The 72,089-nt window shown below is 43.0% G+C and overlaps 1 protein-coding gene and 1 long non-coding RNA gene across 2 annotated transcripts; both read right to left on the bottom strand.

Annotated features, from left to right (window-relative positions):
- Positions 1-25,085: 25,085 nt before the first annotated feature.
- LOC115340620 lies at positions 25,086-41,644 on the bottom strand. The gene is made up of 2 exons (XM_030012480.2): positions 41,482-41,644; positions 25,086-26,919 (listed from the first exon to the last, which is right to left on the bottom strand). The coding sequence occupies exons 1-2, from the start codon at positions 41,521-41,523 to the stop codon at positions 25,906-25,908; spliced, it is 1,056 nt and encodes a 351-aa protein (XP_029868340.1). The 5' UTR covers positions 41,524-41,644; the 3' UTR covers positions 25,086-25,905.
- Positions 32,419-40,496, bottom strand: LOC115340621. The gene is made up of 2 exons (XR_003923108.1): positions 34,551-40,496; positions 32,419-34,054 (listed from the first exon to the last, which is right to left on the bottom strand). It is a non-coding gene; the product is annotated as an uncharacterized LOC115340621 (long non-coding RNA).
- Positions 41,645-72,089: the final 30,445 nt, after the last annotated feature.

Raw genomic sequence — 72,089 nt, 5'->3', positions numbered from 1 at the left:
AACAAATAAAATTTCTATTAAACCTACAGTACTTTTTGGAAAAAAACCTTAAAGACTGAAGAGAAATGGCAACAAAAATAGAAAAAAAAACCCACCACCATCATGAGCAAAGACTTTCAACATTTGCTGCTTGGTCTTTAGAAAGATCATTCTTTAGTTGAGTACTTGAGCCATATATAATTAATTCCTGTATTGATAACTCCAGCTACATCTAAATCCTATTTAATCAAAAACAGTTGTAAGAACAATGATGATTCACACAAATAATTATTCTTGTTATATTCTAAGTATTTCTTATTTCCTGACTTACCTAAGGATAGACTCATACTGCTCCATCTCTCTAATGCATAGTCTTTATGTTTATCCATCCCCACAGTCACCAACTTCTGACTCTTTGTTCACAAATCACCTTTATAAAGATGTAACCTTTAATTTGGTGAGCTAGAAGATACCATACCTAAACCATATCACAAGTGCAATATTTAATAAGACCCCCTTTGTCTTCTCTGTGTAATTCAGCACAGAAAATCCTATGCTAGAGAAAAGGAGAAAACTTTCTTTATGATGGCCCAACCTTTTAAAACTCATTTTTGTAAAACATAACTGCTTTAAGCAGCTCATTGGGTTGACATATGAGCAGGATGCATAGTGGAACAAAGTTCTGTATATATAATAAATGTGATTAATCACATGGCTTCCGCCACAATAGTCTGCAAAAGCAATGCAAAAGCCAAACATGATTTAGTTCTAGTTAGTTATATACATATCAAAGAGGGCCAAGTATCATATCATTTACATACGTCTGATTTAATTATTGCAAATTAAGACTACTGGTAGATTTACTAGCTTCTGTAAATCAGATAGCTGATCATAGGTGACAGTACAGTTCTATAATTAAATGCCATTTCTTTTCTCCAGCTATAGGTGATAAACTTCTGTGGTGTTGAGTTTGGAGCAAGATAATAAATCACATCACACTTGAAATCAGCACACTTTTAACGATACTGATACAGTGGAAGGGATTCTTCTGAATATGTCTATGATTCAGTGGCTCAAGTAGTCAATGAATTGCAAAATGGAGCTTGCCTGATGGACTAGTATTGAACATTTTTCTTCCTCTTTATTGAACAACATTTCAAGGATTTGCCTGGAGTGCACTTCAACTTCACATTTCCTTGTAATATGGTAAATCAACATCAATGCCTCTTTACTGGCATTTCAGTGGAGCCAGGCAAAGTGGACACAGCTTTGGCTGCTGAAAATAAAACCTAGATGCAGTATCTCCATCTCTGTTAAGACAGTGAGACATCTCTCTTCCCCTCTTCCACTTACATCTCAGTATCCATACAATCAGGAAAGAATCTGGAATTCCCCAGTCCTAATTGATTTACAAACCCTGCTGCTCACTGAACTCAAAGGTTTCACATATGCCCAAAGAATAACTCTATGCTGAATATCACCACTACATTACTGTGTGTAGTTCACCTTTAAACATGACCAAAGGGAGGTTTTTTTCAGTCTCTTCTTGAGAATGTAATGCAGATTGAGTGAAAAGGTATGTGCTATACACCATCTTTCTAGGTAATCTTACTTTTGCATATATTCTCTATTTCTTTAAAACTAATATTGCATTGAAATCAGACTTTGAATAGAGATAAATATAACAGGAGCAGAAATTAAAGAATCATAGAATCGTTTAGGTTGGAAAAGACCTTTAAGACCAAGTCCAACCGTTACCCTAACACTGCCAAGTCCACTACTAAACCATGTCCCTAAGCACCATGTCTACACACCTTTTAAATACCTCCAGGGATGGTCACTCAACCACTTCCCTGGGAAGCCTGTTCCAATGCTTGACAACCCTTTCGGGGAAGAAATTTTTTCCAAATATCCAATCGAAACTTCCCCTGGTACAACTTGAGTCCGTTTCCTCTCACCCTATCACTTGTTACCTGGGAAAAGAGACCCATAAGAAGAAAACAAAAGATATGATTGTGATTCTAGAGTTAAGGGTACCAATGTAGATACAAAATATTACAATCCATATTTTGAATGAGACAATTAACCAGCTTCTTGCCCTTGTGGTCACTCATGACCTTGTAACAATGCCTACAGGAAAAGAAATTTTTCTGATATCATAGTCGGCACTATGACCCTTATTTGTGCTGAAATATCCTTTACAAGCGGTTGATCTGAAATGGTTTGTTCTCTAGCTTGTGCTGGTTGATATATCCTGCAAGAGCTCCACATCAGTAAAGCTTGTTCATGTCCTGAGCATCCTTGCTTAATTCTAGAACCACGCTGGAGAATTTACAACTGAACTTACCAGCAGTGTGAAAGCAGTAAATCAGATGTAAGAGATTGTGCATGTCATACACAAAGGAAATACGTGAGGGTGAGCGATACGGTGGGTGTAAAACCTTTCACAATGCACATTTGAGATGAGGCTATTGCTCATATACAAAGGAGCTGGGCATCCTAAGCAAGTGCTAATCATACATTTCCTTTGTGCACTATATTAGCCTGTCATCAGGTGTGTTAAATGGTTGGAGGCTGATGTTGTTAGTCCTATCAACCATAGATTTCCATGCTTACACCATCCAAGTGTCCTCCTCTGAAGCCATTTTAAAAGCCCAGAAATATTTCTATAACATTTTTCTCCATATATTTTCAATGCAAAGTAACATTCTCAATGCAGAAGTAACTTTCCAATGTGAATAATTTCATATCTTGGTACATTCTGGGTCTATAAGTCATATTTTGTATCCCATTGGGAGGCAAAAATCTCATTTTAACCAAAGATAAAGTCAAATTTCTTCTCCTATGACTTCCAGAAAACAAAGTTCTGTAAATTTTTATATACAGAAGACAAAAATAATGACACAGACTGAATATGGCTTATTTATGGCCTCAAGCCAAGACAAACATAGAAGGAAACTTTTAAGGTATAAGTTTGAGATGAAGATGATATTCTCATATAAGGTAACTTATTTTATATGGTAACTGCCTAATGTTTTTTCTAGGTTTGAAATATTACAAATAGTCTGGGAAGAAAGGTTAGAGGGTGTTGAGCTGGTGAAGTGGTCAAAGGGAATCATATATGAATTTATTACATGGATATCCATAACTCATGTATAGTATATTTACTAGACAGAACCTTTTTTTTCTTTCCATTAGACTTCAAAATACAGAGAAAAATCAGTGTCAGCAATGACAACAACAAATACACCCAGCTGGTGTATATTTACAGACTCAGCAAGGTGGTGAAAAAAAGACTATGAATATAAAATACATTTTTCTATTCAAGAGTTGATTGTATTTCTTTTTGGTCCTCTTAAAGAAATATTAACACACTAGCTGACATATCATTCGAGAAGAGGCATGAGGAAAAAAAAATAGGAGGCGTTCTGAGAGAGGAGAGGACTAAAGACACGGTTTGTCCTGTCAGACAGGTGGGATGAGTTGAGGTGAAAGTGGGGAGGAGAGTAACTTTGAAGATTATTCTGTGCTTATAATACAGCACACAGCTGCGTGATCCATACTGTATTGCTGGATGCAAGGGGCTGCAAGTTTGGTCTTCAGACATAATGTAAAATATGAGCAGATGGAACATTTGGGAGGAGAAAGAATTGTGAGATTTCTGAAGAAACACTAAAGAAGCTTGAATTTCATAGAGTGCACCATCAGGCAGATTAGGGCAGGATGATAGGGTGATTTAGTAGAGTGGCAAGGCAGAAGAATGATCTTGCTGGTTGTGTTTTGAAGACTGTGGAATAACGTATGTGTTTTAGAAATTACGAGAACATAAGAAGAGTTCTAATGAGTCAGACCAAAGTTGCACCTAGCCCCTAATCTTGACTCCACTAATAGCCAATGAGACATGCCTAGAAAAAAACAGGGCAAATCGACAGTGAAACTTTCCCAGAATAATCTTCCTTGTTCCAGTAATTTGTATTGTAGTTTCTTCCCAGATGACAGGGTGGTATCTAACAACTTTCAGTGGATTCTCCCTCATGAAATATACAACTGCTTTTTGAACCCATGCAAACTTATCCTGCACAAAGTTTCAACACTTTACCACATTGTGCAAACAACCAACTACTTCTATGTATTTGGCATCTACTCATTTTATTTGATGATCCTTAGTATTTTTATTGGACTAGAGTGCAATCATTCCTTGTTCAACATCTCCATATCATCCATGATTTAATAAGCCTCTATCATACTCCTCTTCAGTCTTCTTTTCTTGCAGGATGAAGAACTGTAGCTCATTTGCTTGATCTTCATATGAAAACCTCAAACATCTAACTATCCCTGCCAGTCTTCTCTGTACCCTTTCAAATTCCAGTTTATGCATATTAAGATGGGGAATTGTTTGGGAAGCAACAAGGGCCAGAGTCAGTAGTCATGATTTGCTCATACCAGGATTTACACGGTGACTTAATGCTTATTGCTTTGCTCTCTATTCTTTTCCTCATAACTGCAACCTGCTCTTTTCTTTGATGGCTATTGAGTGTTTCATAGGCCTACCTAATATAATCCCAAGACCTTGTTCTAACAATTGGGTCAAAACTTATCACTCTGTGTATACATTTGGGATTGGTTTCACATGTGCACCATTTTATATTTATCTATAAGGAAATTAATCGGATGTTTTACTTCCCAGTCCTTCAGGGTCATGAAGTCTTTCTGTCACTGTGTGCAGTTGGTTTCTCTCTCTTCTAACATTAATGATGCAATATTATTAGAGAGTTTTGTCTCTTTGTTATTCAGCTCTCTTTCTAGGACAAGATCTCACACCCACCCCCGTGAGACTCCACGGGTGACTTCTGACCACTGTGAAGCTGTGCATTGTGCTACACACTGTAGGAAGCTGTAAGTAAGGTAAAAGGCTGCCACTTGCAGTAGAGGGGGGGCCTGAAAGACTGGCAGCAGTTTCCAACTTTTACTGACCAAGTGTAGTTGCTTTCTGGGAGAGTGGCATATATTTAAAACAGAATCTGTTTGTCAAATTCCTGATGTCATTCACTGTTCAGGGAAAGCTTTGCATCTTCCCAAAATCACTAAGGATCTTCTCCCTGAAATACAGGCTGAAAAATCAGAAGTGCTGTTCAAAGTAAAATACCAGTTTAGCAAGTGAATTATGACTTGCTCCTTTGGCTGGTCTGATAAGCTGTACTACATGAACTTTTACTTCTCCCTCAGTAACAGGGAGGCATCATAGAATCATACAATCATTTAGATTGGAAAAGACCTTTAAGATTATTGAGTCCAACCATTAACCTAACACTGCCAAGTCCACCACTAAACCATGTCCCTAAGTGCCACATCTACACATCTTTTAAATACCTCCAGGGATGGTCACTCAACCACTTCCCTGGGCAGCCTGTTCCTGTGCTTGGTAACCCTTTCAGTAAAGAAATTTTTCCTAATATCCAATTGAAACTTGCCCTGGGGCAACTTGAGTCTGCTTCCTCTTGTCCTGCCAATTGCTACTTCAGAAAATAGACCAACTACAACCTCCTTTCAGGTAGTTGTAGAGAGTGATAAGGTCTCCCCTCAGCCTCCTTTTCTCCAGATGAAACAACCCCAGTTCCCTCAGCTGCTTCTCATAAGACTTGTGCTCTAGACCCTTCACCAACTTCGTTGCCCTTCTTTGGACAGGGTCTTCTTTGAAAGATCTCCATGTCTTTCTTGTAGTGAGGGGCCCAAAACTGAACACAGTATTCAAGGTGAGGCCTCACCAGTGCTGAGTACAGGGGTACAGTCACTTCCCTAGTTCTGCTGGCCACACTATTTCTGATACAGGCCAGGATGCCATTGGCCTTCTAGGGCACCTGGGCACACTGCTGGGTCATAGTCAGCTGGCTGTTGACCAACACCCCCAGGTCCTTTTTTTCCACCGGGCAGCTTTCCAGCCACTCTTCCCCAAGCCTGTAGCATTGCATGGGGTTGTTGTGACCCAAGTGCAGGACCCAACACTTAGCCCAGTTTGCCTCAGCCCATCGATCCAGCCTGTCCAGATCCCTCTGTAGAGCCTTCCTACCCTTGAGCAGATCAACCCTCCCGCCCAACTTGGTGTCAGCTGCAAACTTACTAAGTGTACACTTGATGCCCTCGTCCAGATCATTGATAAAGATATTAAACAGAACTGGCCCCAATACTGGGCCCTGGGGAACACCACTTGTGACCCGCTGCCAACTGGATTTAATTCCATGCACCACAACTCTGGGCCCAGCCATCCAGCCAGTATTTTACCCAGCAAAGAGTACGCCTGTCCAAGCTATGAGCAGCCAGTTTCTCCGGGAGAATGCTGTGGGAAACAGTGTCAAAAGTTTTACTAAAGTCCAGGTAAACAACATCCACAGCCTTTCCCTCACCCACTAAGCAGATCACCTTGTCATAGAAGGAGATCAGGTTAGTCAAGCAGGACCTGCCTTTCATAAACCCATGCTGACTGGGCCTGATCACCTGGTTGTCCTATACGTGCCATGTGATGGCACTCAAGATGATCTGCTCCATAGCCTTCCCCGGCACCAAGGTCAGACTGACAGGTCTATAGTTCCACGGATCCTCCTTCCAGCCCTTCTTGTAGCTGAGCATCCCATTTGCTAACTTCCAGTCACCTGGGACCTCCCTGGTTAGCCAGGACTGCTGATACATGATTGAACGTGGTTTGGTGAGCACTTCTGCCAGCTCCCTCAGTACCCTTGGGTGGATCCCATCCAGCCCCATAGACTTGTGTATGTCTAAGTGGAGTAGCAGGTCACTAACCATTTCCCCTTGGATTATGGGGGCTTCATTCTGCTCCCTGTCTCTGCCTTCCAGCTCAGGGGTCTGGGTACCCAGAGAACAACTGGTCTTACTATTAAAGACTGAAGTAAGGAAGGCATTAAGTACCTCAGCCTTTTCCTCATCCTTTGTCACTTTGTTTCCCCCCACATCCAATGAAGGATGGAGATTCTCCTTAGCCCTCCTTTTCTTGCTAATGTATTTATAGAAACAGTTTTTATTGTCTTTTACGGCAGTAGCCAGATTAAGTTCTAGTTGGGCTTTGGCCCTTCTAATTTTCTCCCTTCATAACCTCACAACATTCTTGTAGTCTTCCTGAGTTGCCTGCCCTTTCTTCCAGAGATCATAAATTCTCTTTTTTTCCTTTCCCTGAGTTCCAACCAAAGCTCTCTGTCCAGCCAGGCCAGTCTTCTTCCCCGCCAGCTCATCTTTCAGTACATGGGGACAGCCTGCTCCTGCACCTTTAAGATTGTCTTCTTGAAGAAAGTCCAGCCTTCCTGGACTCCTTTGCCCTTCAGGACTGCCTCCCAGGGGACTCTGTCTACCAGCCACCTAAAAAGGCCAAAGTTTGCCCTCTGGAAGTCCAAGGTAGCAGTTCTGCTAACCCCCCTCCTTACTTCTCTGAGAATCAAAAACTCTGTCATTTCATGATCACTGTGCCCAAGACAGCCTTCAACGATCACATCTCCTACAACTCCTCTGTTCACAAAAAAGAGGTCCAGTGGGCACCTTCCCTAGCTGGCTCACTCACCAGCTGTGTCAGGAAGCTATCTTCCACACACTCCAGGAACCTCCTAGGCTGTTTCCTCTCTGCTGTATTGTATTACCAGCAGACATCTGGCAAGTTGAAGTCCCCCATGAGAATAACGGCTAGTGATCATGAGACTTCTCCCAGCTGCTAACAGGATACTTCATCTGTCTCTTCATCCTGCTTGGGTGGTCTATAACAGACTCCCACCATGATATCTGCCTTGTTGGCCTTTCCCCTGATTCTTACCCATAAACACTCAACCCTTTCATCACCATCGTCAAGCTCTAGACAGTCAAAACACTCCCTAACACACAGGGCTACCCCACCGCCTCTCCTTCCTTGCCTATCCCTTCTGAAGTGTTTATAGCCATCCATTGCGGCACTCCACTTGTGAGAGACCATGTTTCTATGATGGCAACTATATCATAGTTTTCCAGCTGCACAACGGCTTCCATCTCCTCCTGCTTGTTGCCCATGCTGCATGCATTGGTGTAGATGCACTTTAGTGGGGCTATTGACCCTGCCACCTTTATTGGGGGAGAAGCCCTAATTCTAATGTGATTGTTCTCAGGCACTTCCATGGTTTCTAACACATCAAGAACCCTAGTGTCTTTGCTGCTGTGTAGATCTCCATCCCTTACCTCCACTGGCATGGTTAAGGTGCTGTGCACGTTAGTACAGGGACATTTCAAATGTGCTCCAGTGTATTCAGCACATCGTGGAGCAGACTGAAGGTCCTCACTAGCACACCATCCCTCAAACATTCACATGCCGCCCCCAGCCATATCTCCAGCAAGCCTGGGTTTATCCCTTTCCCCCTTTAGATCCAGTTTAAAGCTCTTTCAATGAGCCCTGCTAACTCCTGTGCAAAGGTCCTTTTCTGTCTTTGAGATAGGTGTACCCAATCTGTTTCTAGCAGGCCTGGTGTTGTGTAGACCGACCTGTGATCAGAAAAACCAAAATTCCGCTGGTGACACCAGTCATGGAGCCAGGTATTGATCTGCTGGGTCTTCCTGTTTCTTCCCTCATCTGGAAGGATAGAGGAGAACACTGCTTGTGCTCCTGGCCCCTTAACCAGTCATCCCAAGGCCCTGAAGATTCTCTTGATTGCCCTTGGACTTTTTATTGCAACTTCATCACTGCCTACATGAAAAAGCAATAATGGATAATAATCTGAGGGCTGTACCAGGGTAGGATGTTTTCTCATCACATCTTTAACCCAGGCCCCAGGGACGCAGCAGACTTCCGTAAGAAGTGGGTCCAGTCAGCATCTTGAGCCTTCTGTTCCCCACAGAAGAGAGTCTCATATGACAATGACCTGTCTTTTTTTCTTCATGGAAGTGGTTTTGACACAGGGCGTAGGCTGACTTAACCTTGGTTACACCTCCAACCTGGATGAACCATCGTCCTCATCATTGTTCGGTTCCACTTGCAGAGCCTTGTACCTATTGTGCAAGGGCATCTGGGAAGGTGGGGGAGTCATGGAGGAGATGTGCCTGCTGTGCCGGACAGGACCTTGTCGCCATTGCCCCCTATCCCTTCAGTCACCACCTTCTGCTGGGTGGGGAGAGGATATGGAATCCTCCACACCTTGTGTCCTGTCTGCCCGACAGGTCAGTCCCAGGGAAGGCAGGGTGCAGTTCCAGGAGTCTACGTCTCTCTCCGACTCCCTGACACCCCTCGCCCTCCTCGCCCCCTCCCCGAGCTCTGTCAGTAAGCGGAGGAGCTCCTCTCCCTGGGCACACCTCCCGCAGGTGTGCTCACTGCTGCCGTCCTGCGCTGGTGTAAGAGCAGGGCACGGCCTGCAGACGGACACTCGGACGGCAGCACGCTCCATCGGAGCTCTGCCTGGGAAGCTGCGCCAGTCGAGGCGGGTGCAGAGTTTAGAGAGGCCATGGCCTTCTGTTGGGTAGATACCATTGCTCCCCGGTCGCACTGGCAGAGTTACAGTGCCCTTGCTATGTGCCCTTTTGCGTGACCTAGAGCTGGTCACCTTGTTGACAGGTCTCCTCAGCTGCTGTGGCACGAGCTGCCAGTTCCTGGTGGGTCTTTCCACTCCCCTGATGTTTCCCTGGTTCAGGAAACCCCCCTGTGCACCGCACTAGAGCTGTCTGCTGCCAGCACCAGAGCTGCTCGCCTCAGCCTCCTTTAAAGCAGCTTTTGTACTCTGGAAGACTTCTCGGCAGCACAAGGTGCAGAATACTTGGAAGAGCACGCTTTTGCACATTGAGGTGTCTGTTCTTTCCTCACATTGCTAGCTTTAGTCCTCTTATAGTCTGCTTATAACTTGAAGCATATTGCCCAAATTGTTCCCAGGAAGACCCAGGCTCAAGTGGGCGAGGTGTTTCTTAGTCCTTTGCTATGGTGACTGTGAAGGCTCTCAAAGAATGATTGGTAGCTGTCCTGGGATGTTCACTGCAGAACTTGTCCCAGGCATCTTCAGATATATCTCAGCTCAATCGGTATTACATAGAGCAACTGAGGTTGTCCCTATGCTGAACAGCCTCAAGACACCAAGGTAAGCTCTGGGACTCAGGTTGAAGAATCCTCTTTCAAAGTGCAAATCATGGTAAACACTGTGAAAAGTAGGTGAGCTAGTCTGAGAGTAAACAGACCCATACTTAACTGACAGCAAAGATGTGTTTCTTCGTATATTATTTCCTGTTCATTTACACTGTCTCCCCTTGTCAATGTTTTCTAGAATGTAATGCCCAAAACAGCACCCAGTGCTCCAAATGAGGCCCTCAGCGCCTCTGAGTGCAATGGAATAATTGATCCTCCTGCCCACTAATACTTCCCAGAATAAGATTTTCCCTTTTCTGCAGTAGAATTCTGCTGCTTGTTGCAGGAAATTCATATTTGGGAGTTAACTGCGGTAAAACAGACATAACACATACTTTAGGAAGACCATGGAAAGGAAAGGCAGTTAATTGTGTTAGGGACATATACAGCCCTATTGAAAGTCACCAGGAAACAAAATGTACAGGGAGACAAGTCTAAGAAACTCTGAAGGGGGATAAATAGCCAGACTACAGGAAAAGAAGACAGCGATGGTGTTCTGGATTAGCCATCAGTATTTTGTCCCACAGATGGGTGTCTGAAGAGATTAATTCAATTGCCCTAAGAAACAAAGATGTAGAAATAATAAAACAAGGAAAGAAAAACTCAGCATCAACATAAGGTAAAAAAACTCACTAAAAATACTTCCTGTTGAAAATGACCTTTTTTCTTTCTAGAATTCCCAACATTTTTATTGTGAAAATTTTCATTTTCAGGATTTTTGCTAAAAGCTTATGTCGGGGCAAAACTTTGTGAAGCAATCTGATCTTTTTTTAGATTCCTCACAAAACACATTTCTGATCAAGTCCTCTTAACTACCTTACGCACAGAATAAATGTCTGACCTTCAGGCATGGGTTTCCCAGGATACTCAGTTATGACATGCATGAAGGAAGGCACTGTACTTGGGGTCTAGCTTGGGCAAGGCCGGACCCTCTTCTGGTAGCGACAAATGTGGATATCCATCAGACACAACAATCAGTCATGATCAGTAAGTGCAGCTAAGAAATGGGAAGGCAGATTTGACCTTTACCACCTCTTTGCCTTCCCAAATGCCAGAGCAGTTAAAGAATTGCTCTTGTTTCATCAGTTGGGACATCAATCTCTGTCTGGTCTTTTCCGCTTGTTATGTTCCTTTTACTGGGGTAACGGTTATGTGGGTCCTGGTGAAAAGCCCCATCACAACAGATTATTCATGGGCTTTTTATAGCTTTCTCACTAGTGATGAAAAGAAATATTACAATGGTGGCAAAAACTGGCTCACTAATTTTAGTGAATTGTTCAACACGGTTTCAAAAATGTCTTTCTGTAGGATCTAACTGATGGTCTCAAAGGGAGCCTGAGACCTTCCCCTGCTTCTGTCAATGCTGAGTGCTCCTCTCCTAAACTGAAAATCCAAGTGAGGTGTTATAGTTTGTGATGACTTTAGGATGTCTCACTCCCATCACAAACTAAGTGAAATATCAGCAGTGAGCACAGCAGCACAGTTATATTCTCTCCAAAACAGTCTTAGAAGGAGTCTGCAGTGTCATTTAAAAACTCAAAGGAGTGGTAATGCTACATGGTGTATCAGTGAGCTTCATTCCATGAGTGTCACCAGCAAGTGTGTAGAGAATTCACCTCACTGTACAAAAATGTGCATGTTGCCAGGACATTGAGACCAAAGAGTCTTAAAGGTTTTGAACCTTCCCTATGTTCACTGTCCATTTCCATGTATTTTATCAGCCACCATAAATTCCCCCACAGAAATGAATAACTAAAATACATGCCACTAAGGGAACAAAGCTTCTGCTCATCTCCACTAAAAGTTACAGTTTTATGTCACTGGTGAGATTACCTGTGATTTAATGTGACCATGGTTTGAGGCAAATAAACAGCTTCATAAGGTTCTTCCATTTAGCAGAAATTTGGGTGGTAGAGGTGGCACAGACTGACACCTGATGGCTTGTCCAAACAGTGAACCTGGCTTAACACAGATAAGGAAAAATATGAACATTTAGCTCTGCAAGTGATTTATTTCTGAATTAATTATTATATAGAATGTCACAGTTCTCTAGAATGATCTTTCTAATCAATCCCATATCTGTGTCTTCTGGCTTCAGCTGCCTTCACAGGTGACTCAAACGGTTTTGGAAGCTCCCTGATGAGACAGTATCACTGCAATGTGAGCAATACTCTCAGACAGCTATTCTGGTTCAAGAAATGGCTTTAACCTGCTCACATGGCATTTACTTCTCAAACAGCTCTTCCAGTCTTCTACAGGAGGAAGACTGTGAACTAGATAGAAGTGCCTCATGGACTGGGTTTGCCATGTAGGCCACCAAATGATCCTGATATCTTAGACCATCCCAGTGGAAGCCTGTCTAACTTGGGCAATGATGATCTCCCGCAAAGATTCTTAATATTTTCTTAATACTTGATAGTTATTAAAGTTAGAAAGTTTTTCCTGAATGTCTTTTGCTGTGAACTAAGATGCATGCTGCCTCTGCAGAATGAACTGGGAAAAGTCATTCATTACTTCTTTAAAACAAAGAAATTATCTGTTTAGACAGTTGAACAGTGCTATTGGGTTCCCCCTAAGCGCTTTTTTCTAGCATAAACAAGCCAGATTATTTCATACTCTCAAAAGCTTTTGCCAGCCTTGTTGCTTTTTGCTCATACCTCTCTAATTAGTCTGTGTATTGAAGTCTGTGTCAGTAACTGCACATATTTGTCCATTCATAAATAAACATGAATAAAAAGAAATAATTTAATCTCAGCTTTTTTTCACTGTCATGGTGTTAGCTGTTCGTTTACTAAAATTCACTTTCTTCCATCTTCCAAGTCTTTAATGAAGATAACTCAGTAACTGTGGATTCAATACAGACTCTGCTAGGAGCCTACTCAGCGTCTCCATTCAAACTGACTGAATATTTTTGGGAGTCATTTTCCAATCTGTCATCCACACGTCATCTTTTGCTCGTTGTGCGTATCTGAAAATGTCACATCGGGTCTTACCAAAAGCCATCAGAAGTCATGAAGTACCATTATGTCACTTCCCCTGTACCTACTAATCCATTACTTTTTAAGGAAGGTGAATAACTGGATTTAATGGGATGTGACAGATTGCTGGACCCAACAATTTAGCAGTCTGAGAACTTGAACAAGCTTCATGAGTGAGGATTATACCATGCTTTTAAAAGGGGACATAAATGATCAGACTTAAAAGCATTAGCCAGTTTCTCTCTCACGGAATTAAAACACTTTTCCATGCCCACAGCATCCCACAGTGATCGCCTATGAGGTTAATGGTACCTTCTTTAAATATCAAAGATGACAACTGTCAGACAGAAAATACTGCCCTGGATGACCTATGGGTCTGTTTGTTCCTGTGGTGCAGATGGGATGTGAAAGAGGACCTTTGAAATACTTTTCAAAGTATTTTTTTCAAAGTACTTTTATGGGTTGGTTCACATTCCAAATATAAATTCCTATACAGTTACTTGGAATACAGGCAAATATGTTTAATCCCTTCACCTCTTCACCTGGAGAGGGCATTACACTAAACAAAAAAGAAAGGCACATGTTGAATTGACAGCAGCCATATGTCAGAACAGGTGCTTTCATTTGCAGACCAAAAGATGTTTATCCAGTACTCTTAAACACCAGCTTTTTACAACACTCAGTGCTGTGTTCTGTTTCAGGCCCTACATTACAAGAATGAAGTGGCTGAACTGGACACTATTCAGAGAGCTGGATGAATGCTCAAAAGGCAGGAAAACATGACCTAAGGAAATAGATTGAAAGGAATGGATTGTTTAGCCTAGCAAAGAGGAAATTGAGGGTGGACATGACAGAAATCCTGAAATATGTAGGAGGTTGCTGAAAGGAGAAAGGTAGTAGATTTTTCTGCATACCCATCTGGGTTAGGTCAACAAGCAATGGACTTCAGTTGTCTTTAGGGAGATAAAGATAAATTGTCAGAGAAAAAAACAGTATTCGCAAGGCTACTGAAATAGACATGAAATCTTTATTATTGGAAAGTTTGGGGTTGGTTGAGCGTTTTTTTTAGAATATGAAAAAGCACTACGAGGATGGACTTGTATGGAGCAGGAACATGGACTAGGTTAGAGTCTCTGGAAGTCCCTTAAGCCCTGTTTTCTGTAATTCACTGTGCTGCAGTATTCACCCGACAGCTGTGGCTCCCTGGCCATAACCTCATCACTTTACTGAATGCAGAGGCAAACATCAAATTGTCTGTCAGCTTAGCTATTGCAGAGATGGCAGTGATGGTACCAGTGCCTCAGTTCCAGATAAGCTTCCATGTATGTTGTTCATAACACTTAGACTCTGGGCTCTTTTTTCCCTGTTTTACTTCAATAGTTGGGAAGAATTGGGATTTACTTACTTTTGCATGCAGCTGAAATGCATGCATGAAAGCTGAAAGATTTCAGGGCACGTTTCTCTCAGAAGGAGCCTAAGTCCAACAGCTCCCAGTTTTTGAAGATTTGCTTGCTTTGCTGTTGAGCACACTGACATTAATTCACAGATCTGAATGTTCAAGAGCTACAAGATCATCTCACCTGGCCTTTTTTATTTCATCTTTCACTCTCCTACTGAGACAAATCAAATCTGTTTTCTTAAATACATTCAGCCTTTTCCCTTTGCTTCTAGGGAAGGGGAACAGCACTTATTTTAGCATGACCCAAAGAGAATCCATCCAGAATAAGTGTTAAATACGCTAGCAGGACCAGTTCTTAAAAAGGAGAGTTGGACCAGGAAAGGAGTTTAGTGGCTTTTCTTTAAGGGATGGTGAATCTTTTCATGTCAGCAATTTACTTTGCTTTGTCATATTTGTCTTCCTTGAACTGCACAGGGCTGTTTTTATTTTGAGTTCCATTAACGAATCCAAAGTGGAAGGAGAGCTGCTATATTAATCAATAGCCAAAGGAAATAAATCTCTGCTCTTTCCTGCAAATGTGCTGCTGCACGATGTGCTTTCTTTGGGAGAGTTTTATTCATGACAGAAGCCAGCCATCTGCTGGAGTGCTGCTGCAATAACCCTTTCTAGGACTGAAGGACAGACCTGCTTGCTGATGTGTGAAAAAAATCCAAATTTTGCTTCAAACTTTATGAAAAACAAACAGCTTGAAAAAGAAGGTGAGGAAACTCTGCATAGACTTCTTAAGAGTAGGCCATTAGATAGGTGTTAAATGCTGATGGAGGTGAATATGTCTGTGATGAGCTGGGATAGAGCACAAAAAGTTAAGCACAGATTCACTATCTATCAGCATGGTGAAAACCCAACCAATGAAACCAGAGCACTGAACCAGCTGCTCCTCAGACCTTCAGAGGAGAAGGACTAGAACTTTGTCCTGGTGTGGAACCCACCAGGAGGAGCCAACCAAAGAAACTCCTTCCCCAGAAAGCCACGCCACGTAAACAATTTGTTGCCTAATGGGGTCCAGGACTTACCATGGGAAGAGCATTTGGGGACTGTGTAAAATTTAGAATGGAAGGTTTTAAGGGGATTATGCAAATGTACAAAATGTATTATGGGATATTTAGAAGAAGAACCAAAGGTGGGGAAAGGGAGGGATTGAGATGAACTGGGGAGAAACAAGAGCAGGGAAATGAAAAGGAGCTGGACATGTGTTAACATGTTACCAGTGAGTATATTTCTCACACAGACCGTGCTTGATCACTACAGTCTATCCTATATCCTCATGAAATCCTATTTCCAACTACTGTCTCTATACTAAGTGTGCATATGTGTTGTGGTTTAAGCCCAGCCAGCAACAAAGCACCATGAAGCTGCTCACTCACTCCTCCCCCCGGCCACGGTGGGATGAGGAGAAAATATAAAGAAACACTTGTGGGTCGAGACAAGGACAGGGAGGCATCACTCACCAGTTATGGTCACAGGCAAAAGACAGGCTCAACTTGGGGAAGAAACAAAATCAACTTAATTTACTACCAATCAAATCAAAACAAGGATAAGGGAAGTAAACCCAAACCTTAGAACACCTTCCCCTCCCCGCTCCCTCCTTCCCGGCTCAACTCCACTCCCAGTTCTCTCTCCCTCCTCCCCCCGGTGGTGGGGAATGGGGGTTGGGGTCAGTTCCTCACACCTTGTCTCTGCCGCTCCTTCCTCCTCAGGGGGAGGAGGACTCCGCACTCGTCCCCTGCTCCACTGTGGGGTCCCTCCCACAGGAGACAGTCCTCCATGAACTTCTCCAACATGAGTCCTTCCCATGGGCTGCAGTTCTTCACAAACTTCCCTCGCGTGGGTCCTTTCCGCAGGCCAATCTTCAGTCACGGCCTGCTCCAGCGCGGGCTTCCCCAGGGAGCGGCGGCCATCTTGTGGGGCATCCATCCCCCTGCTCCGGCGTGGGCTCCTCTCTCCCCGGGCTGCAGGTGGGCATCTGCTCCCCCGCTGCCCTCCCTGGGCTGGGGGGGGACAGCCTGCCGTCTGGTCTCACCACGGGCTGCGGGGGCATCCCCTCCTCCCCGCCTTCCTCACTGACCTCGGGGTCTGCAGAGGGGTTCCTCTCACATTCCGATCCCCTCACTCACTGCAGGTTTCCCCTCTGAAATCTGTTCTCCCACAGGTGTTACCACTGTCACTGACGGGCTCGGCCTGGGCCAGAGGTGGGTCTGACTTGGAGCCAGGGAAGCTTCTAGCAGCTTCTCACAGGAGCCACCCCTGCAGCCCCTCCTCTGCTACCAAAAAACTCTACCACACAAACCCAAAACAACATGTCAATGCTAGTGAGCTGCAAGGTGGGCTGGCTCGCAAGTGGGATAAGAGGCCTGGGTGCCAGCAACCGGAGGAGACCACGGTCCAGGGGATGGACACTGGGCGGGATGGGGGTCCCAGCTGCAGGAGAGACCCACATCATGTGTGTATAGTCCAACAGCAGCCTTCAATCCTGATCAGCCAGAGGGGAGGAGAGGATTGAGCCATCTTTGTTCATGTTTCTGAGAGTGCTGGGTTTGTTCATGTGGATGTCAAGAAAAATAAAAGTAATTTCTGTCTGCATTAGTCTGTGTGTGTCTGGGCATGTGTGGAGTCTGTAGTGTGTGTGTGTATGCGTATGCGTGTGTGTCTATTGGGAACACATGCTCAGCCTCACTTCAAGCTGGACCTGGGGACACAACCACAGCGGCCTCGCAGCTATTAGGCTGAGAGAGGAGGAAACCCTCTGGGTCCTGAGGCTCAGCAGGTTTGGCTGCCTCTGACAGAATGGAAGTGAAATTCCAAGCCTGATCCTTTGGTAACTAAGGCCAGGGGAGAAATTATCAAATGCACCTAAGTGACTTCACAGCATATATTCAGTTTTCAAAGGTAAATGAAGGAGGAAGAAGGAGGCGGGTGGAATGAACTGACCACCATGTCCAGCGAGGAAACTAGGACTGTGTTTGTATTCTTTTCCTAATGGAATCTGTAGCTCCTGGTCCCAAGCTCATCTTTACTACTTGCCACTATGGCCAGGTGAAGAAGGGATTAGGTTATCTCCACCCGAACGCTCTGCTCTTTGCTCCAAATTTCAAGTTGCTATTTAGTAATGGTGTGGGAAGCCATATCTCGAAAGTGAAAGGCTGAATATACCTTTCGGCTGAATATATGCCTTTCAAGGCGAAGCTGATTAGCATCTTTACTTGGGTAGAGAGGTGTATCCCGTTAGCTAATGGGGCTGAAATAATAATGACTTGCTTAATAGTCTCTGGCAGGAACCTGGTGCAGCACTGCTTAGAAATGAGAGCTTGATGATAGGACAAACTGGTTGATTTACCAAGTGAATTACCACTGGAAGCGCACCCAGACCTCAAACTGTGATTTTTAACTTAACACCGAAGTTTACTTCCCGCCCACACAACGCTGGCTTGCTTACATTTTCATTACCTTCTACTGACAGATCTCTAAAATGAGAAAATGATGAACAGGGGAAACCTGGTGATGGAAAAACATTAATTGAATTAAAGACATGAAAAAGGATGCTCACTTTCAAGAGGAAAAAGAAAAAAGTCTTCCACACCTCTGTTCCTAATACAGCAGTCTTGGGTTGCTGGGACTAAGGGGTTATTAAAGGTGGCTTTACATTCTGCTGCCTGTGGATATAGAGATTGCTTTGCTGGTTGGGTAACTAGACCAGGGACTATCACTGGGTTTCCCATCTGCAGAAGACTGGTAGCGCTTCTATCTGTACATCCAGCTTGGCATTGGCATGGCCACTGCGGCTTTTCATGGATGGCAAAATAGTCTCAAAACTAAAATGTGGCCTCTGGAAAAACAGTAAATCCAGAGCATGGTCCCTGCCATCCACTTGAGTGTCTTGGGACAACTCTGGAGTCTACTGGGTGTGTGAGGTACCCATGCCCAGGCATTGGCAGCAGGAGCTGCGGGGCGGCCTGCGTGAGGAGAGGCCAGGGCTGCCCCATGCTGGACACAGCCGGTTCCAGCCGGTCCCAGCCAGCTCCAACGGCCCCACCGCAGGACACGGCTGAGCCCCTCAGCCAAGCTGGGGGAAAACAGGTTCCAGAAAGGGCCGAAGGCGGCACAGGCAGAGGAGGAGGAGGAAGCCGAGGAGGGAGCAGCAGCAGCAGCAGCAGCAGCAGGAGGAGGAGGAGGAGGAGGAGGAGGAGGAGGGTGGGAGGCGGCGCAGGCCCGCAGCAGGGATCCCCTGCAGCCCTGGAGAGACCCCGCTGGAGCAGAGACCCACCCTGCAGCCCGGGGAGGGCCCCACGCCGCAGCAGGGGGATCTTTCCTGCAGGAGCTGCGGCCGTGGAGAGCCCGGGCGGGAGCAGGTTGTCCCTGAAGGACTGCAGCCCGGGGAAGGGCCCGCGCTGGAGCAGGGAGACGTGTGAGGAGGGAGGAGCGGCCGAGAGGGGCTGGGGGGGACGGACCGCAACCCCCGTCCCCAGCCCCTGCGCTGCCCCTCGGGGGCACACGAGTCGGGAGGGAAGGGGTGAAGGTGGTAATGGGAAAGACCCTTGGGTGGAGAGAAGGTGTTGTTTTAATCTTTTTGTCTTTGTTTCTCACTATCAGAATCTATTTTAATTGGAAAAAAAAAAAAATTTTCCTTGCTTCAAGTCTATTTTGCCCTGACAGTAATTGGTAAGTGATCTTCTTTTCCTCATCTCAATGCACAAAGTGGAAATGGAAATGTAAGGAGAAAAGCTCCCCCCAAACTTTCATTTTGTGGCAAATTAACACAAATTAACTCCACACTTCCTCTCCACTAAGTGATCAGTAATCAAGTAACTACTTTTCAACATTTTTTCCCCCACCCTCCCATGCTATGTCTGCACCTACATCTTAAAATGTGCAGCCTGGATAAAACAAACACTAGCCAAACAAGTCAGCCGAGTCTCCTGAAGTCAGGATTGCAGAGAGAATGTAGCTTATACAACCCGAGTGAATTTCACCTAGGACATTTTGACTTTTGCTTTTGAGATGTTTTTAGTGCCCCCAGTCTAAGCTATCTCTCACTGTCCATTTGACTCTCCTCTAACATACAGTGTAGTACTATTAGAATAAATCCCTGTTTAGGTTTCTGTCAGGAGTTGGATAGGTGTAGCTGCAGGAGGCCTAAGAAAAAAAGATTGCCTCAGAAATTCAGTGATGTCCTGCTGATAGATTTCCATTGACTACAAAACCAAACAAAAAGTCTTGGTCACACCAAGACCTCATGTGGTCTTTGCTCATCTCAACTTTATTGGACTTTTTGGATTTTTCTTGCTCTGAAAACTTGGCTGATGCTTTCACAAGGTGCTTGCATGCTGCTTTCTGTTCCTTACTGGACCAGAAACACTCAAAAGGCCTTTCAGAGCTTCTGTTCCTATTTCCAGCAGGAATTAGCAAGAAAAGAAGTATGAGGAAGAAAAATGCACTGTATGTTGTGTACCTCTAACAGCTCGTAATTTGGGTTTGCTTCTGGATTTAGCTGGAGGCTCCACACATCCTTTGTTTTTACTGAACCAATTTCAATTTCTACCGCTACAATAAATTTCTGGAGACAGAAGAAGTGTCAGCAGCCTGCCCAGGTTAGAAGCCTGTGTACTCAAGGAACAAAGTTAAAAGTACTCTCTGCTAATGATTTTCCAGCACCGCTCCTTTTATTGACTTTTCTGCTGCAATTGCCTGAAAGCATGTCACCCCCAGGGCCTCAGTGAATATTCAGAGGAAACGATTATGTTTAAAATCATATCTCTCACAAACTGAAAATTAAGGCAACCTGTTGGTACAAACGGCCTGAGAGCATTAGCACATTGATCCCAAAGGCAAGCATGGTGCCAGCTCATTTTTGAAGTTATAAGGCTGTTTTCCAAGCGTTTAATGTGTCCAGGTTACACGAGATGGAGAAATCAGAGCCAGCATTTATGCTTTCCCAGCCCCACACTGACAACTAGAAATCCCAGTTTAGAATAACAGTATTTTCCCTACTGCTGCTAATTGCTGAGCTGTTCTGGAAAGAACCCTACTGCTGCTTAAACTCCAAGTCAGTCAGTACCAGTGGGATCACAAACTCTAGTGTGGGATTCTGCTCCCTGTGATTCGCCCCAGAGAAGTGCATGGACAGAGTCTAGTGCAGAGTCTTTCATTCGTTATTAGTGGGCCCGACTCAGGCTCCTCCAGACTTGCATGAACTACTAGATAGACACTTTGACTGGGATTTTAAAAACTTCCAGTCTTCACAATTTGAAGAGACAGGGAAAATTTTACAGCAAGCACGAATGGCAGTCAGAGTAAGGACAGTCTCTGGAGACCTTTTTGGTTCCATGTTTGCGGTTCTTATCTTTCCATTCCTCTACTCTGTTGATGACTGCATTGTCATTTCCTATAATTCTCCACCAAATCCATATGGCCATCACTGACAACGTAAGGGCAATTGCAAAGGGAATCTAATAATAAGTAATAATAAAGATAAAAAAATCTTAGTCTGCTGTTCCAGGTCCTCACTTCTAAAAGCTTTCCTGAATCTCTTCTCCGTTGTTTTGCCTTCCATCTAAGACTCAGTTTTCCTGCTGCAGGCTGAAAGGATAAAGAACTGCAAACACCCAGGCAGTGTCTCCAGGGACATTTCTGCACATTGTAGGGGACAGCCAAGACATTTGGCTGTTTCATAGCGTTCCCATCTGTTTCAAGTCATGACTGGGATCCAGTTATCTCTGGGTTGTCCTCTTCACACTTCCAGTGAGCCACCATGTCTGGCTCTAGAGGTCTATGAATCAATCAAGAATTTGCCCTTTTTTCCTCATCCCAGGAAGTGTTATTCTGCTGTGCTGTGAGGCCTGTAAAACTCTGGGGGGTGGAAGGTGCTATTTATGATATATGCACTTTTCCTAAATTAGATAATTGTGCCACTAGCCTGCAACTTTTGCTTATGACTGATTTGGAAAGGATCTCACTATTCTACTTGCTCTGTGTTTGTTGTGTCTGCCCACTGTCTCTTTATTTTACATAGAGGCTAAAAAATCTTTGGAGTGGAGACCATCTTCATGTCCTGCTTTTCCACAGCCTGGGGGAAAGGGATGGAGCTTGCTTTTGCAATACAGAGAAGAAATTACCTCCTGGGTTCCTGAGTTGCAAAACCATTGGAAGTAAAGGCAGAGAAATGGAATATGCAATCAAAGAGCTTTTCTCTTGGAACCACCTACTGAACATATACATGGATACAAATCCTTAAAGCACTATTTCTTCCTTTATGAACTTTATTTACGTAAGAATGGATCCCCCTCATTATTTAGTTGCTAGATTTTTTTCCTTTATACTCAATGTTTGAGAATGTTTTTATGGGTCAATTAGATCTCAGCTCTACTGATTATGTCATTCCTAGTTCAAACACATTACTGGGTCAGTTTTTTTCTGATGTCAGTCTGAAGACAAAGCAACTGAATTGACTTCAGGGAGTGATACTATATGTACAGCATGTAAATGGGAGCATAGCTTGGTTCCCCTCCATGATACCCATCTTGATGTGGCCACAGTTCTCTGGCAAAAATCCCTCTTTTGCCCTAATCTTGCTTTTTCAACGGGATTCTTCTGAGATTACATTTGCCCTCTAAATGTTATTTTATGTGTTATTTATGTGTGCACTGGGCTGCTTTTTCATTACTCACTTTATACGCTAGCAAGCATTAGATAACATTGAGTCACACCTATTTTACTAGTAAAAGGCAACATTTTGGGAGCATCCTGCTCTAATAGTTTGGATAAGTATGAGAGTTCCCCTGATGCTCCCACACTGATACAATTCTCCATTGTGGAAAACATTTGACTATCGTCATATTTCAGACTGAATAGATTTGAAACCATAGTAAAGCAGAAGGATGCATGGATTGAGAACGGGGAGTGGAGCATGATATTCCCTAGACTGCTCTTCCAGCTAATACTGGCCAGGCATTTCTAAACCAAAGCCACCATTATTCTTCAGTATACAGAAATCTAAGGGTGAAGCCCAGATTTTTCAAGTATTTGTATCATGTCACAGAGCCCACTGTGTTCCTTGAAACCTTGATACCGTAGTTTATTGCCTTTACAGTTTAGACACACTTTAACATGACAGAAGTACAGTCAGTCACCAAATGAATGTGTTCTTCCCTGTCCTTGCCTCCTTCATGCTGACACAAGCACTGTTGAAGCCATTCAGTAAATCAGGACTGGGACAGATCCCAGTTGAAAACTCATCTTTTGGGGGAGTTTGCTATGTTAAATTCCCTGTTCCAGGTCACTGTGCCGCTGTTTGAGAAACAGTGCCAACACAAGAGGGTGGTGGGAAGGTCTAACCAGCAAAAAGAGCCAGGACAGCATGCATTTATATTGGACAGCAGCCTGAGTTAAAATGCTGTACCCAATTCCTGGATGAATTTCTCAAGATTCAGCTTCTACTAAATTTATTTTTTTTTCTTCTTCTTCTCAAAGAACCTTGGATAAACTACAGGTCAACCTTCTTCCCTGTCACATGGAAGGTAAGTTTCCTAGAATTCAGATTAGCCTTCTAGCACTTTTCTAATAAGTGAAGATTCTTTTTGAAGCATGGCACACAGAGCATGAAATTCCATGTAAAGCTGGACACTGGATCCTGGAGACACCATTTCAGCAATGACCTTGCTAATGCTGGAGGTGGAAAAGTTTTTTAGTCCTTTCCCCTAATCAGAAGTCTCTTGCCCATGCATCCAACAACAATTTGCCACTGCAGCCACAGGACAAAGCTGGGACCTCTAAGTCCTTTTCAATCTCACCGTTTTACATTTTTAAAGCAACGCTTCATCATTTGTTCCTAGGCACATGATTTAATGCATTTAGTTGCATTAAAAGAGCTAAGTAAGGGAGTAGAGCAATAGCAAGTCATCCTCATACATGTAGTGACCTTCCCATAATTCCAGACAATTGCAGGTTGTTCATCCTAGTTGAGTTGTCACTGTATTTCCAAGGCAGGCATCTCAACCAAGTGGGCTCAAACACCCATTTGAGGAACCTTCTTACATCATGGCTTAACGAAGGGCAACAGCTTCTCACGTGAGCCAGGCCAAACTCAAGAACTCAGCTGTTCTTTCATGCCATCCCTTTTCTACTGTAAGCTGCAAATCTTAGTAGCATTTTCTTTGGAGATCACATTAATGCTGTCTGCAATACTGTCTGGCTGGGAACTTGTGAGATGCCACCAAAACACATTGGGATTGCAGTTTCATATTCACAATTAAGTAGGTGCAGTGAGTCAGAGATGCAGTTGAGTTTATGAGTTAAATTACTGTTTCTCCTTACTGCCCAGACATCACAAGGAGGACATATCTCTTGCATTTTTTTATTCCTGTCTTAGCATCTAATTTTAATTCTTTGCTTTGTGTTGAACTATTACAACAGCCCTTATTCAACTTGAATTATCTAGCCTGCATAGTTTTGAGCCCTCATTCCCCAGTTACTCTCACCATAGAAAATTGACAGAAAAAGCTGGTGGCAAGTCACAGGGTGACTGATTTGTATAAGTTCTGCTACCTGGCCATAGTTTCAGTCCTGGTAAATGTCTGTTTTCTCTTCAGCAAGAAATACTCAAGGATGAATTCCAGAAGAATCTCTGGATGCTGGCTTTTCTCTTACTAAGAGAACAATCAAAGAACATGTCATCAAAAAAAGTTTCACATTTTCTGGTATTGTTGGAATGCAGAAAAAACCTCAAATAGTTTTCAAGACCTCGTCTGCTCTGTCTTTGTCTTCATCATGTACATAGAGGAAAGAATAAAAGGCAAAAGTAGGTTTACCTCTTTTCTATAATGAAGGTGCTTTGTTCTTCTTTTCTCTCCTCTTCTCTCATCAACCCCAGCATGTTTAAAGGCTGATTTCTGCTATTTCTAGCCACCTTCTGTTTTTCCAAAGGCATCCATGTATTTTTGCCAACTCTTGTAATTTTATTGTAGGTCTCGCCATTGTTTAAGTCCCAGCTTCTAAGATCATTTGATAAGCAGCAAAGACCACCTTTACTAAAAAACAAATCAAGCAACCAAACAAGTGAACTACCAGAAGACAGTGAACATCCTAATTTTTGCAGTAAAAGCCATTTATAAGGCAAATCTCATTACATGTTAACCTTATTAATAATATTTGCACTGTGCTAGCATCTCTGGCACCTTGTTATAACAGCTGTTTAAAAAAACACAGAATAGGTTTTGCTCCCTGAAAAGATTTCTGCGACTAATTTGAGACTGTGCATGCTTGGTTTATTTTGCATTATACATAAAAATAATACTCAGTTTTCAAAAGATGATGATGATCTTAAGAGGTGACCAAAGGTGAACAGGTAAAAAGTGCAAGACAGAGCTGTTTGAGACAAGAAAATGAAAATACAAGTATTAGCTATTCCTCCCTTTATCAAGAAACTGGGAAAGAACAAACAGAAGTAGGTCTGAAGAAATCAAGGAGAAGCAGTCATCTATCAGATGCTGCCTTCTGAAGGATTCAGTGAATATCTTGACACTAGCTGTAAGACAATGAAAAAGAATCAGTGCAAAGTGAAAAGTTACTTTTATTGTACATTTTTGCACTACATGGCTTGGTTAGCAGCCCTGTAAGTGGACAACTGAAAAGATAGAACATACAATATAAGAAAATAGAGGTTGAAGGACATTACAGATCATCTGGCCCTTGTTGTGTGTGAATGAAGGATTAACTCTTCCAAAATCATCCTTGGCAGGTGTTTGTCTAATGTATTATTTAAAATTTCAGTGACAGAGATTCCCATCTCTGTAAACAGCATTCTTCAGTGTTTATTGTCCTTAAAAGTATTTCTCTTTTTCTGACTTAAATGTCTCTTGCTAAATCTTAAACTAATTACTTTTTCTTCTGCCAACAATAGATATGAAGAACATTTTAGTCTTGTCTTTCTGAAACAAACTTGCCACAGCTGACAGTGGGAGGGCTGTATTCTCAGGAGAAAATGATGTTATTTCTTTTCATCTTGCCCCAGACACAGTATTTTCTAGGTTCCTGTTTTTCTCTTGCTTGGTTCCTCCACCCAGTCCACATGCAGATTTTTCCTGCATGGTCCACGTGTGTCTTGAAAAGTTGTACTCCATGATGGACTCAGGACTGTTGCTGGGGCCTTTCTGGCGTTCAGCAGAATAGGACGATATTTGCCGTATGACCTACTTGTTTGAGCATCTCAGAAATGACAGAGATGTTCAACAATACTAACTTATTTTCACTTTGTGGTTCACTAATGTCTCCAGACACTCTTCTGAAGACTTCTATCTAAGCAGTCAGTCTAAAACATTTTACTGCGTAGCTGTTGTGTCTGAATCTGCTATGCATTACATGGTACATGATATTCAGTCTTCATCTACCTGGATGATGTCTCCCAAGGCCATCCTTCGAGTAGACTGCCTCCTCACAAAAGAGGCTTCATCCATTTCCCCTTGCTTTGCTCCTCGTTCCTTCTGCTTTTTGGACACATTTTCAATAAGCTTGCTTGCATCACTGAGGGTTTTTTGTGTTCGTTGACCTGCAGATTTCTGCTTGCCTTCTCCCACACTTGGATCCATGACCTTTAAGGGTCTGGCTTTCCCATGGTCTTCCTGCTGCTCTTTCATGTGCCTTACTCTAAATCGGCACCGAGAAACATTCTGGCAAGGATCAGGGATGCTGTCAGGGCTGTTAGACTCTTCGTGCATGTCAGATACCCAGAGAGTGGGGATTAATGGCTTACGGAGTGTCTTGGGAGCATCTTCGACACCTGGTTGTTTAGTCAACTTTGAGGTTGTCTCTGGAGGCAAAATAATTTGAATTTCTCCCAGAGGTTTGCTGCATTTAGGGGGTAGAAGATCATCTTTATTCTCCAGAGCAGCGATCTCACTCAGCTTTATCTTTTGAAGGTTTTCCAGCTCCCCCTGAGCCAGATTCTTTACCCTTTTCACATGGGGTTCATTGCTGATGGAGTTGATAACTGTCAGCTTCTGAGCAGCCATTTGGGTTTCTCTCTGGATACTCATAATCTTTTGGAGCTGGGCTTCTTTTACTTCCACAGGGATCTCCAGAGGGGCCAACTTCACCGGCCTCTTCAGGGTGACATTCTCTGTGCTACACAACTCATTTGCACGATGCAGGCTGGGAGACAAAGCACCCTCTTTTTTCACCTTTTCTGGCCACAATTTATTCTCTCCCTGGGATAGCCTCTTCTCTGAAATCTTTGGAGAAGGAGGTTGGAGACCAAGGTTTCTATGTTCACTTCTTGGCTTCCCTCCCGCCAAGACGAGAATGGGATTTTTCTTAGGCTGCAGGTTCACAATGGTGACTTCACTGACAGTGCAGTTGTACTTGGGTTTTTCTTCAGCCATTGGGGCACCCTTAAAGAAAGCAAACAGGTGTGAGGATCACTATCATACATTGTATTAATCACCATTGTTAGGTTTTTATATGATGTTTGGGAGTTTGACAAGAGTGCAAGCTTGGTGTCCCTTGTCTCCTTATCTGGAGAATAAATAAGACTGACAACTGAGGAATCAGGGCTTGTCTTCTCCCTGACTGTCACCAGTGCATCTCAAACAATATCATTACCATTCTTTCTCCCACTCTGTCCCAAATATTGAGTGTCCTTTCTGAGCAGTGAGTAGCACCAGCCTGTACACTGCAATCACTAATTTAAAGGAAGCTTAGGACCTCCACAACACATGGAAAATAACACAGAATTTATGTTCTTCCTTGGGGAAGCTCCTAACTGAGGCTCAGGTGTGGGTCCTCCCATTTTCCTCTGACATGCTGAGTGATGGGCATTTCTCATGACGGGGATCATCCACCTCACTCCTGTGCGTATACTGACATGTGCTTTATAGGGCAGGGGATGGATATTGTGATGAATACTGTGGATATTGCTCAGTTTCAAAAGCAATAATTCTGAGGTGCTAAGTAAAGAACTGCTGAATGGCAGATGTGACAAACCTGAAGTTCATTTCTTGTCCTTGTTCAGAGAAATTTTATGTCATGGTTGGGAAAAGTTCCTCATTTTCATCAATAATATAAGCATCTCATTGTAAACAGGGCTTTGCTGGTCAACTTTCTAGGGCTGCGTAGGCAATGACAGGCTCATGGGTGCCATCAGGAGATGGGCTTTGTCCCTGCTTCTGCCCAAATGAGTAAGTCCTCTTCCCTAAGATCCCTTTTCCATTCCCACTTTCTTTTTCTTGTACAGACTGTACATTTTATGGGACAGTCAAGAGCAATATTCTTGACTGTATCTTGGACTTCTAGATCCTATTATCATGAAGATATTTTATTAAATGGCAGTATTAACTTGTTTTTCCTCTGACGAACAGACAACATGAGCTATTTTACTTCACAGCTCCTCTCATCTCATATAATCAAATCTGCATTCATAATTCCTGTTCACTGATATTGGCGGGAATTTTTTTTAAGTATCTGAGCTTAGTATCATTGCAAAGTATCACTGAAAATGATACTCCCCTTGCCCTTTCTGTGTTTTGCTGTGTTCCAGGAAAACACTTAAGGTTGCCCACAGCTCTGTAAATGTGAAGTGAAATAAAATAACCATAAATAAACCCTTGTCCTAAAATGCAGGTACATAAAGCAATGAGAGAATGAAAGCTCCAATGCAAAGTGAGGTATGGGAATGGAGAGGAAGAAAAGGTAAACAATATAGTACCTACAAATTATCATTTTTTAAAAGATCTTGGTTGAAAAGCCTTTTAGCTGTTTTTGAAAAGTGAGTACCCGACTAATACCAAGCCACCTATCCAAGCCTATAGAACAACCTGCCTTGACAATGCCTCTTTCTACCTATGGCCATCCTTTGGATTCACGCTAGTTTCAGACAAGAGTGATTAAGTGGTTGGATCATTCTCTGCTGCATTGATCTGAGGAAAATTCAACCAAGTTAAGAAGGCTTGGAGAAATTTACACACCACCTAAATCCGATTGGAGTCCTAATGTTAATACACTTAAAGCCCATCCAAGGCTAATGTGCAAGATAAGCTGCATCCTCTGCTACCCTGCACACATTACTCAGTACCATCTCAAAATGTCCATCTGCTATGTATATACTCCTACTTAAAATTTAATTAAGTAATTGGCCCAGTCTTGTGTAGGTAATTGCTCTGTGCCCAAAATTCCCTCTGCAGTCAATGAGAGACCCATACAAAGAATGACTGCTTCAGGTTCTCAGGATCAATGTATTATGATAGTGGTATTCTCAAAGGGACCACCAGTCTTTATTTAGAAACCACAACTTTCATGTAATTTAAATACTTTCCTTCCCAGTCACAGCTTGCTGATCCTTCTGATATAAACTGCACAGTAATGGAAGGGCAGAGACAGAAGGGTCACGGTACATTATTACTATTTTACTAAATTTATTGCATGCACTGTAGCCCAGTGGCAAATTAGCATGGAGTGGCCTCAGATCTAGGAAACTCGGTGTCCCCCATAAACAGGAATCCGATGACTCTCTACTTAAGCTATCTTCGTGCCCAGACTGGATGGTCCTCCGAGAGGTGCTTCTGCTATTTTTACTTCATTTTGATATCAGGAGTCTGCTCATTGCAGGGCAATAAACACTTGTTTTACAGGCCAAAAGTAAGACTTGCAATAGAGTCTTAGAGAAATCTGATGCCATTTTGAAACCTTGTTCACCAGCTTGACGACTAGGTCAAGAGAAGGGATTGATCTGAGGTTCCTTTCCAGTCTTGGTCCTGAGCCTCTCTTGTTCTACAACTGATGAAACCAGACAGATTTAAACCAGCCTTGGGAGCCCTGAGGTCTTCTGCGGGTATGAACCTGGCAGAAATGAGGAACCAAAATGGGCCAAGCACGTAGGATGTGCTTAGATATCCTGACAACCAGCTGGACTTTAACCAGAAAGTCAATATGTCAGCAGGACAAAGCAGCAGGTTGTTGTGCTATCACAAAGCTCTGCAGGGCTTGAGATCCAAACCACTATTTTACGCAAGTCACTTCCTTGTATGTCTCCAAAGTGCTCCCCCTTTTCAGTCCTATCATGAGCATAACCACCAGGAGACAATACTGGGATTATAGTCTACATGATGTTGAAGGGAATCCTTTAAAAATCTCTGCTTCCTTTAAAAATCCCTGTTTTCTTAGTCACACGTGAAGTTTCCTCTCCTTGCTCAATGAAACCAAATCTATAGTACATTACATAAGAAAGAAACAAAACCAAACAAAAAGCAACTCTAAATCCCAAGCTCTTCCTACATAAGGAAAAGCTTTAATCTCATTGCTACAGGATAATCTGTAGCGATAAGCAGATGTTACACAACTCAGATGCTTTTCCTTCCCATCATCACGTGTATCAACCAATTGCTGCAGTTCAAAGGGGAGGACAGAAATACCTAAGAAAGGAAGTTCGCAGATCAAATCCTCCAGCTTATCTGGTTGAAAGCTTGTCCCCAGAGTGGAGTTTTTTGAGTTCAATTCCAAAATAAACACCAAGCTTTCAGTGTGCCTTAATTCTCCATGTGATGCCTGAAGGTCTGCTACTGAAAAGCCCTCTGGAACATGGAGATCCATTACACATGCTGTCACTCAACAGGGGAGAGAAGCAATTCAGTTTAAACATCTAGGAATGAATGGCTTTGCTTCCACTGCAGATTCTGCATATACAGTAAATAGCTCAGGTCATTGTGAATGGACAATGCAACAAACAGACCCAGCCCCCGAATAACTCCTAGAAAAGCCTTAAATATCTAGCCTTGCTGTACTGTATACTTTTGTCAGCTGGCATAAAGATTACACCTGCAACGTCAGAGACTTACAGCAATTTGCCGTACCAGAAAAATTTAACAAAACAATATTGTCTGTGAGCCAGTGGGTCCTAGGAGGTCAGATGGTCCATTGGTTTGGTGAAGCTAAAACATAAAAATGTCTGTAATCAGCAGTAACTGAAGACAGTGCTAACATCACACTTAGCTGTCTTTGATCCCAAAACAACCGGGTACCAAGGTGGAGTGAGTTGGGGACTTCACACAAGCCCCTGTCAAGTCTCCTCAGTGCAGGATCCAGAGATCATGTGTCATTCTGCCACAACTCTCATTCCATTGCACTACTTGTATTTTAAAACAACGATAGCGAGAAGAGTTTCAACACAGAACAAAGGAAAGACAGTTGAGTGGTCTGAACACCAGCCCAGTGTCAGGGAACACACCTCAAATCCCTTTTCTACCACAAGCTTCTCATGTGATGGCAGGGAAGATGTTTTGTCCCTCTGTGACTGTGTTTTCCACCTGTAAACTTGTACTGATGCCCTCTCCTAACCCATAGGAGCTTTTGGGATGTAAGTATACTAGAGAGTATAAGTTACTTCGGAACAGGTGAAATGGAGTTATGTTAGTTCCCCGAATAGGTTCAATTCCAGATAACTTAATTTTCAGAAAACAAGTGCTCTACACAGGCTGGTGCCTGTTGAATAATCAAAGCATGAAAAAATTTATAAACACTTGAAAATTATGTCAAGTAATGGTAAACGTGTATGCAACATTTTTCTTAATGGTGCTCTGCCAATTTCTTTATATTTTGTAGGTTTTTACATATTCTTAGTACAAGTTTTGCTTCACAGAGGACTTGGTTTACATTATGAGGTTTATTTTGTAGGTGAGAGAGGGCTTTGGACATGACTTAGTATTTGCAATCATTAACCTAAAGGAATGTTTTGTGAAAACATATTTAAAATTTGTTCATAAAGTTTGGGGGATCTTAAGAGGAATCACACCATTTCATATGATTTGGCACACTTTCATTCCTAATGTTATCATTGCTTTAATAGCTCCTCCCTGAATACACGAGGAGACCAGTCTGAGTTCTAGGAAACCTACAGCAGACCTGCCCTTGCAGGGACACCCAATTCGCAAATCACAGAGTCTCCAGACTTCCCGCATGACTGCCAAGCCTTACTGAACAACCTAAGTCTTGGGATGCTTCTTGTAGGGATTTGCGATATTACAGGAAAAAAGGGGAGGTGCAGAACTCCAGTCCTGGACTTCTTATTGGCACTCTGTGATGACAAGTAAGTCATGTAAGCTAACTTTTCCAACTTCCACATCTAAATAGGGACATGGTTCCTTATTTAGACCAAGACAAAGATTTGTAAAAAATGAGCAACTAATATTAGACTTCTAAATTCAGATTTAAGATATAAATAAATGACCTGTTTTTCAACAGTAGCACTGGCTTTGCACTTCTTTAAATTCAGCCAAATTATTTAAGGATCTAAATCATAATTCAAGATTCTAGCTTCAGCTTCAAAAATCTATCCCTCAACTGTCAGAATAAGGAGATTGATTTCCCAAAGTCCTGAGCACCTGCAAATCCCGGCCATTTCAACAAGATTGTACAAGAAGTAAAGGTCTGCATCTGCTGTTGGACCCATGCTGACTTGGGGGGGTGTGGGGGAGCACATTACAGCAGTAGCCTAAATCTTCTCACTGCTGTGAGTGGAGTGAAGCAGAAATGAAAAATGCAATATCTCCTGCTAACTTCCAGCTCCTGCTTAGGTTACATGCCCACAAAGATAGCAGCATGAGCAGAACTTGCAGAGACAAAGAGATTGAGCTCTTCCCTTGCCAGTTTTTCTTAATTTAGAGCTTGGCACTGTAAAATCCAGAGAGATGGAGCTATCTGCTACAGTGGAAGCTCATGTCTAGGAATTAATTTGGTACCCTGCACTACCCCACTGATAACAGAGGCCAGCACCTTGGAGGCAGGGAGAGCAACTCTGCAATCATTCAATCTGCCTGTTCTCTGGATGCCACTCATCCATTGCACTCAGAAACACCTGGGGAGACAAGCACCTTTTCTCAGCTCTCCCCTGCAATATTTCGTTCAGAACAGAAAAAATGAGCATCCCCGTCTTCTGAAAAGGAGGTGTCAGCAGTGCCATTATCTTTTCTTAAAACATATATAGGCTAGGAAATTCACTTCTTCGAAAAGAGACCCTCAGGCCCCCATATCCCATCTCTCCACAGCACTGTGGGGCCATTAGTCCTGCCAGAATTGTTCCTTTTTGTTTTGTTAGACCAATTAGGCCCGAAGTGAAAAACTGGCATGACTACACAGGCTGGCAGTAAGGGCACATTTGGAGGTGCCCTTTGACAAGGACAATTTAATATAAAGAGGCTTCAGTACTAAAATCTTCCTGAATGCCCGGCTACAAGGCTAAAAGCTCTTTTATCGCTTTCTTACCTCTTGCTACAATACGTTTTGGTTGCCACAGCTCCAACAGAAGGGGTTGAGACTGTTTCTAGCCCAGGCTTGCCTCATGTTTTAGTTAGTGGGTTGCTTCCAGAATAGTCCCATCAGACTGGAGGTTTCCCTATAGTAGGAAAGGCTTTGGGAAGACATTTGTGAGCTATCTGAAGGCTGTGCACAATGGACAAGAGTCAGCTCTGCACTCATCAGCTGTTATAGTCCCGTCAGAGCTGGATGTCTAGGGCACCTTCAATAGGAATGGAGAATGACCAGTTCACGCTCTCTGAAAAGAGGTACTTCAGACAGTACCTCAGGTGGTGGGGTGACTCATCTTCCAGGAGATCCCGTTCCCACTTCAGTGACTTTGGGGCTAAAGGTAAAGGAGGGAAACTCAGACTAGGGAGCCAGCAGTGGACTGGAGCCTGCAAAGGAGACTCTATCTCTTTAATGGCTTGCATGAGCCCTGAATATTTGTTCTACCCTTTGTGATAATTTTCTTACCCACATTCTATGGCTATTACTCACTTCATACTGTCACTTCACAAATACATTTTTCAAATATTCCTATTAAGCTGTAGGCAGCATATAGTGTTATACCAGTATTGATGTTAAAGCAGAATTACCTGCTAGTCCTGTTAATCCACTGATGCTTTGACAGCAGGGGTATTACAAATAGAGCTTCTTTGTAAAAAATGATTAAACATGACCTGAAAGTCCACAGCTTTCCAATTCCCTGAAAACTTACCATTTCCTTGTTGAATGCTGTAGCGTTTAAGGCCAGAAGAGTCAATGACAGCCCATCCTCTGATCCACTAATGACATGGATGTTGAAAGATTTTGATGTCACTTCTTTTATCCTCAAGCCTATTATCTGACTCTTCTCCCTTTCGCTCTTCAAACAGAAGCTGCTTTATAGAGCAGTGCAGTGGGCAGGCAGGGGATGTAGGAACTGTTACTACTTTTTCTACGGACTTGCTCCACAGCCGTAGACATGTCACTGAACATCTCTATGCCTTGCAATCAAGGAATGCCCTTTAGATATTTTGCAAGAATTGAGAGTCTGTTAAATCTGCTGCACTGCTCGGGAAAATCACTGTATCTTCTTCCAACCTAAATTTACCTCTAGCTTCAGCAGGACGCTGGTTTATTCCATTCTGCCCAGTGGTCCTAAAGTTGCGCAGTGTTATTCAGCTCCTGTGCTCAGCTCTGGGAAGGGCTACATTTCAATGACGTGTGGATCCCTGCACCATTTGGAGACCGCTGTAGGACCTTCCAGATGGTAGGCAGAATACATTAATCTATGTCATGAAAATTTAATTCCTATGAAGGTAATAAATTGTTTATGTATAAAATAGGCAGGACTAATACATTAGCATTCAGGACTGAATCGCACCAGGATACAGGCACACACAGCTCACAATGAACTCAGCTTTTTGGCTGTTATAACAAGAATCAATTAACAGAATTATTAAGTGCAGATACTCTGTATTTGGATAGAATATGCCAACACACTAGCTACTGCACTGTTAAAACAACCCGCCCCTCTCCGTAGTAAATTTAACTCAATCGTAAGAAACCAGCCATGATTTAAGAGAGAAAAAACCATAATAATAGAGAGAGCATGTAACAGCATGAGCTTGCTGCTACATTTGCATTGACGTCAGAGCAAACAAGATTAAATGAAGGCAAGCACAGCTACAGAAATGTGACCTTAAACGCAGCACCAGTGCTGCAGATATTGCCAAAATCTTAGCTGTAACTCCACCTGGTTTGCTGACGTAGCCCTAGAGATAATGTCTTCAATAAGCAGCCGAAGATCCCTGTGGCAGCTGGCACAGTGAGAGCTTTGCTCATTTTTGAGCAAAGGGCATATTGCTACAGAGAGGAATCAGAATGGGGCAGAAAGGATCCAGCTGGCATGGTCGTCCACAAGGAACCACTGAGGCTGGCAGAATTTGCAGCAGCCTTTTAGCTGCTATAAGCTCCGCTGGGCCTGCTTTGGCCTCTGCCTAGTCCAGGATTAGGGAAAAGGCGAAAAAAGACTTGATCTCATTTTCCCAGTCACTCACTCTCCTTCCCTTTGCCCGGTGTAACCTTGACACTTTTGAGATCCAGTCTTGGAAAGCCCAAGCCACATAGAGAACCAGGCTGCTGGGAACAATGGTTAATGGCACCTTCAAAAAGCTAGGAACAATTGCAGCTAAAAATCTGTTACCATAGGAGCAAAGCCCATTCAAGTCTACCCATTCAAATAAAGCATGATTACATGGTGACATTGCCAAAACCTGTACCACTGTTCAGTGAACAATAAATGGAAAAATCATCCCAAGCTAAGAAAAAAATTCTCTGGCAAGAGAATTTCCCTTCAAAAAAACTAAGCAGATAGATCCCAGTCTTCCCAGATGCTGTGACTTAGAGTAAATGAATGTGTTTCCTTTGACTTAAAGGATGGCATTACCTGCTGTGCATCATTTAAACCTCTCAAAACCAGGCTGAATTGGGGTATAAATGATTTAATGATTGCACTGGGTCTCACTGCTCTCACCATTATTTCACTTTACATTTACTATAAAACAGATTCCGCTTTGGATCTACAGGGTAAAGCACCTTTCTAAAGATTCAAATGGAATCAACCAGAATAGCAATTTCAGACTAATTCCCCTATTTAGAGAAGATAATCCAAACACAAAGATACCTTTTCCTTCATGTCTCTCTATAGAGGAGTTGTTCTGGAATGGTTAAAGCATACTGGGAGAGCTTTGGTAGACAAGTTACACTCTAATACCTTCACCAATCAATTTGTCCCAGCTGAAGAAAACTGGAGATAGTTTATCTGTGAACTACTGAGAATTAAATTCTTATCGCATTTCTTCCTTGTGGCATCTCTGTCTAGCTACAGTCAGCTGGGAAATTTTGTGTTTCCTGCAGCTTAGACTCCATAATATAACCAGGTAGGTTCCTTGGTGGGACGGGGGGGGCAAAGATGTAATAATAAAACTTAGCCAAATAACTGCATTAGACTCAGGGCTGCAACCAGATGCTCCTGTTAACACTCAGTACCAGGCCAAGCAGTGAGGAGCTAAAAACCCTTTCAGAATTTTGTCCCTGCTCCCATACAGAGTTCATGGGACCTTGCTGACTTTCTGGTCTTGTTTCAGGCTCAACATTCAGCCAATATTTTCTGGAAGGGCAGGTGCTTTTGAGAGCTTCTTGGATCAAGTTTCAGGATCTTGTATTACTTTCTGATCCCAGCATGAAGAAAGGTGGGGTTTTGGGGTTTGGTTTTGGTTTCGATTTTTTTGCCCATGCAGCTTTATGGGTGCAAATACCTCTGAAGAGATATTTGGCTTTGATGGTGGTGGGTTTGAAAAAAAGCAACACATCTCTAATCAAACTGCACCAAGCAATTTTCCCCATCCTTAGGAACCCAGCAAGCTAAGCTGTATTATGCTACCTAGCTTACTACTAAAACGTCATTGAAGACTTGATGGATCCTTCACTGCATTTCTTCTGTCCTCTCTTTGACATGTAGGACACAAATACTGTTCTTGCATTAATTGCAACAGGTCCTGTTTTGAAATCTTAGAATAATTATCTCATGCAGAACTTGCTGTTCCTGGCCACATGGATCACTGATGGTGTCCTGGAGACACTTAATGTACCGTTGAATGTCTATACAGCAGCAGTTTTCACTTCTTCTGAACCATGAGGTATGAGATCTTGGCACTTGTGACTTGTGCATTTGAGCATTTTCTAGTCCATCAGTCAAGAGTCGCTTTTTCGATTCAACATTTAGCAGTTGACTTTACTTAATCTGGAAATGTAAAGAGACCCTTTGCTTCACTCTGACTCTGTGCTCAACTCTTGGACAAGAGACAACCAACTTTAAAACAGACAAAAGCTCATTGCAACTACAGCACTGGCTCCACCCTTTGTCTCCTGACTTACAAGAAACCATGTACAGTTATTGGAATAAGGAGCACCTATTCCACCAAGCCTGGGAGCATCTGAATCTTTATGTATTAGTGTCATTCCATTGATTCTGCCAATGAATAGTACACCCTTACTTGCAGATGCCCCCATTAGTCCAAATGTGCACGTGGGAGGGGGATCCATTCATTTCATTGTGGACTTTCTGAATTCAGTCCTGCCAGCTCCCTAGGAATTTTGATGACCTTACTCACCTCCCTCTATTTTATTTATTTTTCTCTTACTTATTAATATTGCTTTGCACTCAGGAGTTAAGAAGGAAAAGAAAACAGCTTTTCTCCTGATAGTTAAACACATTTCACTGCAAAGAACAAACAAAGCTTAGAAAAATAGCAGTTTTCCAGCACAATGCCAGGACTAAGGCAGCCTCGTGCTTCTCCTGGTAAGCTGCTCTCCCTTGAATTCATAAGGACCTCTTCCCCTGCTACAAGAGCAGCTGGGCATGGAGGCAATTCCAACTTTTATGTAGAGCATAGTCTAAAGCTAGAGCTAAGATGGCACAGCCTTCTCCACTATGGTCCATACCACCAGTCAAGTTCATTACATTATCCATGTGTTTTGAAGACCCTCCTAAACAAATTATTCTTGTTCTGCCCTCAGGACTATAACACTGCACTCAGAAATTCAGCTCTCAGTGGGAATCTTTCTGTTCACTTTGGTGGGTGTTAGAACTAACCCAACAAGGAAATCTTCAGTATCATTGGAAGTTGGATGTGTATGCTGCAACACAGAGGTACACCCTGGGGAATCCGTCCAGATCCTACGAGGCATTGATCCTGCACCTTTTATAATCAGTGATGACACTGCCCTTAATTTCAACAGAGGCAGAATCAAGATGGGGGCTTTTCCAAATTCACCAGGACAATTTTACAAATTGCGTGTAGTCTTCACCCAATTTTATGTGTGGCTGAAGAACAATGAAGCCTCCCACCCATATCCCTCTTGGGCATTATGTATGTCCCTTAGCTGAGGATCCAGTGTAAACACATATATATGTGGGTTACTACATACATGCAAGTAGTCCCATCAAGCTTCCTTACAAGTGGAGAAGGGTGAATATGAAACCTATCCTCTTTCTAAATTCCATGCAAGACCTCAGATTCAGGTGTTAGTAGAGTCTTGCCTCCTCCTGATCCTCTGGAAAACCACAGAGTTTTCCTCGTTAAATAGAATTGTGCTCTCATTAGGTTTAATAGGATGAGCCTCTTGGCTCTGTTAAAAGTCTCTCTCTCTATACCACCAGTTTTATGTTCAGCATAAAGAAGTCACCAATAACAGCACTATCTCCCAAAGACCCCAGGCTACCCAGATGCTTGCTCTGAGCACCTTAGCTTGCTCTTAGCTCTTGGACCTTCTGTCCATCTCCTCAGAACTGTGGCTCCCTTTGCTCTGTCTCACCACAATTTCTGCTCCTGGTCCCCGCAATTAACTTATGAAAGAGGTAATTTCTCCCTACAAGACTTGGAATGATTTTTGGTTTTGTTTTCTCTGATGAGAGGTACAGTGGGCTACCTTAGCCATCAGGTTGGTATGTCTCGACACACACACACGCACATCTTCTGTGTGCCCATATTACTTATTCCAGTTCAGCAGCCTACTGTCTTATCTTGTCAGAGTGCTTTAAAAGGCAAATCCTATCAGAGCATAATAGGAAGGGAAGTTAAAGCTATTAGTACATGGCACTTTCTTAACAGGTCAGGGGACAGAAGGGGAGCTCTCTAATCATCTTCAGATACAGTTTCTTTTCTTTCTCATAGTCTTGAATAATAGCTAAATATCAGCTCCTCCAGATGGCTTTAGATGCTATTAACATATCCAATAAGTAACCCAGAAAGGTAGCTAGAAGGGCAAATACATGTGAACAGGCATTGCAGGGCATTGGCTGTGGAGGAGCAGTGGCTACTCATTCCCCATCTCTAGGAACATCTTTAGGGGAAGGGGTCCACACTCAATGGATCCATGTGCTGGCTGTCCTTCCTGACAATTTTGCTTCTGCTGGAAAAAAATAGAGGCATGGAGAAACCTAGAGTGAGTCAGGAAGGCACATGATACCTATAAAAAGGAGGCCTCACTGAAAAAAGATTTTTTTCCTAACATTATCCTGTGATCAAGTAGCAGAAAGGAGAGTCCTACTTCTACTCTCTGTCTCTTCCGTGGCCCTGCACTTTATCCCTGGTTAGGTTCCTCACCTGAGAATCTGTATGTCATAGTGAGAGGGAGAATGTTTTCCATGGTTACTGCTATTGATTACCTTGATAATCTATCTCCTTAAAGGATCTACTTCAGGTCTGAATTATTACTCATTGTCCATCCTGCCCAACCCACCATACTGTCTCCACATCTCATTTAGCAGCTGGATGGTATGTGCGTTGCTGCTTTGATTACACAGTTGGTACCATGTGTGTCTTATTACCCTCAGTAAAGGCCCTGGTTAGGGTTGGTTTTAAGCTTCTCCTTCCCAGGAAGGGTTAGAGCAAGAGTGAAGGAATTAAAGGGAATCAGAGAAGGTCATTAGCATCATTCAAGATGATCTTTAGCCATTTCAGAGCAATGAACACCACCTTGTGTACTGGAGATGTGTATAAACTGTATACTAAACACACAGGGATTTTAGTTCCTCTTGCCATATGAGACCAAAGTTGGCCTTAAGCCGCACATACTTACTTGTTTTAAATAATGACAAATCAAGCCCTCTTGGTGCCCTGCAGGACATTTGGTCCAGTCCCTCGTGGCAGATTACAAAAAAAGCAGGGAATTAACAGAGAACTCAGCTTTTAATCTCCAAGTGCTCAGACTCAGGAGCAAAAGCAAACTTAAACATGCTTGGTGTGGTTCCCGTATTGAAAGGGGACTGAATAAATATATCCATATCCATGGATATATGGCTAACATCAAATCATCATCTCATAAAAATAAGGTGCTAATTGGAAAGTGGGTGGGTGGATGGGGGCGGGGGGAGTGGTTCTTGTCTAATGGTCTCTTACTTCTGTCAGATTGTGAGGAAACATTCCCAAAACATTGTCATCATTGCTATGCTGTGATAGCAGCAACACAGTTGATCTTACACAGTACGACTGCAGCACAGCACAGTCTACTCCGGACTCATCTAAGAAGTCACATGGTACCACACACCTGCAAAGCCACCGAGCACCACACATCACCGATGTGCAGGTTTCGTTTCACAGCATGGTCCTGAAGACTTTCTTTATGCTTGTGAGCTAGGGAAGGTTTGCGTAGTTCAGGTAGAGAACATGCCCTACGCCCCATGCAACACACAGATTCAATCTCAGCATTTTACCTCAGGCCCCTCAGTGTTTTGTGTGCTCTTCCAGTTTTATAGTACCGATGTGCTGGGAAAGCAGCATGACTAGCACCACTGAAACCAGAATAGAAATGCCATCTCTTTCCCCGTTTCTCCAACAGGCATCTGAAGTGCTTTCCTCATTTGGAAAACTACCCAGTAGGACCCCAAGCTTACAAATTCCCTGTGTCTAATACGCTTCTTGTGGGATTTTGCCCCTTAGCTGCCTTTTTATATTGTAGAAATAAGACCAGCATTCTCGTCTGCTTCCCATTAATTTCTTGGTTCAATTCTTGGATCTTGGAGATCTCCTTAAGGAAATTAGGCAAATCAGGCTTAAAATTCTCCTGAAACCTTTCCCCAGTAATGAAAAGCTGATGGTGGTTGTTATTAGTAGCTTGGCTTTAGAGTTACTTACGTGACTGGATAAGCTAGTCTATTTTAGTAGTAGCAATTTTCTAATCTATCAGAAGACACTGGGGATTTCAATAGAGAAGACAAATACATCATGAAAAGCTATAAACATGCTTTACTTACAGAAAAATCCTAAGAAAAGTAGTAAGAAAGGACACAGAAAAGTTGTACTTCTATCATTTTTTAAAAATACATAGAGTTTAGTAGAGATCTCCTGGGTTTTGCACCCATCCTAGAGGACTGAATAGGAAGACTAGACATTGTTGGGGATGCAGTGAAGTTGGGGGGAAATAATTTCCTTTCATTCACAGCTACAGACCTCTTCCTCTAAAGCGTATACACCAAGTGGTGCTTCAGAGAAAGATGCCAAAGACTGAACAACCGTATTGCATAATGGGAGATGGTCCCTGCAGGTGCAGAAATTTGTAGAGCCTAGACATTCAGTTTCCAGCTGTGTGAAATTGTCACCCTGCTAGTAATAACTAGAAGAATTGAGGTTGCAAGCTTATCTGGCATCTTTTGCCAGCATTAGTTTCAATTTTTACACGCTCCAAAGATCACTGGTTCCTGTTCACAACCCCCGTTAAATATCCTCAAATATATCTCTTCTAGCAAATTGTTCTGTTTTAGCCATTCTTTTAAATAGATGCTTCCACGAGGAGGGATTTTCAGCCAGCTTTTGCTGTACAGTTCATTGTTTCTAATCTCTCCATTGCCATTACTATGGCAATCAAGTGCCTGTACAATGCCCCAACTAGAAAATGTCTTTTTTATTTGATTAGTTCCCAAGTTCAGTCTTATTACTTATATAATAACCTCATTCCATCCATGGTCTGTGTTGATCCCTCTTATCAGCGCTGGCTCCTGCTCTGTTCTCAGCTTTCTCAGAGTAACGTTTTTAGGTAAAAAAAAAAAAGGTAAAAATTTCCAGCCATCTCTCTAAGCAAGTCTCCTGTACAATCAATAAGAAGCCCATTGCTTCCACACTTACCAGCCGGCCCGGCAATTCTTGCTTTGCTCGTTGTTTTATCATTCCCGAGAAGCGTCTCCTCCTCCTGATGAGATCTATTCACTCTGTGGTATTCAAGCTGCTATGGCAGTGTATGCAGAGACCAGGTGCCTTGCTAGCTCAGGAGGACTGAAAGGCTTAGAAATCTTACCGAGAGATAAGAGGTGGGAGATTAGGGTCAGCATTGCTGCAGTCACTTAGGGACTGAACAGATTCTGTATGCCAAAAAAAGCAAATGTGAATGTGTTATATTCTTCTCACTTCTTTAAAGAGAGAAGTATTCTTACTTTAAGTACCTATCTTTAAAGAGTTCCCCTCTTCCACTTATCTTTTGCTCATCATGCACCTTTTTCATCCTTTCCTTCTTTTTCTTTCTCTTCTGTGCCCTGCTTGTCCTTCACCTTGTCTTTGCGCTCTTTTCACTGGGGAATGTGCTGCCAAAATCCTCAAATCATGCCTGCCCTGCAATTAAGGTGTTGATTCCTAAAATAATGCCCCCACATTTGTGTTTCAGCGTCTAAGTAGAAACTGTCTGATTTTCAGCAGAATCAGTGATGCGGTTTCTGGGTATATTGGGTTTCTGAAAGCCCAATCATTTATGTTATATCCAAATTCCAGTGCATGATGGGGTGCATAAGTCCAAGGAAGGCTGGTAGCCTACAGTGAGGTATGTGGAGCAAGAGGTATTTCAAGCCATGTCAAGCCTTTGGTGTTACACACACAGACACACTGACTATGTACATTCATTGCAGAGTAGAAAAACCTTCATAACGTCATGCTGAAAGTGTAGCAAGTTTTAGTCTAGTCTTATCAGAAATTTTAACAGTCCTAATCCTGGTCCATTGACAGCAGTCCCAACTATGTGCCAAAAGGGAACAAGGCAAAGTATCTGAGCAGTGAAAGCCAAGAGATAGCCTAGCCTACCAGATCCAGGAGATGACAACAACGCAGGTATAGGCTAAATTAGTTGAGTTAACAGAGATATAGCAAGGAGAGTGGACTCTGTGACCAACCATCAAACAGCAGGGTGGGGTACCCTGGAGCTGAGGAGTGAAAGGCAGGGGGAGGAGAACAGATTTATAGCATGTCTCCACTGTGACACCAAAACTGCTGTGTCCAGGTAAGAATAGCAACCTTCTAGTACTTGGCTTACTCCAATTACATCCTAAGATCTACTCGTCCCTGCCAACAGCCCTTATGGAAACACCAGTTGAAGGCATGACACGTGAGTCCCTGTTGTTACCTGATAGCATCACTATAGCAAGATGAGCATCTGAGTTTAGGCTTGTTCCTTCCAACACCTTCTTAAACCAGCAAGTTTGCTGTATTGTTTGGCTGTGTTTATCTGGTGCTACTTAACTACCCTGCAGTGTCACTTAGGCCCAGGTCTTCTGCATTGTCCTCTTCCTGTGTCTTGCCACCTCCAGATTTTGCTTTCCCGTAATATAGTCCTATGGTGAGGTCATGAGAATTACATGGATCTTCTGACAGTACACAGATGCTTTGATCTGTGGTCCCTCACACCCATGAGTCTTTTTAAAAAAAAAGCCTGATTTCCAGACTTCTTCATTTTTTCCACTGATTCTTGTTTGGAGAAGATGCAGATGTTTCCCATTTGGCCAATGCCTCCCTATATCCACTGACAGATGCTTGGCAATGTCAGTGCTTATTTCCAGCATCTCATCAGATGTACTGATGAATGCTAGGTTTGCAGCAGTGGTGTCTCTGATGTTTTTCTAAGCCATTCTATTGGGCCAAGCAAACCTATTCACAATTTCTGTCAACCAGTGGCTGCGCTGTAGCCATAGAGTGGTTCCTAAGCTTATTTATTTTTCATTTTTTGTCTTGAACAGCTAGAGGAGTTGGGATTTTATCAGGACCAACAGGAATAGATCGATTCAGTTCCAGGCATCCAGCAAGGAAACATGAGAACTTTAGAAACATTCTGGAATTTAATCAGGCTAAATCTAGACAAATAAATATGCTTGGGTACATTCTTTCATACTGAAGCCAGCATGCATGGTGCACTCCATGTCTGTGGTAACAAAGTGTACTAGTCTGCAAAAGAGGGTGACTGCATTCAAACTGCCTCCTTTGCATGGTCCCTGGCAGGTCCTAAGTGCCAACCTGTGCCCAGGAATCATTTGGGAGGATGCTGGTTGTCATGGACCAAAAGCATGTCAAGGAGCCTTCCAGCACTTCAGCAGCACAGAGAGCCCAGTGCCAGTGCCCCAGAACATTCCCTGATATTATTGGATTGACTAGAGTGAGATGTATCCTCAGAGGGGCTGGGGATAGAAATTATTCTGTCAGCAGAGACGAAGGTTACAGCAGTGCTGAGTTTGGAAAGATAAAGATTAGAGCTCTGCACTATTCAAAGTGCAATCTGCCCAGCCTGGATTGCTGATCATGATGGGATTGTACAAGGAAAGAATTCAGTTATACAACCAAGGATGATGGCTGGTGTCACTGGGGAGACTAATGCCCTCTCTCTTCAGGTTTGAAGAATCCATGATCTTAATCTGCAGAGACTTTGTTGGTTTTGTAGGGGACTGTTTTACGAGGAGATAAGTGAATAGCTCATGTTTTCCCTCTATGCTATTTATTCTGAAAGGTCAGTCATCTGCCCTGTAAATAAAGAGAGGATATATCATCATTCCTGCTATGGTATCCACATTTCTCATCTATCACTGGGTAGCAAGATTGGTCTGCCATAGGGATGGAAGCCAGGGGAGCTGCTAGTACCTCTGAGTAGCAGCAGATGAGCATTGACTTTCAGCAATAACCATGATAAACCACATCCATCCAAACAAAGTGGGACAGTGCAGACAGGACCCTTAACATTCCTCAAATTATGCCTCTGCACAGGAATTTGCTTAACTGCATGTTCCTTCCATCTGCATATCGATATGGGAAAATCCAGACTAATGATACTGTTGTTCTTGGACATTGTATAGGATAAAATGGGAATGAAAAATTCACAGAAGTACCAGTTCCTAAGGCTAACTTCAGTCAGTTCACACACCCCAGCACGAAGAGCAAGAACAGTTCCAGGACCTGAATGTGCAGCTGCTGGCTCATGCAGGATCAGTGCGTTCGACCCCAGACCTTCCTGGGGTCAAGCTGGCCACCAGGACTTCCCGAAAGTTCCTGGGCCCGTTGTGCTGGGCACAGTCTAAATAGCATTGAACGACAGCCCCTCAAATATTTACAACCCATGTAGGTAGTTCAGAGACTGGGGGAGGATGTGGAGACAGCAGAGGGGAAGTAATCTATTCCAATCACAACAGGAGGTTAATTGCAGCCATTTGGGCAGCCCAGCTGATGCTGCCTTCCAGCTCCCTGGCTGTTATGGACTGTGTGTTTCTAACGCTTTGGGCTCTGCTTCTTTCTTGCCACCAAAGTATTTCGCTTTGACTCTTTTAGCCTGATTGACCTGGCTGGCTCATGTTAGCCTCGGGAAACACAATCCTGGGCCAGCCCTACCTCTAATAAGGAGTTGATGCTCCTGAAGGCTCCTAGGGCTTTGCCCTCCTGGAGGGACCAGAATGACTCCCCTGCACTATAAGGTAGGTCTTAACTTTCCTAAGCAGGATAGATCCTTCCAGACAGTAATGGTTAATGGCTGGAGAGATTCAGCAGTCCCAGTGTCGCTTTTAAAAAGCAATAAAAACAGGAAATATGTCTTTTCCAGAAAAAAAAAAAAAAATACTGCATTTGGCTGTTAACATGATGATTTGAGTTAAGCACAGCACTATGGGAACTGGTTGTTTTAAAGAGAGAGTTAGTTCTCTGCTACAGGACTTTCTATTTACTGTGCCAGTATCCTTTCCACAGATAACACAGTCCATAGGACGAGTCCTTCAACCCCTGTGAAAATGGGCTATTGATTTATTTTTTTCCTTTAAAATTCTGTCCTTTTTTATCCCTGATGTGTTTTGCTGTTGTTTGTCTGAAGTCCACTGAGTTGCACCGAAGTGAACAGACAAGAGATATGTGCTTACAGTTTGGCAGGGAATTGCCAGGGCTGGGAGTTTTCAATACCAAAAAGAAGGATGGAAATGCCTAAGTAGTTATTTTAATCAATTGTTCTTTCTAATGAGAGCAGCTCGTGGGCTGAAGTAAGTCAGTCAACATTATGCATTAATGTTTAAAATCCTCCTAAATCAGAGCTTGGAGTGGACTTTCTGGATTGGGAGTCAAACAAGAATCGAGACATGTCAATATATCACCAAGGCCTCTGGGGAACCCAGCTTGTGTATATTAACATGAATATTTTTTAAAATGTAGACTTAAAAAGATCTGAAAAGTATCGTGAAGACAGCAGCCAACATCTCTGAGGCAGTGCGTAGGGCTACCGAAGGATCTGACTGACTCCTCTCAGCTGTTTCAAAAACATCAGCAGACCGCTTCCCTGTGTACGATAAACACACTCTCTCTCTGGTACGCTGTTGTATGCACACACGCAGAGCAGCAATAGTCCAGCCATGTTTAAGGCTCTCATGCCAGTGCTCTTTCCTGTCTTTTCACCTGCCTTTGAAAACAAAATATTCAGAAATTGCTTCAGGCACAAGTGGGTATGGCTTTCGAAAGATTTTGGGGGGAAAAAAAGGGCTTTTGCAAGAGAAGTTAAAAAGAAAAAAAGAGGATTTAAGTTTTTCAAAAGAAAAAATATATACACAATCTTGTTCTAAAGTATATGTGAGGAATAAAGGAATAGCAAAAGGCAAATTACACTGAAGACTGAAATACAATGGAGATGAGGGGTAATCAGCTTATGGGCTGCTTTCATACAATAAAGAAAACCATGCATAATTTTCAGAGGCACCTTCAGATCTCACTGCCTTCGAACAACATCTCTTATGTAAGCAGAGGCTCATCAGACCAGACCTGTTCTGTTTTCTGCCTTCCATTTGCACCACTGTAGATATCAGGGACAAATCCTATCAGAGCCCTCTATTCTAATGAAAATGACAAATAATTTCAGCTGCATCTATTGCATACTACATGCTAAATTACAAATTACTTGCTGTCTGTAGAAAAGAAGGCTAGGTGACCTCTTACACCTATATACAACAAATATGTTAACAGTTATGATATATACAGCAATTTTCTTTTCAAGTCCAGGACAGTTGTTTATGTGGGATTTGTCTTCACTAACTGCTTGCACAAGGAAGAGGGGCTAATTCTGTTCCCTTTTTGAAATTTTTGCTCCTATCTAAATGTTGCTGCAGCCAGAATTTGGGAAGCTTGAAAGCAGACCTGAAGAGGAAAAGTGGAGCCAAGTGCATTCTCCTTTCCTAATGTTCACACTTTTATGGGAGTTAATAAACTAGACAAGAAGGTAGCCAGAAGTATCAACAGTATGTTTTCACGGGTAAATTTTTGCTGGCTAAGACTGCATGCAATGTATCCCCATTCCCCAGAACAAACAGATCACATTTAATCTCCCATATAGTCTCTCTCCAGACCACTGCTTAGCTTACAAGTCTCATGTGTGAAGCCCAGTGAATTGGAAAAGCAGGAACCAGAATGCTAATTGATTCTTCCTACAGATTTATGATGGTCTTCTAAGCTGTCACACTCAAATCTTGCTATGGGCAAGAACGGAGCATACATCCCATAGATATGGAGCTACATGAAGTTGTTGTTAGTCCAGTTAAAGTTTTCATAAGTTATAAGATTATACATGCATAGTCCAAATTAATACAGAGAAGTCTCAATAATGCTGTTAAAATTGTTATTCAAGGAAAAAAAAAAAAAAACACCGCCCCCCACCCCCCCAAAAAACCCACCAACTTTTTGATATCTATCCTTTTTTTCAGTACTATGCTCATTCTTCCAGTGTCTGTCCGACTCCTATGGTTGACCATTTCAACCTTACTCAGGAAGACTGGGTGGTGGGTTGTGATGTGTTGTCAGTAGCCTGAGATGTCTGCCACAAGTAATATGATATTTGTGGTGGGGCTTTCTTTGTCATCTCTTCTGGGAGGCACATGGTGTTGATGCTGGTGCTTTGCTCTTCCTCAGCTTTGGGTCTGCTGGGATTTATTTCTATACATATTCTTAACACATTCTTTCTTCTGATTATGCTCATTATTCAGTTTTTTTGTTCTTGTTATCTGCAAAACTAGTTTTACCTGAACAACATAGGGCTGCGCTTCTGCAGTTACGACTGATTGATCTTTAAGGTTTGTGTTTACAGTCTGGAACCTCTGATACCATCCCATGTCTGTACTCTTCCACATTACATTTTATTTTGAACTCATGGACTGTTCAATCTACACTGTAACTCTTTGTTGTCACTATATACTAAAGGTGATATAAAACAGACAGAGGCCATAGTTACCTGACTGCTAGACAATTGCTATCCTTAAAAAAAAAAAAAAGTAAAATCAGCTCAGCCTAGGCAAACCAAGACAAGTCATCAGTCTGGACTGACTAAGCCGACTGTCAGGTCAATGCAAAGCCTGTGGCCTTTAACTTGTAATAGCAGAAATCATAGTTACTGGGCTTCAAAGCCTCCCTGCTATATGTATGTCAAGACTTGAATCCAAAACCCCTCTCAGGTGGCTCTAGAAAGAGACACTTCTTGGGACATTGCCGTAGGCGGGCCCCAACCCTCTGATAAGCCCTGATGACTCCCACCTCAGGTATGAGTTCAGCTCTTGCACCAAACCATCCCTGGGTTCACATTACAGGTGGCTGCTCCTTGGCTGCTCTCTTGCTACTTGTCCCTAATGCTTTAATGAAAAGCTCTCAGTCATCGGATCAGCATGAGGATTTTAAAATCTCCCCACTTTCCAAGCATCTATCTGTAGTCTTTAATCACTGTTAAAGACCATCTCTAGCATCCTGCACTAATCATGAGATTGGGAGTGCTCAAACTTTGCCAGAATTTTATTCTACACTGCCATGCTTTCTCTTAGCTTTAGCGTTGATTTCAGCTTCCTCTATAACAGCCCTTCTTCACACTGCAATACAGTTCTGTGGTTTGTCCTGCATTTCTGTGTATCAGTAAATGATATCTTTCAGTATATTTCAAATCCAATAAAAGAACACTTAACATCATAACCTTCTTAACTAACTCCTCCTTCTCTCTGTTTCTTTCTCGCTACAGCACTCCAGTCTTTGTGTGAGTGCAGGCTACCATGAAGCAGACACTGTGATTTTTCAGCAGCTGATTTCAATTATATTCACAAATTTGGAAGCGTTACCGAGAAGAACAGCTCCCAAAGTCTTTGACCAAGAAACCTCACACTGAACTGAGAGGTTAATTAAACATCACATACTTTGGCTCACTAAGTGCATAAGAATTGAAGCTATTAAAAAAATGAACTTTGGTTTCCCAAACTTATTAGGGTCCTGGTATTTGTTTCCAGTTCATATCAAAGCAAAGTCAAGATTTAAAAAAAAAAAAATTCCTAAGAGAGGTTCTCCATGCCACAGATAAAACCACACGAACAAACAAATGAAACCAAGCTGGTGATTTGGAAGCTTCCCTGGAATATACCCAGAATCACAGAATTGCTGACATTGGACAGAACCTCTAGAGAACATCTCTTCCAACCTCCCTGCTCCAAGCAGGGTCAGCTAGAGCAGGTTGCTCAGGGCTGTGTCCACGTCCCTGCGCCGTCTGACGCACAGCTCAGAGCTCCAGGTCACTGCTCAGGCTGACGTGCAGTTTGGCCACCGAAATTCTTCCATACAACGTTTCCCTGCATGCTTTCCAGAGATGGCAGTGCTAATATTTAGTTTTGTAATACATTCCTCCGTGGATATGGGCAGAATGTGGAAGGAGAGTCAGCAGCCTTAAAAATCCCTGTATACCTTCATTCATCTTTCGGTATGGGGCATGACCGTACCGTTTCCCTCTGCGTAAGGACTGGCTGAGACCCTGCAAAGCCAAGAGCTTTCTGACACAACGTCACTTTGGTTTTCCTCTGTTGTGCTGTGACTTCTTTCGGTCTCATCTTGCAGTTTGGTAACATAGCTCTGGATAGCTTCCTCCTTGCCCTGAAAGAATGCTGTCATTTGCACTTTTAATGCCTGGAGGACTCTGATGTCTGTTACAGTTTATATGATATACTCAGGAGATGGGCTGATGTCCCTAGACTGTCATACTACTGCAGTGCTACTTATAACTGGTATAGTGATGTCTCATTTTAGATATGACAGTTTCTTCTTCAGTGGGCTCACTGGACCACATCACATTCTGTGTTTTCATAAAGCAAAAGGCTGTAAAAATAGCCTTTCTTCTGTTTGCCATGTTACTGTGTTGTCTTTTGAAACTCTTAGCTGATGCTAATTATTCTTAATGCTAATATTAAGACATCATACTCAAGCTAAGTAATTAGAAGAAGAGCATCTATATTCTTATTAACTAAAGCTGCTAATAAGCACAAGCATATGCTTACTTGTTCAAACTTTATCCTGTTCTCTGCAATTTAGCAGTTTAAGCTGCCCACTGTGCTGTTTGGTGGCCAGCCAGGGCACGCTGGAGTGAAGCTGAACCCTCATCCAATGCATCTGAGTACTCTATCAATTTTCACACTGAGAGTACTCACAAGCACCCATCCTCTTTCAAATTTCACACACATACAGAAGGACTCTGGGACTGTACGAGCTGACACAAAAAAACATACCCCTCCAAATTCATTACTGCTGTGTTTGCAAACAGTTAAATCACATAGAGACTTCAGTTGTGAGGGTGCTTGAAGATTTATAACATGCCCCATGTTTTGACCTCCAGATGCTTTGCTCTTTCTTAGTACTATCTTAAGCATCTCTTTTGTGATGGTAATTACCTCTTGGAGCCATTTCCCTAATCTTATGTGGAGGGTTGGACTAGCTGGACATCTAGAAGATAGATCTACATCTACATCTGTCTGATCTTTGGTCACATCTCAAACTGTAGCTGCTCATCAAGAGGTACAAACAAGCTTCTCCATGTTCTGCAAGTGAAAAGTGCATTTATTCTTATTAATTGTACTGCGGTCCTGACAACCAGACATCCACCTTCTTCATCAATATCCTTTTATTCCACTAGAAGGGCTGGATTGACCTTCAGGTAAATAGGGTACAGCTTCTCTGTATGCATCTCAAAAGACCTGAGAAATGCATATTGCAGCTATTCTCTTCCTAACTGTCTCAAGCGGGGCGGCTTTATGCTTTATGCTTCTAGTGCTTTACCTTGATGTGATTGTGTTTCTCACCTGTTTTCTCCTTTGCCTGACTGTAGGTTAAATTGTTTTTAAATCTTTTCTCATGCGATTTACATTCTTGGCTAGTCTGCTTCTTTTTCTGTCTCCTCTGTTTCCTTCAGCCTGAGCCCCTTCATTAATTTCTCATTACTTGTTTTTTTCATCGTTTAGACAAAAAGTACAAGGTCTGACCCCTGACCCACTCGGTGCTGTTATCAGAACATTTGCAGGAGGTTTCTGCATAGGTTTCCAGGTGATCTGAGTAGACAAACGATTGATCCGTCTGTGGTTGAATAGAAAGAGCTCTTGGCATCTCCATCATTTTTTCCCTCCTGCCCCTGCCCTCTTCTCTGCTAGTTCCAGCCAAAGCTCTGCTGTCTCAGGAGATGTATAAAACTCCCTTCCCAAACTTCTGCACTTTCTGTACAAAGAAATACACTCTATCCGTCTTTGAAATTGAAATTACAGATGAAAATCACTGTCCATTCCCCTTGGACCAATACAGGATTGATTGTTCCACACAGAATATTACCCAATCTGACCATAAAGGACACAAATGATAGTGGTTTTACCACTTTTCCTGGGAGACTGTGCCACATCCTGATCAAAGGCTTTGTAAGGAGTTTGTGCTGATAATCAGATTCATTTTTTCAGTTTTAAATTCAGCCTGTTACTCTGAGTTACTTTCCATTGTATCGCCCTAAATCAATTCATCATTATTATTGTTGCTGTTTACATTAATGAAGCAAGCAGTGGTAATGTTTGGCTCCAGTATAATGTTTGCTGGTTTATATGTGTGTAATAAAAGTCTCCCTTGCACTGAAGAGTTTATAATCTCTTTGTAACTTGAGAGGCTGATGCAAACACTGAGAACTTACAGGACAAGGTGATGGTATAACAAATTCGTACAACGAACCAGTTTCAAAAATAGGCAATCTGTCTTTCTGAAACCTGCTGTGTATTACTTGATTATGAAAATATTTAAAAGCTTATTCAGGGCCATAACTGCTGTCCTTTTGTGTTTATACATAGACGGCCTCTGCCCCAGGAAGTTCACAGTCTAAGTAACAGGATTATCAAAGATATAGATAGACATCCCTGCCTCAAGCACTACTTTCCTAGGTGATACCCTTGCATCTTTCTGAAACAAATTAATCGGTCTTCAAATACCTTAATGAGGAATTCAATCCGGAGTCTAATAGGGTGATCCACATTGAAGCAAAATGCAACTGTGGATTTTGAGTAATAACAATGCAACATTAGAGAAACAGAGGAACACAAGATCAATGTTTCTGTCTTGCTTGCATAAAAAAAGCCCATTATGTGCAAACTCACCCTATTGATACGTTATTTCATCAGTCTAAGCTCTTAGTTGAGTTGTCTTTGGATTTCTATGGCGTAGTAAGCGGACAAAGGGCTCGACCCCTTCGTCCTCTCTCCTCCCCAACCAGCAATGACATCGCTTTTCTGGTACCCTTCTGCAGCCCAAAAGCTTCCTTAGAGCCTGCAAGTTCACATTTTGTCTGCTTGCATAGGTCCATCAAGCACCCAGACCCTGCAAAATTGCCTTTTAGCTGCTCGAGGCTGCATACATCTGCAATGACAAAAGCAACCCCTTCAGCACAAAACATTATTTACTTATTCCTCTAAGGTACAAAGCTTTCAGAACAAAGTCTAACAGCCACACTCAGGCTAAATGCATGGGTATTAAGTGCATCTTCATAAATTTGCATCCTTTCATCCTTTAGAGTTAGAAACATCTCACTCTGTCACCACATCTTTATCTCCCTGCCTTTCTGTGAGACAGGCAGACTGTCAGCCTTTCACTAACTCACATTAGCCTCACTTACCCAAACTCCTCCCTTCCTTTCAAGCACTGTTAAAATTTTAGGCCCCCTTTGATTTTTATGTCATTTTTAGCTTCAGAAGAGTACCACTTACTAGCTGAATGGAGCCATCTAGATTGTGGATAATTTCTCCCTGTAATTCATGGCCAGCTGTTGCTATGTAACTCTTAAGCTATGTACCTGAACTGCTTTATCTGTGTGATGGCTTTATCTTTCTTGCTTGGTACAGTGCCTTTTTGCTTCAACCTGACTGAAGTAAAGGAAAAAAAAAATTTAACTACGACCAGATTATCAATTTAATTGAAATTAATGGTGCATAGAAAGAAGAGCAGCTCAGCACAAGTTAAATAATATTTGGATAAGTTAGGTGCCTGCAAGCCAGTGGGGACTGATGAAATATGCTGTAGGGTACATCAGGAACTACCAAAAGCGATAGTTGCATGATAAGAGATTATCTTTAAGATCTCATGGAGGAAAAGTACCAGAAGAGAAAAAAAGGGCAAACAGTACTATGGTAAAAAGAAAGGTGAATTCCAGATGAGCAAGCCTAACTTTGATGCTTGGAAAGAAAACAGACCGAATAATGAAACAGTTGATACATAAGCACGAAAGGAAAGCAAAGTGATACGAAACATCCAACACCGATTTGTCAAAAACAGATTGCTTCCATCCAGCCAAAGACAGGGCAACTTACCTAGTTAGTAAGGGGAAGCACAAATCATTGACATTTCCCACAAGTATGCTCCACCATCATTGTGAAAGTTGTAAGTTCTCCAACTTCTCACACTGTAGAAATGTGGTTCCATGACTTTCAGCAACCTCCTCTAAATAGACTGTGAATTTTTAATTTAGTTTAAATTTTAATGATTTTTTTTCCTTTAAAATTTGTAGCCTAATTTGCCAGTTTATTGCAGTTCTGAGTTAATGTAATGGTGATTAAAGTACCAGTGCTGCTTCCTTAAGATCTACCTGTTTACCCAGTCAGTGGTGCCAAGGGAATGAATACAGCCTCAGCATCATAAACAACCCTCTGGAACAGATGCATTTCTTGGAAGGAGAACGTTTCCTTGCGCACAAGAAAAAAGCTTGCACATATTCCTGCACAGAAGAACAACCAGAGGCAACTCAAACCATGCTTAGTATCCGTGTGCAGACAACGGAGCTGAGCTCTAGGTAGTCTGTGGAGAACCAATCAATATAGTTGACAGAGCAGAGAAAGAGCAAATAGGGGAACTACTCATTGCCCATGGAGTTGCATACATTTGTACCACTTAGGTGATGCCCTTATAATCTGTAAAGTACAGATTGCAGTTGCCAGGCAGGGTAATCAAGGGCATCTCCCATGGAGGCAGACTTCAGGGGGAGCGTGTGCTGTGTCTCCACCAGCTAGATGCAACCCTAGAGACCTAACTCACAGACTGGCAGAAAGATCTCCACAAGCCCATACGGCTCCTTAGTCAACACGGTCAGTGGCTCCCGACAAGTGATTCAGCTCACCCTATAGCAGACACCAGGGCTCAGCTCAGTTGTCCAGAGTTAGGTGACTAATACGGCTGAGATTTTTTTAAGCAGGCTTCCAGGCTGGGCTGGGAAACACGATACGGAGTCTAATGAAAACCCATGCCTTCTGCGACTGCTGACCAGAGGCGAGGTGGGGTTCCCTGGGCAGCTCCAACAGTACCAGATGGCTTTCCTTAGGCGCTTGAACCTCGCCGTACCTCTGGAGTGGCTAAATTAAGACACCCCGCTGACAGGCAGACACCGTTTGTGGGCACAGAGAGGCAGGGCTTCATCTGAGCGGAATTCCATCTTTGTTCACAGTTTCACTCTCGAAGTGAAACAAGGCACTTGCCCTTATAATGCAAGCCTGGAGAGTCCCTGCAGAGAATTGGTGTAAAGAAGCCAGAGCATCATATACAGAAACAGATTTTACAGTGACTGTATTCTGCAGACAAACCCTGTGACACTGCTGCAAACAAGGTACATGGCACTCAGGGACTTTTTATACACCATCATTTACTTAAGGTCCCAGAGGGAATTATTCTCTGAACCTGGCCAGGAGGAGACTCCAGCAAGAGCACTGTGTCTGTTGCTCAGCACTGCTCTGGAGTAAAGAGGTTGACAAATTGGAGGGAGCCCAGAGCAGAGCAACAGGAGTGATACAGGTGCTGAAAAACATGGCCGATGAAGAAAGAATGAAATTATTTGGCCTGTGGGTATATGGATGTGCATTAATCACCTTCAAGTGTCTAAAAGATTGATATAAAGAGAATTCTGATCCATTGCTGTTGTGTCCATGGAGGGCAAAAAAATAAAACCCAAGCATCTTGGTTTTCAGCACAGAGACATATGTTAGCTAATAGGAAAGGGAAAACTGACAACAAACCTTCTAACAGGAAGGATAATGGAACTCTTACACAGATTGCCTCAGAAGGCAGTGGATTACAAGCTAAGAAGCTTCTAAGATGTTACACAAACTTCTGCTAGTGGTGGCCAAGATTTATTTAATCCTCCTGCAGTGTGGAAGGGTGACCTCTTCTCATCCCTTCTAGTCCTACACTTTGTTGCTTTTATAAATGTAATTAATGCCTAGCATCCGATCATTTAATTTTGTTGAGTTAGACAGATGGGAACACAGGACAAGGAAATAGGGATGCTCTTGTGCTTCATCCAAAATAAGAAAATCATGTTTCCAGTTTAACAATCTTTCATACAGACTCTATTATCCTTACTACTATTTAATGAAATCCTGATAGCACTGATGGGACCACCATCTCTACAGAGTCTCTATAAATCCTCCCAGTGAAGCTGCCTTTTGGCCTGACTCCTCTAGAGCACAGACAGGAGGATCAACATCGTAAGACATCAGGGAAATACATGGGCAGGAGAAGGAAGAAGAGGAAATAACAGAAAGTGGAACTGGGTAAAAAAAGAGAGGGAATTGGTGGAAGGTGAACCGATGTGGAGATGCAGAGTAAATGATGCAATGCAGAAGGTGATAACAAGAAGAAACACCCTGTGGTGAGAGAAAGCAGGGAGAAAGCAAAGCAAGCTGTATAACAAGCAGGTCAGTGATGTTGCATTAGAACAATTCAGTGTATTTCGCTTGACAGAGAGGGAAATGAGAAGTTAAGCACTTTTTTCATTCAGTAAGACCAAGGGAAAACAGGCATAATGTACCCAGCCATCCGCTGCTTTTTCAAGCATGACAAAGTCTGAAGATGAAGTGTTATTACTATCTCAAATAAGAGATACAAGAGTGAAAGGCAGCGTGGCAGGATTAACCATTAGATGAAGAAAGGAAGACAGAGGGGTGCCGAGGAAGCAGTACAGCCCCCATGTGTGCCAGGCGTGAGGTGCCTGAGCTTGCTCAAAGGCCCACGTGGGTCCTACTGAAGCACAGGACCAGCCTGACTGCCCGGGATGTATGGTTCGGCACAGGTCTGACGCTGAGCTCACACGCTCGTAGCAAGAGAGCACATTTTTTCCTCCTGTAACTGATGAGAAGACAGACTTATGTCTGTCAGGCTGAAATGATTCATCTCAACTGAGTGGCTTGTATTTCAGCGAGCACTGCCTTTCACCAGGGCTAGCGTGATTGCAGGGTGTATCATTCCCACACGCTTTTCAGAAACATATCCATTTTCCCAGGATAACACGATGCCTGAAAACACAGCCTATATTGCTGCCTGGTGCAGAGCAGCCGCAGCAGCCAAAAGGCAGATTGGAAAGGTGACTGGCAGAGAATGGGCTTCTTGGACAGACAGCAGCACACGAGGCATCGGGCTGTTACCATCAGTATATTCAGATGTCATCTACTGTGCAGCATGGTTTACAAGTTCCTTTACACAAGTTACGTTAAAAAAAAAAAAAAAGGAATTGGAAAAGGGAAACATACTATGACAAAAAAACCTCCAACTTGATATTCAGAGATGGAAGAGCAAGCAGGGGGATGGAGGGTCACGGTCACCCTCCTCCGTAAAACAGTCTTGAGAGCAGAAGAATCAGTACGTGCAAAATTCAGTATCTTTATTAAGAACTATGCTCAAACACAATTTTTTCATTCTCAAACATTATCCTGTCATGTGTGTATACTGATCTCCCACTCATCGCAGTATTTCTGTAGCAGGCATATGGATAGTACCAGATCATTCTCAATGACTCACTATTTACGTGCAAAATGTCATGAACATCTGAGAGTGTTTTACACCTGGAATGCTATATTTGGCAGCACCAAGTGACTCAGTTTTGCTAGCAATGTTAGCAACAGTGAGAAAAATAAATGGCAATTTTAATTACATTTTGTAGATATTTTATAGCAAGAATTTTTATTTTGGCAAATAAAGACATCTGGAGTCTAAATATTTTACCTTCTCTGCTCCCACTGCTTTAAGATGGCAGGGAAGGGACACTATACATTGCTGTTCCCATATGTATTTGCTGTGTTATTCGCAGAGGCACCAGGAGCGTAACTCAAGTCAGACACCGTGGAGCAGGACAACAGTCAGCACTGTGCAGTAGTCACAGGAGCAGGAGGCAAGTGATAGTGCAGAGGTGTATTTTAAGGTGAGATTAAGCTGTGCACCAGACAGAGGACTCACCAAACGCGTGTGTTCATTTCTGCCTTCCACAGTCTTCGTAGCCTGGATGCCAGGCTCTAGGCCACGGGACCACTGCTCCTCCTGCGCACACCAGCCATGCCCACGCCGCACACAGGCAGGAACCTCGCAGGTAGGTAACATCTAGGGTCAAGCTCCTACACAACAGGAACACTTGTGTTTTTCCTGCTCTGACAGGTGAGGTGGTCCCAAACCTGTCCAATGACAAGGCGCAACAACAAGAAAAAACTTTTTTTTTTTTTTTAAAACCTCGCTCTTTCTGACAGAAGTGCTTACACTTTGCTCTCCTTCATTGCTAAATATACTGAGTACTATAAAAAAGTCATCACATGTGCTGGAGACTATCCATAAGGGACATTACTTTAAATGCTTTCTCTATTGTTGCAGCAAAGAAGTCATTAGATCCCACTGCAGAGCAGTGAGAGATACCACCTCCTCTCCTGAATTTATGATCTGTGAGATAATGCTCTTTCTAATTGAAACGGTTAGTGACTAATGAAAAAATAAAGGATACAGCCAAGCTTGGCTATACATTGCAAGTTCCTCAGTATGCATTTTCCCATGACACTCAAGGATATTTCCCATAAGGCGGTAGGAATCATGGTGTGATATATGAAGGCATGAAGCAGATATCCTTACCCCTGAATACTCACTGTCACAAAGTATCCCTGGACACTCCAGAAACTCTAAGTCATACTTTAAAGTCTGAACCCAGAATAAGTATTTCCTCATCCACCTAAAGCTCCTCCTTCAGCTTCAATGAAGCTGTGCTTTAAGATCTGTGATATCAGATCTCACATGGGAAAAGATCTTCTCTTTGGAGATGTGGATGTATATGTGCATTTGCTTTTTAACTGTGGACGTGGGAACAAGTAGGTCTACTTATACAGAGTACTCCTTTGGAGCTACGTATGAAATAGGAGACAGCTGATTTTAACAATATTCAACAAACACTGTGTTAAAAGACAAGATAAATAAATAAATAAATAAATAAATAGACTATTTCACTGCATTTAATTAACTGAAATTGGGTGAAGAGACAGACATGAATGGTAAAACAACTAATTTACTCCCATTTGGCTGAGTCAAAGCGTCAGCAGTATCTTATGTGTCATTTACCTGACTTTGTGTTGCTAGGAAGCCTTTTGCTAAACCCAGTTTTTAGCTGAAAGATTTCTAGAGCACATCGGTCATGTGATAGACAGAACTTGGGTTGAGCTGGGTTAAGTAAAGTCTTTAAATCCCTGATTTAACTTTCTCTTAAACAAATCCAGTTCAACCAAACCAGGAATATGTGAACTAGGAGTCAAACATCTAAAAAAATAAGTAGTATAGAACTGGGACCACCTGCCTGTACACTCAAATTCTCCATGCCCAGCTTCAGGGTGGTTGCCCAAATAATTGCCCAGGCCTGGAGGCTACTCATTGCCACACAGCCGAATCCAAAGGTGTTTGGTATGTTCCATCTGAAGGTTCTGCATTTTTCCCCCAAACACTACCAGAGGCTAATGCAAAGGCTCCTTCTCCAGGCTAAGTGTGGGGTAGAAGTCTGTATCTGTTAGACTTTTTAGTTGAAAGATCATCAACAAGCTCCTTTACAAATACAATTCCTCTTTGTTTGAATCTCATATATAGGATGCTAAAGAGAAATGAACCATCTAACATTTGCAGTGCTAAACTGAACATAGGACAGACTTGAACACTACCCATTGCTGCTTACCTGTTACCATGCTGTTCGTCACAATTTTGGCAGCAGTTTCCCAGTCAAAGCCTATGCTGACTTTGGAGCTAGTATGAGCAAGGGATTCTTCCCAACAAGCAGCTTGGACATGGCCACCCTACTCATCCACATAAGCAATGCTCAGCCACTCACCAGAAGGCCAGAAAATAGCCCTTGGCTCATTTTATTTGCTGACAGAGCTAAGGAGGATGACTGGTCAGACCAGATAATTAGGACAGTATCCTTTTTATTCCTCAGTCTGATAAATAGAAAACTAATACTCTGTCTCCTCTCCCATAGGATGCTGTCAGGAGGCTGCTGGCATTCCTTATTCCAAGCTAACTGATGCCTCAGCCACCTCCTGCTCTCAGGGTAGGCTTTATTAGCTTTGCAGTGCCATACTCAGTACCGAAAATGAGGGCTCAGGGAGTGGAAGGAGGGAGGATATTCTTCTGTTGTGACCGGACTGGACAGGAAATTCTGGTAAAGCAAAATCTAAGCAATCTTATGAAAGGTATAGTTGCAGGTAGAGGTAGGCTTAGTGCCAGAGTAGTGTCAAGCTGTGTAATTTCTCATGCCTTTACAACATAGTCTCCAGAACTGCTTATGGACATCTTGCATGGCCCCTGGCTTGAGCCACTTTGGTGCCACGCAGCCACAAAAACCTGCCAGAGGGTTCAAGTTGCTCTGGGCTGTATTTATCCCAGCCTCTCCCCAAAGGATGGGTTTGCAGCCCTGGAGGCATCCTGAGTCCGGCTACAGTAACTCCAGTCACAAGAACTACAATGAAGTCAAAGAAATCAGAGCGCTGAAAACTGCCACAAGTGCAGAAATATTCCTGTTTATCCATGAACTGCTGCTCTGCACGTTGACTCTCCACCATCTTCTAGAGGCATTTCCACTGTGCACAGAGAAGTAGAGGGAAATGGGAGATGAACCTTATTAACCTCTGGAAACCCCACACTCCAGACCTTACAGCTGCTCCAAGGATCTGCTGCTGCTTTATAACGTATTCAATAACCAAGGTATGCAAGGGATTTTATCAAAAAGGAGGATTTATAGATACCTATATATATATATAGATGAACTCTTCACTGCATGTGCCATTAGCCCAATGTGCCCCAGGTGCATCAAAATCCAATACTGAACAAGCAACATCTGGGTCTCGTTGAGCCCCTTAGCAGCATCAATCTGCATGGCAGGAGCTTGCCCTTAGAACAGATAGTCTGTCAAAACACCAAATCAGCCAAAAATCAGGGAAACACAATCAGCTTTGCTAAGGTCCTCCCTGCTCTTCCACTACATTTGTACTGGACACAGTATTGATTCAAGCCCATTATTTTCAAGCATCATTAAGAGTACAATGAAGAGTGATAAATTATTACTTTAATGCGAATATAATGACATAAAGACACTTTTAAAGTCATTAGATTCTCAGCCTTGCAAGTGTGGAGTGTCTTTTTTCCATAAAGTTCATGCGACGCTGACAGTATTGAGGTTCGAGACGTGCCAAGGCGGATTGACTGCTGCCCAAAGAAACACCTGCAGAGGAAAAGCTCGTCTCTCAAACAGGGGGTAGCTGTCTTCAAGGTTTCTGCTTGGTCACTACACGAAAGGAGCATGGGATTGCCCAGAGGTGAGAGCAGCAGGCAAAGTCTTGGTTATAGGGTTGGTTGAAGTGTTACTGCCCATGACTAACAAATCCTAAAAGTGTCCCCTGTTATTTGCACGGTTTCCTTCCCCTCTCCTGGCACAAGTAACTTGGGCTTTAAACCCCATTCTCTGCCTAACAGAGCTGGTTATTACATCCTACTGAGCACAGGTTTGTTACAGGAAACCATACTCTCGTGTGCCTCAGTTTACCAAAATCAACTCTTCAGCAGTTGGGACCCTCTAAAATCTATGCATACAGCACTCCCCTTCTCAGTCACATCGAGTCTAGCGTATTCCTGCACATGAACTGTGCCCTGTGCCCAGAAATCCCAGGAACAACCCAGGGTTCTCCCGAATGCCGCAGAGGGAGGTGCGAGCACAGGGGAGACCTTCCCAACAAAACCAGGCAGCTCTTCACTCCAATACCTTCCAGGTCCTGGATGCTGCACTGGGAGAGAGGTAGCGCCCAGGTAGCCAGAAGCCAGGCTGCTTTGGTATGAACATACATTGATATGATAAAGAACCTCATGGCAACGAGGCTCCGAGTTCAGGTTGCTGGTGTCACCAAGTGCTCCAGCTTTTCCGTACCCTTAAATAGGAGGAGACCATCAGTCAAGTCAGGGATGGCAAAACATAAAACTCATTGCTGTAAATTACATCAGAACAGCTTGTGCAAAACTAGGAGATGTGCAGGTAGAAGGTGCTGTAATAGAAATGCAAGGTATTATTAAAAAGGTCTCATTATTTAGGTGTGGGGATTCAGGACACCAAATTGAGTTCCTCCTTTCTCTGCCCAAATTATTGTAAACAAACAGCCCTCTGGATTTGACCAGGAGTGGCTTCTGAGTTTTAAATCTTCTAAAAAATTAACTGCTTCTCTTATTACAGAGTGATTTATACAAGGGTTAGCTCCTCTCATTGGTCTCTCATGATGATTAAAGACTAAAGTAATGACCAATAACTCTGGGATTAAGGCTTAAATATCACTGCCTGGGAACCAAAGACAGCAAAAGGTGGCTGAATGGATCTACATTAATATTGAAATGTCATTCTAATGAAGATGAAGCAATAACAGCCAGGCAGTGATGAGGACATGATATGGGGAGGGATCGGCGTGGCGATCAGAGGGGAGCATGTGCCAATTAGCTTAAAATGAGGTTGAAGAAGGCTTGAGCTGCAATCTCTATTTCTGTAAGTACGGCAACTGGTTGGCTAAGGAGAAACAGCTGAGGTTGCATTGGAGCTAGAATTTTTTTTTTCCAGAGTCACTCAACACTAGCTAATACAGTTCACCTTTGATGAGATGTTTAATCAGCAACAAAACCATTTGAGAACGTACATAGAGGGCCTTCCCCACAATTTAGGCAAAGTATAGCTATCTTGCAGTCTTGCAGCCTTACAGATTGCAAGAGCTATTACTAAGCACCTGATTAGGAGCAGTAGGACAAGTCTTGAAGTTCATACTTGGTCAAAGTTTCACAAGACACCACTGCAGTGTCCTTGTTTATGCCTGACCCCTGAATGGAGACTTCTGAGTTTGTTAGAGTCCAGAGCGTCCCTAAACCTAAGCACAGCAAATCCTACATTTACACATTCATAATGAATTTAATTCACAAGAAGCAATTTCTCCAGTGGACCATTCAACCTGTCTTACAAGTCTAGGATGGTATTTACCCAGGGCTCCTTCTTTCCTCAACAGAAAGAGAGGGGATTCAGAGCTTAAGATGAGACAAATTACCCTCTGAAGGTTCCTGTACCTTGCCACTGACTTCTTGCTTGAAAATTCACTTTGCTGAAGTTTTAGATGGCCCTTGAGCTTGTGGAAAAAAGTGGTAACTGCTGCTTTCGTATAAATTCCTCCTATAGAGGCTAAAGGGAACCGCATTACTAAATTTAAAACCTGTAAACATATAATTCTTGGTAGTCACCTTTTAAGCTTTCAAAAGCAAAACGGGATGGAGTTGGTCAAGTTATAGTGGTTTGTGGAAAAATGACAGGAGAGAGGTGTTTGCCATGTAGCACAGGCTAATGCAGAAGAACTAACCTGCTACCATCACATGTCCACATTGCTCAGAGCCTGTCCAGAGCCCTGCCAAATCCTTGGGGGTCAGCTTTGTCAAACTCCATGTGCTGAAGTCTCTCCCCGAACCACCTAGCTCAGTGTTACAGCAGCACCTGCAGACTGCAATGCCTCTTGCCATCTTGCTGTAAACTCTTTGGGGCAGAGGCTGGCTGATTTTTGCAAAGCCTAGCACAGAGGGGTCCTGGTCTGTGACTGGAGTTTTCACTTGCTATAGTGGTCCAGATGATTCCCAGAGATGGTTTAAGCAACATGATGTGGTAGAGAGTGGTTAGTTTTAGTACATAGGTTGTCCTGAAGTACATAGGTAGGTACAAGGTCCATAGTACATAGGTTGTCCTCTTAAAGAACATTTTCACCAGTGGATAACGCAATGTTTGCAAAGGAGGTCACTCTCACCTTCCCACACAGAGAGGACCTTCTCAGTCTTGCTGCTTGGCCCCGTGCTGGAGATGCTGTTTCTTCATATAAAGAAGGTTGCTAATGGGTTAAGATACAGTTTTCCACTGGCAAAAGCATCTTTTCCTGGACACGTGACCTTTGGGGAGTTCTTATTTGTTTAACATCAACAACAACAGCACGGTCCTGTCATTTGGTGCTTTCAGAGATCAAAGTATTGCTTCCTCAGAGAGATCTTTATTAGCCAGAGATAAAATATCATCTTTAGCAATAAGGGATGACAAATTCATTGCATTAATATTTGCAAAGTGCCTGGAAGATTTAAATGGCTCTATATGTTCAAGTAATTATGATCGAGAAGAGACAAATGCCACCACAGGCCAGGGCATTATGCAGTCCCACTCTTTCTTCACTGACAGATGTGATCTTCATCTGAGTGGTGAATACCCAACTGGATGTGCACACACTCTTCAGTTTGCTGGTGGTGCTAATCACTGGCGATTTTCCTTTTGTACTAAATGGCATGGTTCCAATGACAAGGACAGGGAGATGTTAAGGAGAAACAGGGTTTGGTTTTTTGTTCTTTTTTTTTTTTTTTTTAATTATTTAATACAGAATGCCAATGTGAGCCTTATGTAGCAGGCAGGTGCAAGACAGTTGGATTTTGTACAGAAGGTGGTGTGATGGCTGGTACAGGTACTTAGGGGCTGGAAGAAGAAGTGGGAAAGCCTGAACTGAGAAAGCCACAGAGGAAGCAAACGCAACTCTACAAAGGTTGGGCAAAGAGCTGCAGAGGGAGTGGAAGGTTTTGAGGTGGATGGGCAAAGCTGAGAGGAACCCAAAGGTGGGACAAACATGTTTGACAGTGGAGGGGGCAGCAGCCAGAGTGAGTGCAGATCCATAGGGAGGAGTGAGAGCTATAAGTACACACAGACCAAGGCAAACGAGTCCTGCTCTTTGTTCAGATGCTAGCTTACTGCAAAGCCCTCGGCGGGAGGAAGACATACGATCAGCCTTCCATTTCACCGCTGCAGACATCGTTTTTCCCATCTGCAACATGACAGAAATTAATATTCCCCTATGGCTGAGGAACTGAATTTTTGATTGCTGGGCGATGCTACAGGAATGCAAAGTGGGTTGCTACGAACAAAGTGCATGCGTTTATTTTGTGGCTGACATAGTTTCCCAGGGCAAGGTAAAGGAGAGGGGGCTGGGTGAGGTGTAGGATGCAGAGCACAGCAGACCCATTTTCACACCAGACCAGGGTTACTGCCATGTCGTGCTGACTGCTGAGCCCCAGGAGAGTGTGCCAGATGCCCAGGGACATGAGGGTGTAAGCACCCTCCTTACCCTTCCCCAGGAGTGCCCACCTCCAGTAACCCTGTACTTCCCAGGGATGCTCCACCTGCCCTGGCTGCTGGAGGACACACAGATCTTGAAAACAGGTATGATGGAGAGTTCATAAATCAAGGTGGGGAGTCAGAAGACTTGTCTTCCTTGCTAGGAAATCTTTTCACTGACTCCATAAAATATAGTTTGATGAGCCATAGGGAATGACCCTCTCCCAGGGCTCTGCACTCAAAGGTGGCCTCAGAGGATTTGGTGCATCAGATACTTAATTTGGCCCATAGCAGACCTCTGTGGTGTCCAATGGGAATGACAATTTAGGTAATTATAATATTGCGTTTTACACTGTGGGAGCATCAAAGAGACTGAGACAGATCGTGGACACATTGTGCCCATGGGAAAGGCTCCTCAATGGACCACAAATTTCCAGTATCTTCTGTTTATGAGGGCCCAGCGTCTCCTCTCCTGGACTGCAGTACTTCTAGAGTTTTCTGAGCGCAGTATTTCTTGAGTGTTCCTCCCCGTCCTCCTCCCATCTGTGCACAGGGTGCCCCACCACCAGACCAGGGTGCTATGGGGAGAAACCTCTGACCAGCGCCCAGCCTCTTGGGCTGCCCAAGTGCTTTCCAGCAGAGCAGAGAAGCTGCACTTATTTAGATTTATATGGCATTAAGGACAGCTCTAGGCACCTTTGCCATCTATTAAAAACACAGATCAGATGGAGCGGAGCAGCCTCTGCAGTGGGGAAGTGGCTCGATCAGCAGCCCAGGGCCGTGGGGACATGGGGAGGGAGGGGGAGGAACCAGGTGAAAACTCATCTTACCGAAAAGTAAAAATCTGAATCGATAACCTTCCCTCCCCACTCCCAATCAATACTTCCCTCCCCGAAGACATCACCTGACATTATTCAGCTTCTTTTTCAAGCTTTTCAGTGGATTCCCGGCTTCCGCCTGACTCTTAACAGGAATCTCGGTGGTTTTCAAACTCAAGGGTCTTCACTTTGTGGCAGAGAGTTGGCTCTGGAAGACGAGTTAATTCCCAACAGTACCTGCCGAAAGAGCATGTCAGCAGCCGTTACGCTCTTCTTCAGCAAGCAATCGAGCCATGCTTTTGTTCCTGCCAAAAGGCTGCACTCCCTGCTATGTGGAGATTTATAGCAGGGCTCAGATAAATGGAGATGAGTGCTTTTATTATCTATCTGAAACCATGCAAATGCAGAGTGTGGGTTATGAGGTGAGGGAGAAAGGTCTCATTCAGCAACACAGAAGAGCCAGTTCGGGAAGTAAATAAAATGTTGGCACTTTCCCTGGTAGATACGGTGAGGGAGGGGGAGGACTATTTCCACCGGTGAATGTGGTTTCCAGAACTGATGGTAAAAGACCCCAGGGAAACGTAATTACAGAAGTGTATTTAATGAGCAGAAGTCTCATCAGGAAAAGGAAAGTCTTTAAATAAAAAGCAATGGGAAATAGCAGGACACAGTTTAACCCTTGGAGTCCCTCTGATTGAGGTTAGAATTTTCTGTTGAAGTTAAGTAGTGAGGCTCACACCAAAAATAGGAGAAAACCAAACCAGTCAGACTCTGAGGAATCAGACAAGTCATGTAGAAATAGATATTTCTGCAAATTCCCTGCATTACAGGTCAAGAGCTGGTGGGTATGATCTATGCTTTCTGGAAGGTAAGATGCAATGTGCCCATGCAGGAAGACCTGGGAACTGAAAAGACTCACAATCTCTGGCTGTTTGTCCAACACTAAACAAGTCCCCCCGGGAGCCATTGGAGGAAGAATGCTGTCAAGATGACCAATGCTTCCTTTGAAGTTCAAGAGCAGGTTCTTTTATAGCTATAGACTGAGAACCCAAGAACAGGATTACTTTTTGAAACCAGGCTATGGAGAGGAAAAAAAAATGAAAATTTATTCCTAGAAGCAAGACTACTACAGGTTACCCAGTGACTTCAGTAGGACCGGTCACATGAGTAATCAGTACTCACATGCATGGGTGTAAGCCCCTGGCTGGATAAAAAGCAAGTTCAATATAGCATTCATTAGGGTGAAGAAACTGAGGTTAGTTTTATCTAAATTAATTTTGTATCCAGTTAAAGGGCAAGAATACATCTCTTCTGGCAATTTCCCAAAAGTGTCATCAGCAGGGTAGTAGTTTAAGAGATTCATATGATAATATCTTAAGACATAAATAAAATGTTTAAGGATTTTTATAGAAATTAAGGCACGGCCAGGGACATGAATGAAGACTCTTGACTCTTGTTGACTTCAGTGAGTCGCTAATGCTCAGCACCCAGACCTTGGTGTGTGACGGGATCGCACCCTCCAAAGGCAAAAGCCAATAAGTAAATTGCCAGCTGAGTAGACACACTAATGATTAACTCATATTAATGTAGTTAATAGTGAAGCTATTAGCAAAAATGCTCGGAATCTCTTACTCTGGCACTTTTAAAGGGAATCCTTGGAGCCAGGCACCAAATTGCTTTGCAAATTAGTAGGATTTGGCTCATAGAAAATAAAGCTAAAGTCATATATAATCCATCCCTCCTCCTTAAAGCAGGATTAGGTACACTTAAGCCATTCCCACACAGTATTTGTCTACCCTGTTCTTAAAAACTTGGTGATGGAACACCCCCATCTTCCCTAGTTCTTTATTATCCTTACTGTTACAAAACTTCTTCCAGACCTAAATCTCCTTTGTTGTGATTTAAGCCCTCTACTTCTTGCTGTATACATCCTGGGTATTGAGAGTAGTATATTCCATTACTCGCTGCGGCAAGAGTAATTTCTATTTTCAGACTCCTTTCCTCCAAGTTGAGAAATGCCAAGTCCTTGCATCATTTTTTTTTTTTTTTTTTGCTACTGTCCCAAAAGGAAAAAATGTCACTTAGAGGAGTCTGGTCATTTCTAAACACACATTTTTTTCAAGGTCAGTGGTAAATGAAGAGCAGTAGGAATGGATTGGTCTACATCTTTATGACTTGATTCCGATCTCCACTCTAAGATGACTCCATTGGCCTCCACAGGATTTGACCACAGAGTATTGCCCTGCGGGTTCTCACTCATTTGCTGTCCTGCTGTCCTTCCATCCTCACACACCAGTGCAACCATGCCAGTGCACTATGGACTCAGATCTGGGGAACTTCCAGCACTGCAGAGCTGCTGCTCCCCATGGTCACTGCCATTGCATCTGTCCTAGCTCAATTCTTAAAGCAAATTTCAGCAATAAGGTTGGGCAGATTTGGGCTTGGCTCCGCACTTGCCTACTGGGCTCTGTCTGATCTCCAGTATTTAATCACTTAGCAACACAAAGCAAACAGGTATTTCTGGTGCACGATCAAACCTGGTTTAACCATTTGCAATGAATTGCTAACAAAAGCAATCTGCTGACAGAATGAGACTCTGTTCATCACTAATTGCATTTCTCACAAGCATTGTTGAATGTTCAGCTATAAAGAAACTTGCATTATTCCAGCTTTTCCTTTATTCTGTTTTATTTGACCTATTTTCTCTTTTTATTCTCCTCCCTTTACATGTTTTTACCAGAAGATTTTAATCTATGGAGGTGAGACTGAAAATCTTCAGCTGCAAAAAAAGATTTAAATAAAACCCAGAATCACTTAAATTTATGAAAAGGTAACAATGTTTTGAAATACTGCAAAGCTTCAGACCTAGTAGTCTGTATTTTACAAGCTAACCACGTCTTTGTAAGCAAATTTACAACTGTACTTGCCTGCCTGATTTGCTGCTAAGGTGAGGTTTATAAAAAAACCACCCAAGGTAGAGTGGAAATTCTAGCAAGAAAAGATATCAGACCCTTTATATTGCCCTGTGTGGGCCTACCAAAGCATTGATATTTTTAATTACCTTCACCTAGGCTGACCTGATTCACTATCATTAGCTCAGAAAAAGCACGTGATGTCATCAGCAACTCTTCAGGAGCAAGAGAACAACCAACCTTTACTAACACATGTAATTCTTACAGACTCTGAGGACCCAGAACCAATAGCCTGCTTCAGTGTTGACACTTATAGGCCGACCACAACCTCCCTTGTGCTGCACCATGCATACAGACTGCCCCGTGCTGCTCTGGTGTGCCAAAAGGTGTTTGCTCTCGCAGCTGGGACATGGGACAGGGCGGGTTGACTGGAGCCCCTGAGCTGTTGGACAAAGCCCATTCCCAGTACCTGGGGCCATGTGCTAGCACATGTTGTTGGATTTCTTCTTGGTACAGCAATACCTAAAGATCCCAAATGAGAACAAAGGTCCATTGGGCCAGATCCTGTATGGGCAGGTGGGAAAAGATGGAGTCTACCCCAAACAGGCAAAAGGAACAATAATGTCTATGTTTCATTACAGAGAACTGACGTATAGCCCAGAGCAGCGGAGGGATCCTGGAACTATTGCTACCATAAACCTACCCTTTCAAGTGTGTTTCCCTTCCCTCTCTGATCTACTAAGTGACTGAGTACGTTTCCCCTACCTCTCTGGTCTGCAGCCCACACTAGCTACTAAGGGACTTGCTCCTACAGAGAGGAGAGAAGAGCAGTGGTTCTACACCATGTCACAGACTTTTCTTTGATGAGACTCAGACAATTACAAGTGAGGGACAGAGCCCAAGCGCCATCAGACTGTTGATGACTCCACTTCGGTTGTTGGGTCTATGCTCACCAACCTGGCAGTGTGGAGCAGAGACTTCTAACTAACTCCAAGAAGCATCATCCAGCACAATATATCACCTCGGGGCTAGCACTGGTTCAGCCAAACTCCACAGTAAGACTCATGTCTATGCAAAGGAGGTAGCGACACCAAAGAATTAATTTTCTCACATGAATTATTGGTATAAAGAGACTCCCACACTGCAAGGACCTGCGTTGAGAACCAGGAGCACAATGACACCTCCTCTCTTGCTCCCCAAGGGTGCACGGCTGCACGCCCAGCACTCACACTGCTGTTTCTGGAATGAAAGCACAACGCTGGATTGTCATTTGCCAGCAGCTGTCTTATATGGATATGATTGGCTTGATCACTTGTACAGTCGGCCTAAGAATAGCTTCCTCTCTAACATCTGATTTCTCTTAAAGGATAAAAATAAAACAATCAGAGCCTGGATATAAAAGAGCAAACTGCTGAACACTGCACTGCATGCATCTATGTTTAATGAAGGAAAATTTCACTTTACGAGGGGCACGAGTTATTTGTGTCAACCATATTTGGCCTCAAGATCAGTATCTAAGCTGCTACTTCTTGGTCTGACAGCTAAATAACTTTTCATATTACAGAGCGCTTCAGCGCTCTGATCATCCTAGGCAGTTCAACTATTATTATGACTCCAGTGGTCTTGTAGCCTGGGACTACCCCAACTCTTCCAGCCAATGCCCAGGAAGGATGCAGACACCATCACAGCCAGAATCACGCCCAGCCGGCTTTTTGGAGGCAGGCACGCAGCTCTGGGCATAGGTTGTGCCATGTGCTTGACCTCCGTGGCAAAAACCAGACCTTGGCTGGTGTTAGGCGTAGCTTGAGAGTCCTGGGGCCATATCAGGCAACCTAAGGAAGGTGCTTTGCTTAGACATACAAAGGTCATGATGTTGCTGTTCAAGACCAGTGTGGACAGCCCAGTTTAAGCTTCCCAGTCTGAGTCCCTGCACTGCCAGTGGAGACAGTCACAATACTTAGCCCAGATGACTTGAATATAGGCTATAAATAGCACTTGGTCCCTTTCTTTCTCCCCTCCCTGTTTGCACTCTGCATTCAATAAGCACTTCTCTCATATTGAATCCTCAGAGGACATCTGCGGTACATGGTACCGCTTATAAAACAGGGGGTTTTTTTCCCTTTTCAGAAACAAACAAACAAAAAATCCTAAAAAAACAAACGAATGGGAAATCAAATGTGATCAGCATTTTGCCCAGGATAATCAAACTGAACATTTCACTAACCGAGGAGGAAATGCTGAAATCAAGATAACTTTTTATTGGCATTTTTTTTGCCACACACAACAGACCTGTCTCCGCTGTGCCAGACCACCTGTCACCTTAATAACATATTTTTCCTGATTCAAAAATAGCATGGAGTGTACTGAAGCCAGATACAAATTAGCATGTATGCTGAACAACACGATTAAAGCCAAACCTTCAACCAATTGCTGGGGGCAGCAGTGCAAAAATCTGAGCGTTCAGGGCAGGGAATATCAGTGCCAGGCTCCTGACAAAACCTGGTCCTGCAGTGACAGAAATGACGTCAGAAGTGGGTGAGAGCCCTAAAGACAACCAGCAATGCAAGCCAGCGATGCAAGGCAGCCCAACATCGGTTCAAGCCATAATGCTATGAGACAGGTTTGTAAATGTATTCGTCCTCAGGTTATAGAAGCGGGGAGCGTGATACTTCGGGATGTGATGCTCAAGACTTGTCAGCAGGAAGAGGTCCTAACACCTCTGATACCTTGCAATCAAGCCATGTTTTGCCTCATCAAACCACAAGAAAGGCACTTCTAATCTTGCCATCTCGTCAGGCTAAATCTTCTACACATTTGCCACAATCTGAGGCAAATCTGAGGGCGGGCGAAGAGAATTGTCATCATCTCCCCTTCATGCCCAAGACGGAGCCTCCAATAAGTGATTTGAGAGATGTCACACAAAGGGTTTTTGTCAACACTGGGACCTGGGTGCGATCCTCCTGAGTCCCGGTCTGATGCCCTCAACAAGGGTCTGCTTGTCCCCCTTGAAATATGTTATTTGGCAGCTGAGCTTGATTTTGGCTGGTAATTCCTCCCCCGGTCTTTCTCTTTCTCTCTTCTTAATTACATTTGATTTTTCTTCAGAAGAGAATTCTTGTCTATGGTCATATTTTTATGGGAATTTTAATGAGTCACTTGGCATGACATTAATCACTGAAGATTTAAAGTGTCTTCAAATTGTATTTTCCTTCCTCTTGAATGCCAGCCACACATTTTTGTTTACAGTGAAATGCTAGGAAAAAAAATCCTTCAGCCTATTTTCCTCAGTGCTAATTGGGGGTTTATTACTGCTTCATTTGCTTACAATTGAATCAAACAAAAACCTCCATCCCTTTTTCATGGTGCTGCTAATTGAATTGAGTGGATTATAATGATATTACTATATATACATAAATGAACATTTTAAAAATAAATAAATGAACATTAAAAATATGCCTCTAAGGACAGAGACTTAGTTGACTGCATACTTTTCTGAAGCAGATTTTATAGCTATTCTCAAATAAATGTGCACAGCTCATTTCTGCACTCGGATTAAAACAGAAATCAGCCAAAGACAGTACTGCTGGAAAGGTCTGAGGATGGCATTTTCCAGAGAACCAAGGAGGGTGGAGTGCCTGTTTGCAAGGGAATTCTGTTGGGATTTTGGCACATAATTTCCATGAATCCCAGTGAACACTGCAGACCTGGGTGCCTGCTGGATACAGCACTGCAGTTGACGTTACAGCTGGCTGCTCTGAACAGCTACAGAAGGGACCAGAGGCTTTAGCCGACCAGTTCAACACTTCTCATTAGTTATAAATTCAGGATTTGTTTTGTGAAAATTGCTATTTAAAACAGCCAAGGTTGCCAAAACCCATTTGTTGTATCTGATGATCATTTGTGAAAAGTGATTTGTACAGTTCTTATCAATGTAGCTCTTAAAAAGCATCTACTTCTTAGTCTACATCAAGATTAACCATTGATGCTGATCTCCCAGGT

The sequence above is a fragment of the Aquila chrysaetos genome, chromosome 4 (genome assembly GCF_900496995.4).
Source record: "Aquila chrysaetos chrysaetos chromosome 4, bAquChr1.4, whole genome shotgun sequence".
NCBI classification, from domain to species: Eukaryota; Metazoa; Chordata; class Aves; order Accipitriformes; family Accipitridae; genus Aquila; species Aquila chrysaetos.
This window is presented reverse-complemented; position numbering and strand designations above follow the sequence as displayed.

What these genes read in the sequence shown, in the direction of transcription:
- LOC115340620 (XM_030012480.2), bottom strand. Translation starts at nt 41,523, where the DNA reads ATGATAAAACAACGAGCAAAGCAAGAATTGCCGGGCCGGCTG. An exon ending in AAGAATTGCCGGGCCGGCTG is followed by an intron (nt 26,920 to 41,481) that starts GTAAGTGTGGAA and finishes GCTTTCTTTAAG; the next exon opens with GGTGCCCCAATGGCTGAAGA.